We start from the raw sequence: 60,948 nt of genomic DNA on the forward strand, positions 1-60,948 counted from the left end.
CACAGCTGAGGTGATCAGCATGCTTTGTACATCCTTCCTCATTAGTCCTCTATTAAGATAGCAGACAGGAAAATGTGACAAACACACAGGTTTGACTCAGGTGATAGCACAAAACAGGCGACAGTGAATAGACACTGACGGATTTTGTTTTGTTGATAAAGAAAAAGATCAGGCATATTGCAAACGCTATTGACTATATTAAGCTACTGCCAAAGTTAAGTTTAAAACCCAATTTTGTATTTGTTCATATGTAAAGTCAACAGTGCTTGTTGAGGCAGGGGCTGCTGGAAATATATAGCAGGTCATCAGCATCTGTGAACTCTTCATTAAAACTGTATTACAAATGGACAGGATTTTAAAATGATCAGAAAAAGAGATAGAGAAAAAAATAATATACACACTGGTGGATTTTAGCTTGTTTCACCTTATGTCTAGATGAATTGCTGTTGGCAGAGACAAGATAGGCTGAATGGCCTCCATCTATGCTGTAACCATTCCAAGGTTCTACCATTCTATCATAGTGTGTTAACGGTTTCAATATGGGGTCAGTAACTTTGCTGCCTCATTAACACCAACAATGAGATCAGCTCCATTTGAAAGAACACACATTTCAGGTTGCCTTTTGAACGTAAAAATAGTGAGTACTACAACCCTAAATGCCATTGTGGTTTGGAAATGATCACAATGTGCACCATGCAGAGCCAACTAAGTTTAATATTATTTTTGTGGGACTTGGGACTTGATTTTTGTGCTCAAGCCCTGGGATGGGATTTGAGGCTAGAACCTTGTGATTCAGAAGTGAGTGTGCTACTAATTGTGTGATAGCTGACATTTTATAGCTTAATTTGCACAGCCCTTCCTCAATACAAGTTCTCTATGAAGACAAAAATAACCTGGACCACCCTCAACCCAGAGCCACTCCCCATTTTGAACACAAACTTTCACTCCAAACAACCCTGCAGGCCACCCAAGACAGCCCCACAGTCACAAGACTTAATCCAGTGAGGTGCATTGCGATGTTGTGTTGACATGATGCAGCTGACCAACCCAATGCAAATGGGGCTGGATCCTCAAAATGATGGTTACCTCTTTACCACCTCCAAACCCCCATCCAGAGAGCATGCAATTCAGAGGCAAGTGTGCTAGCAATTGAGCCACAGCTGAGGTGATCAGCATGCTTTGTACAGCTTTCCTCATTAGTCCTCTATTAAGATAGCAGACAGGAAAATGTGACAAACACATTGAGGTTTGACTCAGGTGATAGCATGAAACAGGTGACAGTGAATAGACACTGGCGGATTTTGTTTTGTTGATAAAGAAAAAGATCAGGCACACTGAAAACGCTATTGACTATATTAAGCTACTACCAAAGTTAAGTTTAAAACCCAATTTTGTATTTGTTCATAAGTAAAGTCAACAGTGCTTGTTGAGGCAATGGGCAGGCAGGCTTTACCATTTTTCAACCAATTGTCACTCCATCTCACCCGACAAACACAAGAGAGGATCACTTGTCAAGTGTTAAAATATAAAACAGGAGATATATAAAATGGCAGAAATGATATAAATATGAGACAAAGGCTAACAAAATGAAAGAAATTAAAGATATAAAGGACAGCTTCATAGTCACTTTTACTAATGCCAGCTTGTTATTTCTAGATTTTTTCAAATTGAATTCAAATCCTCAAACTGCTATGGTGGGATCTGAACACACTTCCACTGGATAATCATATTTACAATTCCTCAGATGGTAAAACAGTCCATGCCCACATGCTTCAACACCCAATCTAATAAGTAGCAAAATGCTACACAAGTGCCAGACAAGGATCATCTCCAACAAGAGGGAGCCTAATCAACTCCCTTCGACATTCAATGGTGCTGCGGTTACTGTATCCCCCACATCCTGGGGATAATGTTTAGCCAGAAGCTCAACTGGAACAGCCACATGAATACCGCATTTAACTAGAGCAGGGCAGATGCTGGCTATTCGGCAGTGAATGGCTCATCTCCCGATTCTCCAAACCCCCTTCAGCAGTTAGGGAGCATAAGTCAGAAATGTGATGGAAGGCTCTTCACTTGCCTGGGTGGATGCAGCTCCAGCAATACTCAAGAAGCTTGAAACCACTCAAAGCTTGGCACCCCATCCCCTGGCTTAAGCATACACTCCCTCCACAATCCATATAATTTTAGCTATAGTGTACACCATCGACAAAAGGACTTATCAAACATTTTTGCTTTTGAGGCCCTTTCCTGTGTTATAAAACTTGCGCAGACCCCCTGTAACACAAGTATTGTTTACTGCTTAAAAATTAGTCATGAAATAAAACATATTTATTATTATTTTCACTTCATATGAAATTGTTGCTGGTGCTGAGTGCAGCATAAATAGATTAATGTCAAAAATATGAATATATAGTCTACATCATCAGAGAGGTAAGAGCATGGGGAGAAATAGCTCCCTGTAGATCCTTGCTTTGAGTCTATGGGCAGAATCATCTTAGATTTGCACTAAGTGCAGTAGCGGACGGGAAAAAGGACGTTTTATCTGCTGGCTGCAATGGCGGCTCCCAATCCCATCTCATTAATCATACATTCCCAGAAAACGTACTGGGTCACTGGTGGGGTGTCCTCTCATTCGCCTGCCCCACCATCACATCAGGCCTTCAGTAAACCGGGCACTACATTTAAAGGCCACCCCTGCAAAGAGCCAGCATTCTTCGAGGGTAAGGAAGCTGCTGCGAACTGTTGGCTGCCAAGGGGAGAAAACACACTGCCCCCAGATTTAGCAATGCCTCCCTCAAGCACCTACTGGACCCAGTGGAGGCCTGCCATGATGTCCTGTACCCCTGCTCTGGATGAAAGTCAACAAGAAAAGCCACCAATCCAACATGGTAGGCGGTGGCAGCAGTGGTCAATGCTAACGCCTGCAAAAGAGGACAGCCACCCAGTGCTGAATGATGAAGAATAGTCTAGGCTATGTCACTCTTCTCAGTGCTCTCAACTCACAAATCCATCACACATTTATAGGATTGCACACCTCAAGGGACAACACCACTATACCTTCCTCCCCTCATATTCCCTACACACCCTCCCAACCTCACCCCTCCCTGACACCATCATTCCTGCCCTCATAACCTCACTCCTCGCCCTCAAACAATATTGTTTTCTCCCCCCACCAACATCACCCTCCCCTGATACATCTTCCTCTCCCAGTCAAACCTGGACCTTCCTTTCCCACCCCCATCCCAGGTAAATCTTCCTCTTCCACTCACAACTGGACCTTCCTCTCCACCCCCTCAGCGATCATCTGTGGCAGACTACGGCCAAGGCACTGATGTCCTGAAACAGACTCCAGACATCATGTTGACCTTTCACCTTCCGAGAGCTGCTTTGTAGCAGAGCCATGTCCATGAGAATCTACCCAGCATGCAATGCATGTGTTTCTCTGGAGTCTGATTGCTGTAGAGGGCTCCAACATCTTTTGCTCCTCCGATGATCTTGATGTGAGCAAGGCTCCAACAGTAAGTTCCGACTTCTGCACATCACGCTTGTCAAGAAATGTTCTGCACCGGTGTGTTTTCCCGTTGATGTGGATGGTAAGTTTGACGTTGGGGGATGATTCCGGCAAGCAGGGCTTATAACGATATGCCGACGTATTAAAATGAAGTTTCCAATGTGCGGCGGAGGGAAATGTGATCTGCCATTGACAGGCAGAGCAGACAATCGCAAACAACAGTTTCACAACGGCGTGAAACTGATTGTTGGCCTGACCGGCACACAGTTTGTTCATGCCTGCTAGGATGCCCAATACCAATGGACATGGAAAATTCAGCCCTATATTGTACATAGTTAGTAGTATGTTAAATAAAAGGTCAAGTTTACCAACAGCCTTGCCTCCAGCATTATCTGTAAATGCCGACCATGAACATCCCCATCTGAGACCCACAATGATGATAACAGAGTTCCAGTATTGAAACCAAATGGCCCAATATGAATCTCTGTTGACCTCACACAGTTAAACAAAGCAGTGGAAAGGGAGATCTACCCATTGGCATCCATGGATGGGAGTTTGGCAAATATAACAAAAAGTACCATTATTACAAAGTTGGAAGCAAACAATGGCTTCTGGCAGCTATCATTGGACGAGGAATCTATACTACAGACTTCATTTATCACACCCTTCGGGAGATACTGCTTCAATTTTTGGTATCACATCAGCTCCAGAGACTTTGGAGAGCAATGACAGGCATTTTGGAGGGATTAGCAGGAGGCATCTGCCATATGGATGACATCCTGATCTAGGGGTCCATCTCAGTCGTGCATGATACAATGGTGAGAGCAACTCTCAATGATGTGTGAGTTATCACAACCAATAATTAACTTCCTGGGACACATCATTCACACATCAGGCATCAGGACTGATCCCAAAGAACCAAGGTAATGAAGGATTTTCCACAGCCCCACAATGTTATGGAGCTTCAACAATTCATGGCTGTGGTCAATCAAATTAATCTACCCAATCTGGTCCATGTGAACAAACCACTACCACAATTGCTCAAGAACATCAGAAACTCTTGTTCCAAAAAAATCAAACAGTTGCTCATTTTGCCGGGCATATTGGCGCACCATGGTTTCCATGTTATGAGGGTTTGGGAAGTTTGCACTCGCCTGGAAGGAAAGTTGGCTAGAAGCCAACTCACTCCACGTAAGCCAGCCCTGTAGTCATAATAAAATGCAGGCAGGCTAAATTGGCTGACAGTGGGACTTCTGCCCCTTACTGGGGAGGAGGACATTCTGCCCTTGGGAGCTGCCAGCCAATCAGATCGGCCAGCAGCTCCACCAGTCCTGGCAAAGCCAAGAGCTCAGTTGTGGGGACTGCTGGGATCAAAAAGAAGGCCCAATAGATCCCAGAGAGAGGTAAGTCTGGGGTATTGGGTGGGGAAGGTTTGGCCATCTTAGGGAGTGGGGTGGGGATTTGGGGAATGGACCTTTTCGAGCTCAAGGAGAAGACATTCCTTTTAGTTGTTGACTATTACTCCAGGTGGACTGGGGTTAATTGTCTTTGTGGTACAACCCTAGACGCAATCATTAATTCACTAAAAGAAAATTTTGCCATACATGGCATTCCAAATCTTGTCATGTTAGATAATGGTCACAGTTTCTGAATGAAGGGTTCAAGAAATTTCTATAAGACTATGGATTTGTCCATACAACTAGTTCACCCAGGACCCACAAGCAAATGGTGAGGCCAAAAGAGGGGTAAGGACAGTCAAAGCTTTGCTGAAAAAGAATGACGATATCAACTCTGAGCTATCGCACCACATCATTTCAGGGTTGGCTTCCCTTCTGATGGGAAGAAGACTACAGTCACAAATTCCTGCCTTTCCACATACACTCATACCATGTCTAATATCAACTGATGTTGAGAGAGTAAGGGAGAAGGAGGAAGAATATCGTGAAAATCAGGCCAGAAGGTACAATCAATGACCCAGAGTGCATGATTCACCAGAACTCCAACCAGGTGAATCAGTCTGGATTAGAGACCAGAACTGAGAAGGATAAGTACTGAAAAAAACTGAGATCTTATCCTGTTGAAACTATGAATGGGATATTGAGATGAAGTAGAAGTGCATTTATATTAACAAGAAGAAGACCATCAATGGAATGGACCACCTACCCTCATGGTCTGGAAGACAACCTGAACAGAGAATCAATAGTCTCTGAGGTTTGAAGAGAGAATATGAAAATTTGAATCCTATGCAACCTCCAAGAGAGCTGAGAACAAGGTCAGGGAGACTGGTGAAACCACAGCAATGGCTTATCTCTCTGAACCAGAGATGAAGGCAGAGAGTTTATGAGGAGATGTAGGATAATGAGAGTTATTTATGGGAGTAAGAGAGTTGGGGGAGATGTAGTTATAAAGGATTAATGTTAAATATGTAAATATATAGTCCACATGTAAGATCACATGACAAAGTATGCTGAGAGATAGATCTATATAGAGCCTTGAGTTGAGTCTATATTTTATATAGTTAGTATTATGTTCAATAAAGGGTAGTGTTTACCAACAGCAGTATTTTTAAATGCAGACAATGAACAACCCCATCTAAAACCCACAACAATGATAACAGCCTTAGCAATAATTATGTCAAAATGTGGAGGTATCTTTGGCAAGCACACACGCATGTGGTGGTCAATGTTCATCCTTGTTTTCATTGATGTGATTACTGAAAATGCAGAATCGTATATGTAGGTTGTATCAAATGGGATCAACATTTTCAGTGCCCCAGAAGCAGTGCTGTATTCAGATCATTCATATCAAAATGTCTCTGGTGGCATCTTACTGAACTCAGTTCTGAGGGAGCCGTCTGGTGAACTGTCAGTAGACTCTTCTAACGGCTTTCATGGGACAGAGGATGGCGTTATAGATTCAACATTCTAACTAAAGGAGCTTGCAGTTCCCAGGTGTAACAGGTTGTTCCATCATCAGTTCTAGAAATGAGTATTTCTGGGAAGATTTGGGGCAAGACAAGCAAGATTAATGGTATATGATGTCTGACTTGACAATGTCTACTGGTTCATTTCTTTAGTCGTAGCAAATTAGGAGCAGGAGTAGGCCATTCAGCCCATCAAGTTTACTCCACCATTCAATAACGTCATGGCTGATCATCCACTTCAATGCCTTTTTCCCACAATATCCTCACATCCCTTTATATCATTGGTATTTGGACAAATGTCAATCTCTGCTTTAAACATACTCAATCACTGAGTTTCCACAGCCCTATGGGGTAGAGAATTCCAAACACTGACAACCTTCTGAGTGAATACATTTCTCCTCATCTTGGTCTGAAGTTGCTTCCCCCTTGTTTTGAAATTGTGTTGCCTGGTCCTAGCCTCCCCAACCAAGGGATACATCTTACTTGCATCTATCCTGTCTATCCCTTTAAGTATTTTATAGGTTTCATTGAAATTATCTTTCATTCTTCAAAACTCTGGAGAATACAGTCCTAATTACCCTCTCTGTAACGCATAAAAAATTCATCAAAACGTTTGCATTTTTTAAATTAAAATAAAAGTAGGGAAAATGCAAAGTTACTCTGGGTATAAGTTAACAAACAAGGCTGGCTACGTTAATTTATGTTCACATCTTGGCAAATTTAATATGCAAAATGAAGATACCAAACCCCCCAGCACCTAGGCTGTATTGTTACCCTATCTTCCAGGAGAGTGGCATATGGTAAATCAGGTCCTTTTGTTGCAAATCTAGGCCAGCAATAGCAATATAAATGAACTGCCAGTCCCTTTGTCATTTCAGTTAACATTCCTGTTCATTTTATTCAACCAACCAGAGATCTTAACTGAGTTTGGACTAAGTCTGCAAATGCAACACCGCCCCCACCAAAAAAAAACACTCTGATTGATTTCAGTTCATGGGACTGATGAGAATTCCTGTTTGAAAAGAGGTTTCAAAGGAGTTCTATATGCATTAGCTTGACTGAACATCGGTACTTTGCCCTGAATGGTTCTCCGCCTTTTCTCTCTGCTCTGCGACTTGGCCCTGGATGACTCAGGAATTCATGCACTGCAACTCCACCTGGAAAATGCCGCCGGCTCAGCCATCCCAAAAAGCTATTATGTCTCAACCTTTTTGCTGATCCTATCCTTTCAATATTCAACCTAAACTTTGCTCATGTGAATTATTCCCTTTTCCAACTGGACTCCGCTTTTTTCTCCAAACACTTGTAAAACCATAAGACCTTTTTTTTGTTTCTTTTCCGACTTCCAACTCCATTACCCTAGTTCCTACTCTAATTATAAATTGCTCATTGGGAAAAATATTGCTCAGGGCTTGTTTTTGCTGGACACCTTAAAATTTTCTCTGGAACCACTGTCTCGCTGATGAGAATCCTTGATCTACGGGATGCATTGGAGCAATGCACCAGGGCTTTTGACAACACCTCCCAAACCAGCAATCTCCATCACTTAGTAGGGCAAGTGCAGTAGGTCATGGGGTGGGTAGGCTTTACTTTGGTTTGACACTGTAGAACTTTGCAGCATAGAACACCATTCAGCCACTGTAACTGGCTCTTTGCCAGAATGATCCAAAACTTATCCTACTGCCCCATTTTCACCATATAGCCCTCTATCTCCCTCAGCTTCAAACATTTATCCAATTTTCCCTCATGAGATGCTTGGGGCAAAGCAATCCATATTCCAACACTGCATGAAAATGTGAAATTAATGACTCCTCATCGCTGATTCCACAATCAAAAGAAATAGTCTTTCCTTATCACTCTGCCAAAATCCTTCATAGCTTTATAAACACGTCTATTAAATCTCCTCTTAGCTTCTGTGGAAACAGTCCCACTTTCTCAAGTCTCTCCTCATAACTATAGTTTGCCATTTCTGACATCTGTCTTATGAACCTCCTGTATATGTTCTTTATTGCCGGTTACATGATGGGATGTCCAAAGTGCACACAAATGTTAACAGTGGCTGAATCAGTTGATTATTATTTTTTAGTCAATGCCCTAGTTCAAATCATCTGAATGAAATCAAGATTTCATCAAGAACGTAGGTCTATTCAGCGCTGACCATTGGGGTCACTGCCTCCAACTTTTCTCTAATCTGAGCAATACCCATTTACTCAAACTCTATTTCATGTTCAACATCCAACATTCTATCTATGTTGCTTCATTCTCTTTTGTACCATGTGCCTGATTTTTTTCTCACAAGCTTTTCATGAGATGAATAATAAGACATCTAAAAATCCAGACAGATCAACTCCATTCCTGTCACGACTTCAAAAAGTTCTTATTAACTTTGTCATGTATGATTTTCCTTTAGCAAGTACATGGTAACTGTCCTTGATTAACTGTGCATTTCCTGAAATTTTATCTCAAATGATGGATTCTAGAAATTTCTGTCCATGGCTAAAACCTTAACTTTCCTTTTCTACACAGGCCTCGTGGTCTCAATGTTGATGCTACAAGTACATGGACAGCACGTGCGTCGCAAACGAGATATCTGGCAGCTAGCTAAAGTGCTGTCCTGCACTACAGGGAAGAATTTCCTTCAGATAACTTGGAGATACCTTAACTATGGCTGCTGGTGTGGTGTGCGTGGAGCTGGGAAACCGGTAGATGGGACTGATTGGTAGTGCATTTTACATTATCTTTACTGTTTCCTTCTTTAAGCATCCTTTCCAACTCTGATATCTTTCTTTAAATGGCATTGATTGAACAGTGGGCGGGGACTACTGTTTTACATCACCAGCCTCTCTTGGTGACTCATCTGAGTAGCCATCCTGCTGTGGCATGTCCTGCCAATTCAATCCTGCCTTGCCCAACATCCACACACACAAGGGACAGGAGGCAAGGAGTTAGATGTCCATCTCTCCCATCACTTGGCTGGGGCACTGAGAAGAAAATTATGTGGGGAGGATTGCATGTTAGTAACAGAAGCCACCAGTATGGAAAAGGTACTAATTGGAATCTACCTTCCTTGTTACATCTATTATGATGTATAACCCTCAAACTTAATAATATTGTCCAGTGGAATTGGGGCAGTTTGTTCTGTTGCCCTTTTTACACCCCACCTAATTTTACATTCCATTGACTCTGATGTGTAATATCGGGTGGGTCAGCTGACCTGTTCCGGTGAAGCAGGTTTAAGATACGAAGTAGGACAGGAAAGATAAACCCAGTATTTTAAAGGTACTCTGAGGAAGCTAAATGAGTATGGGAATCCATGCTATGAAGGACAAGTTTGGAGAGATGCCATTTATTCACACAGTGGATGTACAGCAGGTTATTAGAAATGAGCATTAAGGAAGGGACACTCCATGCATTTAAAAGGGAGTGAGTTGTTGTAATGAGGAGACAGTGGAGTTAGTATTGTAAAGGATCTGCAATTATTTAGCGCTTTCCACGTCCTCAGGACATCATAAAGAGTTTAAAGTCAATACAGATCGTTTGGGGCAGGATTTTCGCTGAGCGGTTGGTTCACGCCTGATCTGCTCGAGCGTAAAATGATACGTGATGACGTCGGGCTAGTGTCCTGATGTCAATGTGCATTCGTGCGATATTTCGATGTGCGGGAATCGGCAGCGCACCCGCTGACAATTAAAAGGCCCATTAAGGCCATCAACAATGGAATTGATTTAAATTTTTCACTGCCCGTCCAACCTTACAGTTAGTGGGCAGGCCAAAAGGCCAAGCAGCCTTTGTCTTTTTTGCAAAAACCTCACTCACTGGCGGGATGAGATTTTGATCCATCATTAAAAAGCTTCATCCTAATTCCTAACATGGCCCTGCTCATGTGGCAGAGTCACATGAGGGGACATGTCTTTTAACATTTTAACATTTCAAAAATCTTTATTTTTAATTGTCAAAACACTTCATCTCTCTGAGGCAGCTCCATTCCTCAGGGAGCTTTTCCAACGGGCACCCACGCACCCACATGAAATCGCATTCTTGCCCTTCTCCCCACTTCCACACAGGCAGCGCTGAGCGCTGAAGGCTGAAGCACACATTTCACACTGGGTGGGTGTCACTTGGCCCACCAGCATGAAATCGCGGTCCAGCCTCGATCGCCAGTGGCTGTCGGCTTCCCGTCCGTCCCCGCCGAGCCTGCCTGACGACAGAAACATCCTGGCCTTGAAGTATCAAACGTGCCAACCAATTTGTGCACAGTAATCTCCCAGAAACTGCAATGAAATTTTTCTTTTTATTCATTTATGGGATGTGGGCGTTGTTGGTTAGGCCAGTATTTATTGCCCATCCCCAACTGTCCTGCTTGATTGACAGATTTTTTTCTTAGATTTATTTTGTCAGTGACTCAGTGTTTATTTACACAGGATAAAGAGGGGTTAAGTGCTTATGGTTTCTGCTTTTGATACTTTGAAAGTCTGGTTGATTAACACTTTTATCCGATTGACACTTTTATATTGTGTAGCAGCAGCTGTTTTTAAAGAGAGTTATGAATGGATTTATTTTTAAGCTTTTCTACCATTGTAACTATAGAGTTCATTGGTTTGGTACAAAGTACATATTGGGTGAATGGGCATGGAAGTGTTATGAGTTGGCATAGAGGGTATGAGGGGCCAATGGGGTGGGTGGAAGTGCATGGGTTGGCATGGAGCATATGAGGAGCCAATCATGAGTTTGCATGGATGGGGCCTGGGGAGTGGATGGGGGTTGAGGGGATGTGTGTGAGGGGGCTAGGGGGCCTAATATTGTTCAAAACAGAGAACCAAGGGAGGCCTTCTAAGCAGCCAGCCTTGGCACTTGGCATTTTCTGGGCCCCCAGGGGCAGAGGGCCTGACTCCAGCACACACGTGCTCCACTGCCCAACCCCACCTCCCCCAGCTCGCTTAGAAAGAAAATCACACCTTTCGAGACACTTTCTCCCAAGGCAGGTGCGCCAAGCAGGGAAATTTCCTGACTCACGCTATCCACCTCTAACATAAAAATCCAGCCTGTAGAGAGAGAGGGCAACCTATATAGAGAGATACCAGGTACATACAAACACAGATAAGACAGGGAGAGAGACGTAGATGTGGAGAGAGAGAGGGGGGGTGCAGAGAAAGCAATAGAGGGAAAGACAGTGAGATGGAGACAGAGACACTTACGTTCAGAAAGAGAGAAATGTACATCGTCAGAGATAGACAAGGATTCAGAGCTGGAGAGGTAAAGACAGAAACACGTGAATAAAAGGCAAAGAGAGAAATACACAGAGACAAAGATAGCACAAAGACAGAAACCAGATACCAGGAAGGAAATATACCATTCCTACCTGGTCTGCCCTACACGTGATTCCAGACCCACAGCAGTGTCATTGACTCTTAGCAGTTCTCAAGGGCAACAAATGCTTGCCTTGCCAGTGGTGCCCATGTCCCATGAATGAATTAAAAAAAGAGAGATAGAGAGAAAAACACATAAGGATAGAGAGCTGGAAAAGGGTTCCACACATACATAGAGGGTGGAATTTTCCATGCCCTTTGGCGTCGGGTGTGTTTGGCAGTGCGAGTGGACAATATGGTGAAAAGGCCAAAAATCAGTTTCATCACGTTGGGAAATCAGTTTGCAATTGTTTGCTCTGCCCATCTATGGTTGGCCACATTTCCCTCCATCTGACGTGAAGAGCCTCATTGTAATAAATCTGCATATCATTATAAGGCCAGCCCACCGGAATTATCCCCCCACAACTGGATCGTCCACCCACGTTCGCAGCAAAACACATTGGTGCAGAACATATCTTGACATGAATGACGGGCAGAATTCGGGGCTCATTGCCAGGGCCTTGTGCACATCACGGACATCCAAGAAGCAGAAGATGCTGCAGCCCAACAGCAACTGCACCCTGGAGGAATGTCCATGGCATGCTGGGTGGATTCTCATGGACATGGATCTGCTGCGAAGCAGCTCACAGAAGGTGAAAATTCATCATTGAGAGTCTGCTCACAATCGATGATGGTCGAGGGGGTGGAGAGGAAGGCCTAGGATCAACTGGGAGAGGAAGAGGTGCTGGGGGGTTGGTTTGGTGCGGGGAGTGAGGTTGGGAGGGAGGAGCGGCTACAGGGGAGGAGGGAGTAATGGAGGATGGCAACTGGGGAGGTAGGTATAAGGAGGGGTGGAAGATGTAAGGGAGGGAGTTCAGGGGGAGAAAGGAGGTAGAAATAAGGCTGGAAGAAGTAGTAAGGGTGTCTGAAGGAGTCAGAAAGGGGTAAGGACTAAGGGGGGAAGGATTCTGGGGGCAGAGGGATGTCCAGATGAATGTGCAGGGGAGGCTCTGATGAGTCCATTACTGCCCCCTGGGCATCGAACCGAGGGTAGGCATGGTATGAGGGCATAGTATGAGGGTGTGGTATGAGGGTATGAGGGAATGGTGTGAGAGCATGGTATGAGGGCATGGTATGAGGGTATGAAGGCATAGTATGAGGGCATTGTATGAGGCCATGGTATGAGAGTATGAGGGAATGGTATGAGGCCATGGTATGAGGACATAATATGAGGGCATGGTGAGAGTAACTGAGGGCAGAATGAGGCAGTAGGGTGGGAGGGTGAGGGAGTGATGGTAGTGGTAGAGGGGAAGGCGAGGGTGGTTTGTGGAGACTCAGAGGCAGACACAGACCCTGGAAGAAGGAGTTCACAGAGCTTTAATGTGGATGGGGGTGGTATTTTCAGGAAAGTGGGGAACGTGCACATTCACCTGGACATCCCAAAAGGAAAAGGATTGTGGCTGGTAGGTCACGGAGAGGAAGTGGAAGGTGATGCCAGGGGGAACGACAGTGATGGGGGAAAGGAAATGGGTGACTGGGGAGGGGGGAAAGGATGGGGGTTGTCAAGTCGTGTTCTGCACCAATTACCGTGCTGGTTAAATCAAAAGTGAAATGAGAATCGTGGTGGGCAAGATCAAGTGCTGTATGGGAATGTGATCAGTGAGTCCATGGAGATCCAGGTCAGGTTAGATGGTCAACTGAAAGAGAACTCCAGCAGGAAGCATTGAAAATGCTCGGGACAGTGAGATGAGTGTGATACAGGAAGGATCCGTATGTGTGGGAATGTGATTCCACGAGGCTCCAAAAGGCCCTGCCACACACACACTTCACCCTCCAGAATCACTCGTGGGCCGGTTGTGTGCAGCTGAACTGCTAGTGGGGGAGATGCAGGGGGCCGACACACGAAGCCAGTCAATGAAGCTGAAAGACACCATTACATATTATTCAGTGAAAGTGAATATATTTTCAGATTATAAAGTGACAAAATGGGTTCACCCATGCAATCAACTGTGATAAGAAATTTTTAACTTTTGAATGCTTTAGCCTGACATCCACAGCAGGGGCGGAAACAGATTTTGCAATGGTTGACCCTCTTGCCCCTGATGCATTCAACATTGATCCCCTGGAGAGCCGAGGCCTTGGGGGCTCCTGTGGGCCAGCTGCTCCCTCTGTGGTGACAGAGGACGAGTTTGATGGGGTCACATGCAAAGTGGACTCAGAGGGAGAGGACAGCCTCTGAGATTCCTGAGTGGATGACCCAGGGGTGTCCAGCTGCCGCTCCTCCTCCCTTCGGGTGCCCGAGGGCCCAGGCTTGACTCCTTGAGGGGAAGGAGCACCTGGGGTGAATGTTGAGGTGCCCTGTTTCCCTCTTGTGTTGCTACTGCAGTAACTCACCCATGGCTACCATGATGGAGTGCAGGTCTGTGTGCATCTCCGCATTCTGCTGGACCAGTGTCTCTGTGGCGTCCGCTATCCTTCCCTTGGAGACCTCCTTACACGCACATGTGGGCAGCACTTCATCGGAGAGGAAGAGGATATACACCTCCCACTCTTATGCCACTCTGTTGAGGGTTTCCAACAGCTCTGCATGATGTCCCCCGCCTTCTGCTGACTCTCCACGATGAGTTGGAAGGCCAAATCCAGAGGCTTTGTCATCTACTCAGATCTCACAGATGCCTCTTGCCCTACACTTCTCCGACTGCCAGGGGACTCAGCTGAACCTGCCTCTTCCGGCTGTGGACACACATCCATGCGGTGACACCCAGATTGTGAACTCGAGCCTGTTCTAGATCTAGGTCCCACCGAGGTGTGTGTCTCTGCGCTGGTGGAGGGTGTGAGTAAGTGCTGTGACGGGTCTTCCACGCTACTTATTTCCAGCTCTTCAATGGAGGAGGTGTCCTCTTGGCTGGAGGTTAGGATGTGGATGGAGCTGAAGGACTGACTGGCTGAGGGTGCTAGTCGCTTGGCACAGCTCCCTTTGAACCAAAATAGAGATAATTATTACATTGTAGCAGAGTCAAAAGCAGGAGAGAGAGCACTCACAGTTGTGTTGAGGGAGGGATGATGTGGTGCAGGATCCTCAAGTGGGTGTTCGCTGCCAACCTCACCATTACCGCAGGCACGGTCCACGACCCCACCAGTCAGCATGATGGCACACTCCTCAAATAAGTGAGGGATCTAATGTGGGCCACTCCACCCCTAGTCTGGGACCTCTCCCTGCTGTTGTTAGCCAGCTTCTCCTGCATGGAAACAGTTGGAGAGAGTGTGAGCAGGACACATGGCACTGCGTGAAATGTTAATGTGGTGAGCAGAGCCATGGACAGGATGACGACTCGGGCTCCAGAGGATATGAGCCTGATGTAGATGTGAGGGTTTGTGTGAGAGTTAGTGGTGTTGTCCCTTGAGGTGTGAGATCCCTGTGGATGTGTGATGGGTTTGAGAGTGTGTGAGTTGAGAGTGAAGAGAAGAGTGACTTACCCTGGCAGAATGTTGAGACCATTCATCCTGTTGTGGCACTGGGTGGCCGTCCTCTTTTGCGGGCATTGACACTGATCACCACTGCCACTGCCTCCTGTGCTGGATTAGTGATGTTGTTGCCCCTCCTGTGGTCAGAGGTGGAGGTAGAGGGCATCACTGCGTCCAAAAGGTGCTCGAGGAACTAGTCATTAAATCATGGGGCTGCAGTCTCCTTGCCTTTTGGGGCCATGTCTTCCATGCAGCAGTCCTGGGCTGGAAGCACTGAGAGATGTGTGTGTGGCTGCACTTTAAATATGGTGCCCGGCATGAGGAAGCGGTGAGGTGATGGTGTGGCGGGTGAATGAGAGCCCACATGCCATCAAAATTACATGTTTCCCAGGAATGCATAATTATTGCAGCGGGATTGGGATGATACGGTGTGAGAAGCCACCATTGCGGTTGACGGGTTAAACGTCATTTTTTCCCACCCCCTACCGTACTTAGTACAAATCTGGGACAATTCCACCCATAGTGGCAGTCAGACAAAGGGAGGGAGCAGCTAGAAGACATGAGCTGGCCTGGTTGACAATGAATAATGCCTTTAATTGGAACCATACTCCATTAAGGAAGATGAACCTTCAAGAGAATGAAAGATGGGAGTCCTTGAAAACCCAGAATTCGAAATCGCAACACATGGGCTATGTATAAAACAAAAACAGAATTAACTGGAAAAACTCAGCAGGTCTGGCAGCATCGGCGGAGAAGAAAAGAGTTGACGTTTCGAGTCCTCACGACCCTTCAACAGAACTGAGTGAATATTAGGAAAGGAGGTGAAATATAAGCTGGTTTAAGGTGAGGGGTGGAGGGGTCGGGGGGAGAGAGGTTGGGGGGCATGTAGGGAAAAATAAGCAGTGATAGGAGCGGATAAACAAAAGATGTCACAGACAGGAGAACAAAGAGGTGCTGAAGGTGGTGATATTATCTAAACGAATGTGCTAATTAAGAATGGATGGCTGGACACTCAAGGTACAGCTCTAGCGGGGATGGAGTGGAAAGACTAACAGGTCATAAAAGATATAGATTTAAAAATAATGGAAATAGGTAGGAAAAGAAAATTCTATATAAATTATTGGAAAAAACAAAAGGAAGGGGGAAGAAACAGAAAGGGGGTGGGGATGGAGGAGGGAGTTCATGATCTAAAGTTGTTGAATTCAATATTCAGTCCGAAAGGCTGTAAAGTGCCTAGTGGGAAGATGAGGTGCTGTTCCTCCAGTTTGCGTTGGGCTTCACTGGAACAATGCAGCAAGCCAAGGACAGACATGTGGGCAAGAGAGCAGGGTGGAGTGTTAAAACGGCAAGTGACAGGGAGGTTTGGGTCATTCTTGCGGACAGACCGCAGGTGTTCTGTAAAGCAGTCGCCCAGTTTACGTTTGGTCTCTCCAATGTAGAGGACACAGCATTGGGAGCAACGAATGCAGAAGACTAAGGTAGGGGAAATGCAACTGAAATGCTGCTTCACTTGAAAGGAGTGTTTGGGCCCTTGGATGGTGAGGAGAGAGGAAGTGAAGGGACAGGTGTTGCATATTTTGCGTGGGCATGGGGAGGTGCCATAGGTGGGGGTTGAAGAGTAGGGGGTGATGGAGGAATGGACCAGGGTGTCCCGGAGAGCACGATCCCTATGGAATGCCATCGGGGAGGTGAAGGGAAGATGCGTTTGGTGGTGGCATCATGCTGGAGTTGGCGGAAATGGCAGAGGATGATCCTTTGAATGCGGAGGCTGGTGGGGTGATAAGTGAGGACAAGGGGGACCCTACCGTGTTTCTGGGAGGGAGGAGAAGGCGTGAGGGCGGATGCGCAGGAGATGGGCCAGACACGGGTTGAGGGCCTTGTCAACCACCGTGGGTGGAAAACCTCGGTTAAGGAAGAAGGAGGATATGTCAGAGGAACTGTTTTTAAAGGTAGCATCATCGGAACAGATGCGACAGAGGCGAAGGAACTGAGAGAATGGGACGGAGTCCTTACAGGTCGCGAAGTGTGAGGAGCGGACACCTTACGTCACATCAACAATTTCCAGTTCCCTGGCCCCAACCGCCTCCTCTTCACCATAGACATCCAATACCTCTACACCTCCATCCCCCACCAGGATGGTCTGAGGGCCCTTAGCTCCTTCCTCGAACAGAGGCCCGAACAATCCCCATCCACCACTACTCTCCTCCGTCTGGCTGAATTTGTTCTCACATTGAACAATTTCTCCTTTAACTTCTCTCACTTCCTCCAAATAAAAGGTGTGGATATGGGTACCCACATGGGCCCCAGCTATGTCTGTCTCTTTATGGGGTATGTGGAACATTCCTTGTTCCAATCCTACTCCAGCCCCCTCCCACAACTCTTTCTCCAGTACATCGATGATTACTTCGGTGCTGCTTCATGCTCTCGTTGGGACCTGGAAAAATTTATAAATTTTGCTTCCAATCTCCACCCCTCCATCATTTTCACATGGTCCATCTCTGACACTTCCCTTCCCTTCCTTGACCTCTCTGTCTCAATTTCTGGTGATAGACTGTTCACCAATATCCATCACAAGCCTACTGACTCCCACAGCTACCTCGACTACAGCTCCTCACACCCCGCTTCCTGTAAGGACTCCATCCCATTCTCTCAGTTCCTTCGCCTCCGTCACATCTGTTCTGATGATGCTACCTTCAAAAACAGTTCCTCTGACATGTTCACCTTCTTCCTTAACCGAGGTTTTCCACCCACGGTCGTTGACAGGGCCCTCACCGTGTCCGGCCCATCTCCCACACATCCGCCCTCACACATTCCTCTCTCTCCCAGAACCATGATAGGGTCTCCCTTGTCCTCACTTATCACCCCACCAGCCTCCGCATTCAAAGGATCATCCTTCTCCATTTCCGCTAACTCCAGCATGATGCCACCACCAAACACATCTTCCCTTCACCCCCCGGTGGCATTCCGTAGGGATCGTTCCCTCCGGGACACCCTGGTCCACTCCTCCCTCACCCCCTACTCTTCAACCCCCACCTATGGCACCTCTCCATGCCCACGCAAAAGATGCAACATCTGCCCCTTCACTTCCTCTCTCCTCACCGTCCAAGGGCCCAAACACTCCTTTCAAGTGAAGCAGCATTTCACTTGCATTTCCCCTAAATTAGTCTACTGCATTCATTGCTCCCAATGTGGTCTCCTCTACATTGGAGAGACCAAATGTAAACTGGTGACCGCTTTGCAGAACACCTGCGGTCCGTCTGCAGGAACAACCCAAACCTCCCTGTCGCTTGCCATTTTAACACTCCACCCTGCTCTCTTGCCCACATGTCTGTCCTTGGCTTGTTGCATTGTTCCAGTGAAGCCCAACGCAAACTGGAGGAACAGCACCTCATCTTCCCACTAGGCACTTTACAGCCTTCCGGACTGAATATTGAATTCAACAACTTTAGATCTTGAACTCCCTCCTCCGTCCCCACCCCCTTTCTGTTTCTTCCCCCTTCCTCTTGTTTTTTCCAATAATTTATATAAAATTTACTTTTCCCATTTATTTCCATTATTTTTAAATCTATATCTTTTATGCCCTGTTAGCCTTTCCACCCCAACCCCACTAGAGCTGAACCTTGAGTGTCCAGCCATCCATTCTTAATTAGCACATTCGTTTAGATAATATTACCACCTTCAGCACCTCTTTGTTCTTCTGTCTGTGACATCTTTTGATTATCTGCTCCTATCACTGCTTGCTTGTCCCTACAACCACACCACCCCCCCCCCCACTTCTCTACACACCCCCCCCTCCCCACCTTAAACCAGTTTATATTTCACCCCTCTCCTAATATTCACTCAGTTCTGTTGAAGGGTCATGAGGACTAGAAACATCAACTCTTTTCTTCTCCGCCGATGCTGCCAGACCTGCTGAGTTTTTCCAGGTAATTCTGATTTTGTTTTGGATTTCCAGCATCCACAGTTTTTTGTTTTTATCTCTGAGCTATTTATACTTTTATTGAAACAGTAGGAGCAACTTCATTTAAAACAACTCAGCATGGACATGATCAAACCTGGACCTTGCTAGTCTTTGCAGCCCAGTACTAAGCTATAAAATGAACTTATCATCAGTCACTTCAAGGGATGAAGTTGCTGCCAGGAGTGGGATGGTTGACAGGCAATCCCCCCCAAGCCCTGTGATTTCACAGCACTTTTCAACAAAGCTTCCAGCTCTAGACTGATACCTCCCTCTGGTGGACAGTTGAAGCCAGTCCAACTCTCAGAGCAAACTGAGAATGGGAGGGATTTAAATTTATATAGCCATTTCATGCCATCGGAACATCTGAAACCACTTTAAAGCCAATGAGGCATTTTTGAAATGTAGTCACTGTTGAAACATGGTGAAACGGGGCTGTCAATTTACAAACAGCAAGATCCCACAAACTGCAATGAAAGAAATAACTAAATAATCTATTTAAGGTATCGATGGGGGATAAATGTTGGCAAGGCCACGGGAACAATTCCCTTGCTCTTCTTCTAATAGTGCCTTGGGATCTTTTACATCCAGACGAGAGGGGACTTGGTTTATTTGTCACCCAAAAGACGGCACCTCTAATAGTGCAACATTCCCTCATTGCTGTGCCGAACTGTCAACCTAGATTTTTGTGCTCAAGCCTTTGGAGTGGAACTTGACTTTCTAGCTCAGGCAAGAGTGCAACCACTGAGCCATGGCACCGAGAGTAAGGTATAACGTGTATTTGGGATGTGGGAGTTTCAGCGGCTGAGAGTATATATAGGATCAGAAACTAGTGTGGGCACTACATATGGGTCAGAAAGTAACAGAAGGGCCACATTTCTCTGCATTATAACAGTGACTATCAAATGTACTTGACTTGCTGTAAAGCACTTTGGGACATCCTGAGGTCATGAAAGGCACAATATCAATGCGAAAATCAGATTCCTAACATATTCTTCCACCAAAAGCTCCTTGTGTAAAATCCACCCAGTGGATTGTTCTCACTGTAAATTCACAAAGTCACAAGACATTCTGTGGGGAGAACGGATTAGAAGTATTCGACAGTACCTTCCAAACCCACAACCACTACCATCTAGAAGGACAAGGGCAGGAGATAGATGGGAACACCACCACCTGGAAGTTCGCCTCCAAGTCACTCACCAGCCTGACTTGGAAATATACCACCGTTCCTTCACTGTCATTGGGTCAAAATCCTGGAACTTTCTTCCTAACAACACTTTGGGTGTATCTACACCACATGGTCTGGAGCAGTTCAAGGCAGCAGCTCGCCACCACCTTCTCAAAGGCGACTAGGGATGGGCAATAAATGCAGGCCCAGCTAGTGAAGCCCACATCCTGTGAATGAATCAAAAACAATTTAGATCCATTGCTTATGTTATATATAGAGCCTTTAAGGGATGCAAAGGGTAAAATTCCAGGCAATAACAAACCAGCAGGCATAGTAAATAATTACTTTACTTCAATATTTACCCGGGAAACACAATATTGAAATATGAGATTAGCAATGATATAACTGCATTTAAAATAAGAGGAGAAATTGTAAGCCACTCAGGAGGATAAAGCCTCTACTCCAGATGGATTGGATCCTGGGATTTTAAAAGAATCTAGAGAAGGTAGCAGAGGCACTATTATACACGTTTGATAATAAATAATGCGTAGTGCCAGATGAATGGTGATGTTACCTCTCTTAGATTCAGAGACCAAGAATTACAACTGACACAATCTCAAAATAAATCCAGCACCTTTATTGAAAATTTTAAACAAAACAGTTTCAGTTAAATGATACAGTTACCCCTCAGGTGGTCAATCTAAGATGATGACAGGTCGCTTAGAAGTGATCTCTGGCCAAAATCTTCTTGCTTGGTTCACCAGACCTCTTCCCATTGATAAATGTCTTCTTTCTTAGCACTCCCTGTTGATACGTATCTTCTGTCTTCCTTCTTGAGCTCTCCTGTAAAGGACTTTTTCAGGGGGTGACTTACAGAAGAGTTTTTGAAAGAGCTCATGCACAATTCTCTTATGGATGTGATTGGTTAGTTGGGGGCATGATTGGCTGTTGTTTGGTTACCATATCCCTGAGTTGTCTTCCATTCGCTTAGACAAATAAGGTCTTCTTCCTATCCCGGTGTGATTAGCTGTCTGGTTTCAATCAACCTCCACTGATTTCAACCAGTTCCTGTGATTAGCAGTTCTATTCAATTCAAGTTGTTCTATTCAATTCAGCAGTGTCACTGCAATTAACAAGTATTGATGTAATTAGCAAGTATTGCACCTATCCAGTTTCCACATAACATAAACTGCTCTGAACTTGTAACTAATCCATTACCTTTTTCTTCCGTTATGGCTAACGCTATACCTATAGTTTAGAAATGAGATAAAACATATCCAGGGAACTGTGGACCAATCAACTTAACATTGATGATTATAAAAAGAATGGAATCACTTTTAAAGGAGGAAATAGAAAAAAAAATCCAGAAACCGAAAATATGATAATGAATAGTCCTCATGGATTTCAAAAGGGAAAGTTTTGCTTGATTAACCTCACTGAATTCTTTGATGAAGTAACAGAAAGCATAGGCAAAGGGAATGTAATAAAAGTAATTTACCCCAAATTCCAAAAGGCCTTAGGTAAGATGCTACATAATACATCAATGAATAAGATCAGAGTCTACAGAGCCAGGGGAGAAGTAGCAGAATTGGGAACAGAGAGCCGTAATTATGGTATAGCATAGAGTGGCATAGTTATGGTACTAAATGGTAGTTATTGAGAATGCCAGAAGGTGGGAACACAGACCTGTGTTGGGACCACAATGTGCACATTTTATATTAGACTTTGGAATCAAAAATAAAATTGCTAAGTTTGCAGATGGCAATAATTTTTTTTGTTTGGGGGGGGGCAGAAGGGAGGTAAAGAGGGGAAGTCAATCCAGCAAGGAATGCAACAAATTTTAAGACATCAATAAACTTGTTGAGTGGGCACAGCATTTATTTGGGAAATGAATTTCAACATAGATAAATATGAGGTATTACATTTTGGCAAGAAAAATAAGTAGGTTGTATATGAGGTGCGGTGAGAGTGACTGCCCCTGACATCAAGGCTGCATTTGACCAAGTGTGGCATCAAGGAGCCCTAGCAAAACTGGAGTCAATGGGAATCGGGGGAAAACTCTCCGCTGGTTGGAGTAATACCTAGCACAAAGGAAGGTGGTTGCAGTTGTTGGAGTCAGTCATCTCAGCTCCAGGACAACACTGCAGGAGTTCCTCAGGATAGTATCCTTGGCCCAACCATCTTCAATGGCTTCATCAATGACCTTCCTTCCATCATAAGGTCAGAAGTGGGGATGCTTGCTGATGATTGCACAATGTTCAGCACCATTCATGACTCCTCATGTGCTGAAGCAGCCCATGTCCAAATGCAGCAAGACCTAGACAAAATCCAGGCCTGGTCTGACAAGTGGCAAGTAACAATCGCGCCATACAAGTGTCAGGCAATGACCATCCCCAACAAGAGAGAATCCAACCATTGCCCCTTTATGTTCAATGGCATTACCATCACTCCTTTACCTAGAGAGTGGGGGGAATGTGGAACTCGCTACCACTGGGAATGGTTGAGGTGAATACGATAGATACGTATGAGGGGAGGTGAGATAAACACATGAGGGAGTGGATAATAGAGGCTTATGTTGTTAGATTTAGAAGAGAAAGGATGGAAGGAGGTTCAAGTGAAACTGGGATGTACTGGTTGACCCTAACGCTAATCCTAAGACTGCGTTAGTGTATTTGTGCTGTGTATTCTATGAATTCTATGTTTTCTCAGAATCCCTGCTCATCTTCAGACAGAGCCAGCTGAACCTGTTGGGGAGGCATGGACCTCAGTTTAAAGTCTCACCCATAGAGTTGACCTTCTGCTTAGGACGTGAGCATTGTTGGCAAGGCTGGCATCTGTTACCCATCCTTGGTTGCCCTGAGGAAGTGATGGTAGCTTGTCAGGCCATTTCATAAGGCAGGTAAGAATCAATAGCTTTTGCCTGGGACTTCTTTTTTCTTCTATCACAGGATGCGGGCATTACTGGCTACCTCAGCATTTACTGCCCATCCCTAGTTGCCCTAGAGAAGGTGGCAGTCTTCTTGAACCACTGCAGTGCATCTGGTGCAGGTACACCCACTGTTAGGAAGGGGGTTCCAAGATTTTGATCCAGTGACAATGAAGGAACAGTGATTATAATTCCAAGTCAGGATGGTGAGTGACTTGAAGGGGAACTTGCAGATGATGTTCCCATGAGTCTGTTGCCCATGTCCTTCTAAGGGGTAGCAGTCGTGGGTTTGGAAGATACTGTCGAAGGAGCCTTGGTGAGTTGCTGCAGCGCAACTTACACACACTACAAATTGCCACCACTGTGCGTCGGTGGTTGAGGGACTGAATATTTAAATTGGTGGATGGGGTGCTCATCAAATTGCCTGCTTTGTCCTGGATGTCATTGAGCTTCTTGAGTGTGATTGAAGCCACACTCATCCAGGCAGGTGGGGGGTATCCCCACACTCCTGACTTGTAGTTAGAGGACAGACTTTGTGGTGTCAGGAGGTGAGTTACCCTCTGCAGAATTCCCAGACTCTGACCTGCTCTTGTAGCAACAATATGACCAGTTTCTGGTCAATAGTAACCTCCAGAATGTTGATATTGGAGTTTTAGTGATATAATGCCATTGAATGTCAAAGGGAGATGGTTCGATTTTCATGTTATTTGCCACTTATCAGCCCAAGCCTGAATGTTCTCTATATTGGCATGGACTGCTTCAATATCTGAGGAGTTACAAATGGTGCTGAACATTGTGCAATCATCAGCGGAAATCCCCACTTCTGACCTAATGATGGAAGGAAGGTTATTGATGAAGCAGCTGAAGATGGAAGCTGGAGAAACGTAGAGGCCACACAGTGAGGACGGCAGAATTTCTTCTCTAAATGTCAACCATGAATTAATTGGTTTTTATGACAATCCCATAGCTTCATGGTCACTTTTACTGATACCAGTTTTTTATTTCTAGATCCTCAGTGCAGTAAGAATTATGCTGACAACAAATTTAAGATTGTCAGTCAGACTCGCAGTGTGGCACATTTGCGTGTACATATATTAATACACAAAGGCCTGTTCTTTGCAGACAGAAAGAACATGTACACATGTTTGATGATCTGCTTCTATCACTGCTTGTTTGTCCCTACAACCACACCCCCACTCCACCTCCCACTCTCTCTCTCTCTCCGCCCCCCACACACACACGTTAAACCAGCTTATATTTCAACTCTTTCTTGGACTCGAACTCAAGTTCTGTCGAAGGGTCATGAGGACTCGAAACGTCAACTCTTTTCTTCTCCGCCGATGCTGCCAGACCTGCTGAGTTTTTCCAGGTAATTCTGTTTTTGTTTTTGTTTTGGATTTCCAGCATCCGCAGTTTTTTTGTTTTTATGTACACATGTTGTGCCTGTTTCAGCTAAACAAAATAAGTGACAGCCATTCGCTGGTTCATTCCCCAGGGTAAAGCCTTGACCGATCAGAGGCAAGCTGCCTAGTTTAAATTTCAAACAATGCTTGGCAGTTAATTGTCAGTAACTGTCACCTGGTGTATTATCCATGACAATGCCCCTACCAATCAGAGTCCACTTGCCAACCAATCAGCACTCTCTTCTCATACAGTTTAAATTTGTTGTTTCCCCTGATGTTGGCAGTCTCTTGCAAATTGCCCTGATGAATGCAAGGCAAAAAGCTTTGACAAAAAAAGTCTCTATTTTCCAGCAATACTCAAGTTCTGTACTAGCGAACAACTATTTCCATACTAGCAAACGACAGAATTGAATTTAAATTCTCAAACTGTATTGAAGGGATTTGAACTCATAATTGTCAGGATTGTTAGTGCAGGTCTCTGATTTATTTACTGTAAAGGGCTGCTGATTCTGTCTGTTTATTCTGCAGGTGCTGCATGAAACATGACAAATGCTATGAGAGGCTGAACTCACAGTGTCGTTTCTTCCACCCGTACCTCACGAGATATTCCTTTCAGTGTACTCCAAGGCAGCAGGTACAATGTGGTACGTTCATTCACCTTCTTGCTTGCTTCCTCTCTTGGTGATAATTACTGTAAGGGTTTAGCCTCTGAGCCATTCTAGTGGTAACATGCTCCAGACATAACTGCAGGATAGTCTCCCCATTCTGCACTGATGACAGTTTCAGCTGGTGCCAAATCCAAAACAGGATTGAGGAGGTAAATGTTTTTCAAATTTACACAGGTTTGCCATTAGTCTAGATGCAGAGGCTGAAATTATAAAAAAATTCTCAAATACCAGAAAATATGCCAAATAGGGTTGGCATCTTAGGTTGGATAAATTCTGAGAGATATCGTTATATGACCTCCCACATCAAATTGGCCGCAGCATCATCCCAAACTCCTGCCATGTTCACACAACATGGCTGCCTTCACATCAGACCACCTTCCCACATTGATTGGGCATCCAACAGGCTCTGGTTGATTCTTGGCTGTCAGTCAATTACCTTTTTCTGTTCCCCTCTGATAGTTTTATAAACCCGGGTGATTATTCTTCTGGGTTACTCATGACAATTCATTTTTAATTCCTTAAGTATCCATGGTGATCTCGGAACCCTAAACCAGGATCAAAGGGCACACGGCTGGGTAAACTCTGCCACGCTATCTGTGGGTATCAAACTCACTGAAACAAGATTCAGACATTTGAATTACCCTTTGATAACAGAACTAAAGAAGAAGGAGTTCAAGTTAATAAAATGTAAATGAATTGAGAGGTGAGCTGAAAATTCTTGTCTAAGGAGCAGTGAAGATGGATTAGACTCCCGGCAACAGCAGCTGAAATTGAAACAGTTTGCTCCACTAAAAAGGGGCTGGATAAATGGGATTGGGAATAAGATTGGATATCCAAGGAGCTGGGTAAAAGGGATTGGGAATGAAATTGGATATCAAAGGGGCAGGCACCAACTGAGGCCATGTCACTGGTTCCCATTCAATCTCACCTTTCTGGAAAACCAACTCCATCAACTTCCCATTTCATCATCCAGCTGTTTCTTAAAGGGCCCCCATACTTTGGTCCTCAGGAACCCATCCTGGCATGTAATCCCAAATGCTGATCTTCCTCTGGGTAAAGAATGGCAAGGACTTCACTAAATCAGTCCCTGGGATGAGGTAGTTATCCTATGATGAGAGACTGTGTAAATTGGGCCTATATTATCTGGTGTTTAGAAAGCTGAAAGGCGATCTCATTGTAACATACAAGATACTGAAGGGTCTTGAAAGGGTAGGCACTGAGAGATTGTTTCCACTGGGCACGGAATCTAAAACACGGGGACATAGCCAATCATCTGAGATGGGAAATTACTTCACTCAAAGGGTTGTGGATGTTCCGTTGCTTAATACATTTAAGGCTGGGATAGACAGATATTTGGTCTGTCAGGGAATCAGGGGATATGGGAAGCAGGCTGGAAAGTGGAGTTGAAGTCCAAGATCAGCCATGATCGTACTGAATGTTGGAGCAGGCTTGACAGGCTATGTGGTCTACTCCCGCTCCATAATTTCTTGTGCTCTTGTCTTCTACAAGTAACAGGATGCTTTCCATGCTGCTGGGAACTATTGCCTGCAGTTGCTTGACAGATCAGGGTGAATAGGATGGATGAAACAATATTCTGCAGTTTTGCTGTATTCTATGAAAACTCAGGAATTTATTATCCAGAATATTTCTGAAGGAGAGTAAACGGAGTGGGGTGGGGGTTGTAGTCAATGGGCTTGATTTTCAGTTTGAAGTGGGGAACCCGATGCCCGGATAAACTTTGTGTCCCGACTTCGTGCAACATTTGTGTTGCTCACATGATGTGATCCTGCTCTGATTGGGGTGCTGGTGAGCTTGATGCCCAATTAGTGGCACCAAACGTAACCAGGAGCGGGAGCTGCCTGCAAAGCGCAAGTGGCAAAGGCAGATAACAGGCCCATGATGAAGCCTCAGAGGGCCAGCAGCCTCACCACGCACAGAAGTGGTCAAGTGGCCAAATGTGAAGTAATGTACACAATCCGAAGCAAGGTCACTAGGGCCAGGATTTTATGGCCCCACTGAGTCATGTCTCATCTTGGCGGATGTGGCAAGTCATTTAAATCTCCGTTCAGTTCGATGGGACCATAATATCCCGCCAGGCAGGATGGGCCTTAAAATCCTGGCCCAAGTCCTGAGATTTTTCACCATATGAAAACAATTTTTAACTTCAGCCCGCACTAAGCTCGACAGCTGTGCACTAACCTGCACCAGTGTGTCCAGGTTTTCCAGTTTATAGATTGAAAATTCCGATCTCTCCCTCCCCAGCCCCATGAACATGATCCTCAAGCAGCTTAACTGGCCATCATTTGGAGGCAAATGGTGCCTGAGGCACCTCCTGCTCACCCTCACTTTGAAAATTCAGGTGGGTCCCAGATGCAGTGAAATTCAGAGATGTCTTCCAGGAACTCTGTTTTCTCTGGGGAGCAGCTGATTCAACAAGTTTAATGGATGTCTGGGCTTTCAGCCAACCCTCATTAAGTATGCTTGGCTGAGAGCCTAGATATCCGTTAGAGTACTAAAACACCTGCCTCCACAGAAAACATTATTTAATTGACAGCTCAGGCTCTCTGGTGCAAATTTCACAATGTTTGTTTGCACAAGTTAAGTGGTGTCAAGGATCTGTGGTTTTTGTTATTGATACTTTAAAGGGCTTGGATGAATGACACTTCTCTTAGCTTGCAGCAAAATTACTTTTTTCAACATAGGAGAGAGTTATGAATGAATTATTTTATTTCAAAGCTTTTTATTTACCCATCCAACTATATATTCTAGGGTCCGTTAGTTCCAGATAGTGTAAAGTGTGTCAATGGCATTGGGGGCATGAGGAAGACTTTTTGAACTTACCTGTTAAGGGGTCCCCTTATGCAGATTAGGGTTTGTGACTCCTCTGAGGGGCTGTGAACCAGGACTCTTTAAAAACCTAGCCAAACAGGAAGTTGCGAATGAGTAGGACTTGCTTATCCCTGCAAAGGTGTGGCCAGGTCAGGAGTCCTGGATATGTGCTTTTTACAGGAATCAGTTGCATCCTTTAACGGCACTCCCGAAAATCAGACAGCTTGAGAATGGGGTCAGAAATCCCAGAATCGGGACCCACTTGCCATTTTTAAAGGGCTCCTGAGTCATCTCAACTCGGTGAATATCTAGACCATGATCTTCAATCCACACCCATGCTCGCACTGCCCCCACCACACCTCCCCTGGCAAAGCATTTTGAAAATCCAGCCCCATGATAGGGAGAGAGTACAGGGTCCTTGGGAGGAGATTAAATGGGTGAATAGAATCCCTGGGGGGTGGTGTTAATGGAGATTGGGATGAGTGCTCCAAGGCCCTGGCAGATGCAAAGCTGTCTATCCCTTTGCAACAAATCTCGCTTGCATACTCGCCATCAGTCTCCGTCAAATGGTCGGAAAGTGAGGGCAAGTGGATCCAAGATTTCCTTGTTGGGCCCAAATCAAATAAAGTTACTTTTCTAGGCATCCACTGGCCCCAGCCCCTCTTTGTAACAGGTCTGCCCTGGCATTATTGGAGCACCATCTGCATAGTTAAAGAGCCCCAATGTTTTTAGGATGGTGTCCCTCTCAGAAGGGTTGACAGTGGGGCCCACAAGAAAGCAGTGGGATGGGGTGGGGTTACAACAGGCCAAGTCATATGGGGCATTTTAATTGCCCATTTTCCTAGCTTCCATGACGAGGTGATTAATATCTCCCTCAACCCTTCTACCTCATGACAGGAGAGAGTGTGCACAGTGTGCAGGAGGAGACTAAATTGGTAGCTAGGGGCTGTAAAAGAGTATGGTGTACAGGGTATGTGGAATAAGATTAAATGGGTTGAGAGGAACTATAAGAAGGGAGATTCCATGTGGATTATAGAAGGAGTGAACCTGAGAGGCTGGACGGTCTTCTCCCATGTCCAGACTGGCTAGTATTCCAGACTGAAACTCTTTCACTAATGTGGCTGGACAATAATCGACTCGTTATGTGATGTGTTCTACCTATACTAACTGGCTAAACAGTCTTCATTCACTAACCTCACCTTTGTTTCCTCAGCCATAGGAGTCCTGGGCAATAAGTGCAAGTACCTGTTGTGTGAGTGCGACCGGCAGTTTGCGAACTGCATCAGCTACCAGACTGACTACAGCTCCAGCTACGTGCGATACACACAACAGAATAGGTGCAGCTAAATACTGGCTCAGAAAACACAATGAGGACACGAGAAACAGTGTAAAACTGAGAATGGGGGTCTATCTTCTGCTGTCAGAGCTTGCAAAGGACAACCAAACACACAAGATGATCAAGGAGGACGCATAGCAAGTGAGAATAGCAAAGAGAAACAGGAATAATAGCATATGCACTGAAAATCAGAATAGCGCTTGACATGCAAACTGGCCTTCAGTGAACTGCTACTTTTTGATTTAACACATCTTCTCTGTTACTCTTTCCAGCCTTCTCATGTCCCATACTGCCAGTCTGGAACCTTTCATTTGGTTTCCTTCAATAAAAAAATGAAAAGAATAGACACAAAGAACAGAGATAATTGATTTAACAATAATTTAGGTATTTTCTCTAGCTTGCAACACAACAACGAACATTAAAGCTTCTGAAAATGGACAATCTGTACTATGGCCACAGTTTGTTCATTGTATGCTTGTGTGTCCTATTACTGTGGATGTGATTTTATCTCAGTGCTTGATATTTTTTCTCAGATATGAAGATAATCAAAAGTATGTAACCCTTTCCTACTTTGAGTGCCGACTGCAGCTTCAAGCAATCCGAGGTGTTATAGCACAATGAGCTGTGGACTCAGATATACTACACTGCTCCATTAAATACTTCCTGATATTATAGCAAGGTTAGACATAGGCTGGGATTTTTTGTGCCTGCTGGCATCGATCATGGTCGGTGGCATGAAACGACAATATGGCGCACTCGGTTTCACAACGGCGTGAAACCAGTTTGCGATTGTCCACTCAGCCTGCCAAAGGTGGACCAAGTTTCCCACCATTGGGTGTTGGGTGCCTCATTGTAATACCTCAGCATATAATTTTAAGGCCAGCCTGTTGGTCTAATCACACCATCACACCACACCCACCACCGCACCCCCCCCCCCCCCACCACCCCCCCCCACCCCAACCACCACCCCCCCATCCCGCTGGATCATCCACCCACGTCGGCAGGAAAACAGCACATAAGCAATGTGCACCTCGTAGGATGCACTTCGCTCGGGATTTCAAGGTTTGTTTGCCTACCTTTCTTTGGTCAGCACTCATAGTTGTCAGCACTCATAGTCATCAGCACCAGGCTTCACACACAGCACCACATCACTTTTAGAGGGGCAGCATTTAGGCATCTACCTAACATATCAGCCATATGTGAGTGACTTTTCAACGGCTGCAGGGCAAGGTCTTGCTTGGGGAAGTGGGAGAAGTGGCCTAAGGCAATGGAAGAGGGGCAGAATGAGAGCTGTATAGGGGAAGGAGGATATCCCAGGGTGTGTGTGGGGGTGCATGTTGACCTGTGCAAGTGGCCTCAAGATGGTGAGGGCTGAGGAGGCTGTCTCCAGAGGAGATGAGGCCAGATGGACATATGAGGGTATATGTGTGAGAATATCCCTTGAGTTGGCAGTGAGTGAGATGTCAGTGAATGTGTAGTGGACTTGAGTGTGTGAATTTAGAGTGATGAGATGGTTGCCATACCTTGGCTGCACGGATGAGAATTAAATACAAAAATACAAAAGTAGGGAGGTTATGCTTCAATTGTACAGAGCACTAGTGATACCTCATTTGGAGTACTGTGTACAGTATTGGTCACCTTATTTAAGGAAGGATGTAAATGCGTTGGAAGCTGTCACAGAAGGTTTACCAGACTAATACCTGGAATGGGTGAGTTGTTTTACGAGGAAAGGTTGGACTGGCTGGGCTTGTATCTGTTGGAGTTTAGAAGGATAAGAGATGATTTGATTGAAATATATAGGATCCTGAGGGGCCTTGACAGGGTGGATGTGGAGAGGATGTTTCCTCTTGTGGGAGAATCTAGAACTAAGGGGTCACTGTTTAAAAATAGGGGTCGCTTATTTAAATGTGAGTCTTTGGAACTCTCTTCCTGAGAAGGTGGTGGGAGCTGAGTCTTTGATAATTTTAAGGCAGAGGTGGATAGAATCTTGGTAAGCAAGGTTATTGGGGGTAGGTGGGATGCAGGTTTCAGGTTACTATCAAATCAGCCATGATTTTATTAAATGGCAGGGCAGGTTCGAGGGGCTGAATGGCATTGTCTACCTAGTGTGGTAACGTAGCTTCCCTTCCTGCAGCCAAAGTGGGGTAGAGGATATCACAGCGGGCTTCCACAGCATCCAAAAAGCGCTAAGGGCTGTAGCCTTCCTGCCTTTCGGGTCCATGTCTTCTTTGCTGCAGTCCTGGGCTGGAAGCTGTTGTACTTTAAATGTGGTGCCTGGCGTAATGAAGCAACAAGGTGATGATGTGGCGGGCGAATGAAAGCCCACCTGCCATGGAAACAGCATGTTTCCCGGGAATGCACAATGCGGTGGGTTTGGGACAATAAGGCATGAAAACCCGCCATTGCGGCCAGCAGGTAAAACATCGTTTAAGCGTCATCGATGGTAGTGCCATTGAATGTCAAGGGGAGATGGTTAGATTGTTGGAGATGGTCATTGTCTGTGAGACTTGTGTGGCACAAATGTCACTTGCCTGAATATTAACCAGGTCTTGCTGCACATGGACACAGACTGCTTCAGTATCTGAAGAGTCATGAATGGTGCTGGACATTCTGCAATCATCAGTGAACATCCCCACTTCTGATCTTATGATGGAGAGAAGGTCACTGCACTGTTCCATCAAACTACTAGAACAAGCACAGCACAGGTTAGATCCAGAGCAAAGCTCCCTCTACACTATTGCATCAAACACTCTTAAGGCAGCTCTGAACAAGTAGATATAATGCAAGGATTCCTTTATCCTGGATCTGAACAATTGGAAAATTTATCCTATATAATTCGACCTACCTATTATACAGTAACAGAATCCTTTTCAGTAAGTATTGAGCATGATCTTAGTTACTTAGAAGCGACTGTAATCCACTTACAGCAGCATAAGTCTCAAGTGCCAACCGCAGATGAACAGTCCACATCATTATCTAGGCTCAAAGCTGAAGACGGAGATGTGGAGGTGAGGTAGCAGGTGACTGCTAGCACCTGTGAAAATACATTATCCACATTTCATGAAAGGGAAAGATAGGGGAATAAAAATGGAAAACGGGAAGGAATTATCAGTCAAAAATACCTTGGCATGTGGGTGGAAATGTTTAACTAATGGACATTTTAGGATTCAGTACGTGGGTAATTTGAGATTTGGGTGTGGTATGTGTAACATGCTTGGGAGAAACAATTGACTGAACCCATGGTTCCTAAAACTCTCCACCATTGGAGTTTTTTCTTCACATATGGTCTGGGTCTGTTGCAATCTACTTAATGGAGGATTTCTATTACTTGCCAACAACTCCATTAGCACTATTCCACGAGAAGGATGGTAGAAGGTAATCTAGACAGATCCTGTTTTTTTTTTTCATCTTCTGACATTCCTATTTGCAGAAGAGATTCACTACAAGGGTGCCAGGGCTGAAGGCCTTCTGTTACATGGAGCAGAGAACGTCAAGAGAAAATTTAATACAGTTGTTCAACATGGTGAATGGTTTTGATAGTGTAATTAAAAAGAACGTGTTTCCAATGGCAGGTCAGTAACCAGGGAACACAGATTTAAGATGATTGGTAAAAGAACCGGGCACAACATGAGGAAACGTTTTTCACACAGTGCTCCAGAATGCAGTGCCACACAGGGCAGTAGAAGCAAAAGGATAAATGCTTAAGAGGAACATAACAGGGCTATGGGGAAAGAGCAGGGGAGTGGGAGCTCAACCAAACAGTTGGCACAGGTAGGATGGGCCGAATAGTCTCCTTTTGTGCCACGTCATTCTATGATTTGGGATTGGCTGGGACTGGGGGAGGGAGCGTGAAGGTTAAAGGGCAGGGAAAACAAAATTGACCAACATTTTTAAAAATGGGGTTCATACCCCTTTAAAGCGCTTACTCTTCCCACTCTCCTCAATACTTTGTGATTCAGAGTATGAAACAAACATCTCAGAGGGTAAATATGGAATGGATTGTGGGAGGCTCTGGAGAGAGTTGTTGACGCAAAAGCCCTCCACAATCGATTTCACTTTCGTTTTCCCCGCCCGGAGACTTAGCCCAGAAGCGAAAAGGCTGGCGATGTGAACGATCTTTACGATGAAACGCCGCGAATCCACCCCCTTTGCCCCGAAGAGGTAAGGGCCATAGACCGGGGGCTACAGGAACTCCCCCTGTCCCTCTGCGCTCTCACTGCCGGATATTTCTTACAAGGAAAAGCGAAATCCTGCAGACGCTGTATGACCTCTTGAGTATTTCTGACATTTTCTGTTTTTACTTGTCATAAGGAAACTGATTTGTAAAGCAGAACCAGTTTCTGGTAAAAGTTGTCAGGCTTTTTGACTTAGTGGCAAGGAAAATGTACTTTTATGGTGTTTGGTGTCCTCTGATTGAAGGGGGTGCCTCTGCCCAGGGTTTTGCCAGAATTCCAGGGTTTCGATTGGAGTGAATTGAAGGTGCTGTGGCCGTTTAAAAGAGTTTCGAGTGGCATGAGGTGCCACTCTCGGAATTGGCCCATGAAAAGACGAGGGAGAATAGTGGTTAAAGAATCAGGGAGAGGGAAGGGAAGCAGAATTTTTTTCAACAGGACAAATTATGATCTGGAATGCACTGTCTGAAAGGCTGAAAGAAACTGATTAAATAATAATTTTCAAAAAATTTATCGTGCGGATGAAAAAAATTACAGGACTATGGGGAAGGAGAAGGGGAGTGTGACTAATTGAAGATATACTATATAATATATAGTTATTATGGCGCAGGAGGCCATTCAGCCCATTGAGTTTGTGCAGCCTCTCCATAGAGTGATACAGTCTCATTCTCCCTTGTCCCTGTTGTCCTGCAAGTTTGTTTCCTTTAAGTGTCTGTCCATTTCCTTCTTGAAATCATTGCTCACCTCTGCTTCCGCCACCCTCATAGACAGTGAGTTTCAGATCATTAACACTTGCTGTATAAACATGCTTTTCCTCACATCCCCCACTGTATCCCTTGCACAAAACCTTAAATCTGAGTCCCTTTCACTAGTCAAAATCCTTCATCCCCGGAACCATTCTGGTAAATCCCTTCTGCTTCTTTAAGGGCCTTTGCATCTTTCCTAAGTTTGGTGACCCAGAACAAGATGCATTACCTCAGTTGTGACCTAAACTAGATATAATGGTTAAACATAATTTCCTTGTTTTGTACTTAATTCTATTCATGAAGCTCAAGGTCCTAGATGTATTGCTAACTACTCTCTCATTATGTCCTATCACCTTCAAAGATATATGCACCACTAATGCACAGTAGCAGCAGCTACTTCAAGATGCACTGCAGTAATTCACCAAGGCTCCTTCGACAGCAGCTTCCAAATCCATGACCGCTACCGTCTAGAAGGAGAAGGGCAGCAGATAGATGGGGACACCACCACCTGGAAGTTCCCCTCCAAGTCACTCACCATCCTGACTTGGAAATATATTGCCGTTCCTTCACTGTCACTGGGTCAAAATCCCAGGAACTCCCTTCCCGGCAGCACTGTGGGTACCTACACCATATGGACTGCAGTGATTCAAGAAGGCAGCTCACCACCACCTTCTCAAGGGCAACTAGGGATGGGCAATAAATGCTGACCCAGCCAGCAAAGCCCACAACCCATGAATGAATTTAAAAAAACCTGAAGCCCCCATGTCCTCCTGTCCCTGCACTCACTTTAGAGCTCGGCCATTAAGTTTATATTGCTTCTGCTAATCATTCTGCCAAAATGCATCACCTCATATTTCTTAATATTAACTTCCATCTGCTGATAGTCTGCCTATTCTACTAGCCTACCCATATATTTTTGCAGTCATTTGTTATCACTGTTTGCCACACCTCCAAGTTTGGAGGTATCATTAACACATTTTGAAGGTCGACTCTGTAATTCAATATCAAAATAATTACTATATAAAAAACAGTGGTCCTAGTACTGGCCCTTGTGGGAAACACCACGTCTACCATCCTCCAGTCTGAAAAACAATAATTTATCACCACTCGCTGTTTTCTGTCCGTAAGCCAGTTTTTGTTTTATCCAAGCTGACATTGACCCTCTTATTCCATGAACATCAATGTTGTTAACCAGACTTTTATGTGGTACTTTGTCAAAAGCTTTCTTAAAATCCATATAGCCAACATCCATTTGATGCATCAATATTCTCTGTTACTTCATCAAAAAGTTCAATTGAATTAGTCAAGCATGATCTGCCTTTTACAAGTCCTTGCTAGCCCTCCTTAATTAACTCAAACCTCTCCCAAGTTCATGTTGATTTTATTCCCTGATTATTGTTTCTAATACCTTACCCTACCACTGTTGTTAAACTGACCTGTCTGTTGTTACTAGGACTGTCCTTACACCCTTTCTTGAATAATTTGCCACTTGCCAACCTTTGGGATCTCCCACTGTATATGGGGAAAATTGGAAGATTATGGTAAGGCTTTCTGCTACCTCCATCCCCACTTCCTTTAGCAACCTGCTAGCAAGCTATCAGGACCAGATGACTTATCCACTCTAAGCATAGCTATCCTTCTCAGTACACCTTGCCTATTGTTTTTCAGCCCATCCATTATCTCTACCATCTCTGCTTCTACCAACATTTTGTCAGCATCCTTTTCTTTCATAAATACCAAATTGAAGTACTTGCAGATGTTTCAAAGCACCAGTACAGACACAATAGGCCGAATGGCCTCCTTCAGTGCTGACTCCCAAAATCCGGGGGAGGTTCCATTAGATTGGAAAATAGTGAATGTAACTCCTTTATTCAAAAAGGGAGGGAGACAGAAAGCAGGAAACTGCAGGACAGTTAGCTTAACATTTGTCATAGGGAAGATGTTAAAAGCTATTATTAAAGATGATATAGCAGGTCACTTAGAAAAAATCAAGGTAATCAGACAGAGTCAACATGATTTTGTGAAAGAGAAATCATGTTTAGTCAATTTATTGGAGTTCTTTGAAGAAATAACATGCTGTGGATAAAGGGGAACTGGTGAAGGTGCCACATCAAAGGTTGCTGCAAAAAAATAGAAGTTCATGCTGTAAGGGGTAACATATTGGTATGAATAGAAGATTGGCCAGCTAACAGGAAACAGAGAGTGGACATAAATAGGTCATTTTCTGGTTGGCAAGATACAATGAGTGGTGTGCCACAGGGGTCAGTGCTAAGGCCTCAACTTTTTACAATTTATATCAATGACTTGGATGAAGGGACCAATAGTATAGTTGCTAAATTTGCTGATGATATAAAGATAGGTAGGATAATAAGGTGTGAAGAGGACACAAGGAAGCTACAAGGGATATAAATAGTCAAGTGAGTGATCAAAGACCTGGCAAATGGAGTATAATGTGGGAAAGAGTGAACTTGTCCATTTAGGCAGGAAAAATAAAAAGAAAGCATATCATCTAAATGGCGAGAGATTGCAGAGCTCTTGAGATGCAGAGGGATCAAGGTGTCATGGTGCATGAATTGCAAAAGGCTAGTATGCATGTACAGCAAGCAATTAGGAAAGCTAATAGAATGTTATCTTTTATTCCAAGGGGAATTGAATACAAAAGTAGGGAAGTTATGTTTCAGTTATACAGGGCGCTGGTGAGATCACATCTGGAGTACAGTGTACATTATTAGTCTCCATATTTAAGGAAGGATGTAGGAGAGGATGCTTCCTCTTTTGGGAGAATCTAGTACTAGGGGGATCACTGTTAAAAATAAGGGGTCGTCCATTTAGGACAGAGTTAAGAAATTTTTTTCTCTTGGAGAATTGAGTGTTTGGAACTCCCTTCCTCAAAAGGCAGTGCGGAAGAAGTGTCTTTGAATATTTTTAATGCAGGGGTAGCTAGATTCTCGAAAAGCAAGGGAATGAAAGGGGGGGAGTGTGGGGTAGGTGGGGATGTGGGGTTGAGGTTATAATCAGATCGCCATGATCTTATTGAATGATGGAGCAGGCTCAAAGGGCCGAGTGGCATGCTCCTACTCTTAATTCGTATGTTCAATGTACGTACGTATGTTTGTATGAAAGATTTTATGGCCTTGAATTTCTCATAATATGAAATAACCCTATGCAAGTGGCCTGGGTCAGGTATCCCAACTCCAGATATTGACTCCTGGGCTGCGTTTCCATTCCTAGATACCAACTCCCATCGGAACCAAAGAAAGGATCCACTAAACAATGGTAATAGCTGATCCCTGACTGTTTTCTTAGTTTTTAAAAAATTACCTATTGCAAATACACCTTTCACAATCGGGCCTGAATGTTGAAGACACCAGATTAAGTAGATTAAATAGCATTGCATGGTAAAATATTGGGCCCTCACCGGTAAATGCTGTTTCTGGCCTGTTGAATTAAGTCATTTGTATTGATGGTGTAGCTGATAGCGGAGGACTGTGTTTCTGTCGTCAGCTGCAGTTCAGCAGTTTTTTTGTTTGTCCATTTCCGGATGGTTTAAAGATGCCCACTGGCTTTCGAAAGGAGGAATTTCCTAATTGTGATGAACAGATTAAGAAGTCTGCTCCTTTGTCATATACAAACACGTTCTTTCTGCTGTTTGGAGGATAAAAGTTAATAAACTTGAATAAAGGTTTAGGAATTTGTCCCCTCCAAATCATTTTGAAAGGTAAGCATCCAGATTTTAGTAGTTATTGAGAGAGACACAGTTTATCAGTTGGCTATATCTTAAATTATACTCGTGCATCTTGGGAAATTGTGAACGCTGCACATGCTCAGACTGCAGGCCTGTCTTCAGCTTCAGCAAATTGTCAAATCCAAGCCTTTTGAAAGGGGCTCAGGCCATCAAGTAAGAAATTTAGTGAAGGTTTTAAGGCAAGTTGAATACATTTTGGACTTAAATTTTAGTTATTGATGAAAAAAAGTTTGAATAAAATATTTTCAGAAAACATTTTGAGCAATTTGTGAGGAAAAGAATGGTGCAGTGACACCTAGTGGCCAGAGCTTTTAGTTACAAAGTGACAGGAGCAATTTGCCTAGGGTTTTTTGTTACAAAAGCTGAATACTGTGGATGCTAGAAATCATAAATAAAAACAGAAAATGCTGTAAATGTTCAGCAGGTTAGGTAGCACTGGTGGAGAAAGAAACAGAGTTAACGTTTTGAGTTGATGACCTTTCATCTCTATCAGACTTTATATTTCGATAGTGGATATGTTGACAAGAGAGTGATGAGAAATAATGTTTTTGAAGAACAGTACATGCAATTCCAAGATTAGTAATGATATTTTCTGCATGTAAGTGTAAGTATATGTGCAGATACGTTCTCCAGAAATAGATCAAATTTTCAAACTTACATGGTGGGATTTGAATTCCAATTCTCTGGATTTCTAGTTTATAGGATCATCATCTTTCCATGTTCTCCTTCAAGTCGCATACCATTCTGACTTGAACTTATATTGCTATTCCTTTGTTGTTATTGAGTCAAAATCCTCGAACTTTATACTCAGCAGCACTGTGAGAATGCTTTCAACACATTGCTGTGGTTCAATCACATTCTTGGGGCAACCAGGAATGTGCAATACTTGTGAGCAACACTTGCTTTTTGAGAATGAAAAGAAATTTGCAAGTTAATTTAAAAAGTCAGTGAAGTAGAGGGAGAATTTCTACAGGTTAATCAAAAAGCTTCCTCTGTTACACCAAAGGGAGCAGTAAGTGGCTTTTACTATTGTTGGTTCATTGATTCTGTACTGTTGGGATGGTCTCCACCTGAACTGATCTGGGACCAATGTTCTAGTGAAAAGGGTAAATAGGGTGGTCAACAGGACTTTAAACTAGAAAGTGGTGTGGGGGGGGGTGGGGGGGGGGGGCGGTGGAAGGAAGGGTAAAACTCTAAGAAGTATGACAAATGGGAAACAAAGCAGCAGATTAGCATGTAGGGGTGGATTCAACTTCATGGAAAACTATGAAAAAACTGAAAAGAAAGGAGAGCCCTGGAGAGGCTATTAACGTCTCCAGAACACAAAATAGGACAGAGTGTTTGGAAAGGGCTAGGAATCTAACTTCAAGCAAATCAGATAAAGGGATGACAATGAGAAAGGGGTTGGGAAATACAGGACTGAAGGTGTTGTATCTGAATGCATGCAGTATAAGAAATAAGGTAAATGAGCTTGTGGCGCAGATTGAAATTGGCAGGTATGATATGGTGGGCATTACAGAGACATGGCTGCAAGGGGACCAGGACTGGGAGCTAAATATCCAAGGATATACATCCTATCGAAAAGCTAGGCAGGTTGGCAGAGGGGGTGGGGTTGCTTTGTTAGTAAGAAACGAAATTAAATCGATAGCAAGGAATGATGTAAGGTCAGATGATGTAGAATCTGTGTGGTTAGAGTTGAGGAACCGCAAAGGTGAAAAAACCATAATGGGAGTTATGTACAGGCCTCCGAACAGTAGTCAGGATGTGGGGCACAAGATACACCAGCAGATAGAAAAGGTGTGTAAGAAAGGCAAGGTTACAGTGATCATGGGGGATTTCAATATGCAGGTAGACTGGGAAAATCAGGTTGGTAGTGGATCCCAAGAAAAGGAATTTGTGGAATGTCTACGAGATGGCTTTTTGGAGCAGCTTGTGGTGGAGCCCACTAGGGAACAGGCAATTCTAGATTTAGTGATGTGTAATGAGGCAGATTTGATAAGGGAGCTTAAGGTGAAGGAACCCTTAGGAGGAAGTGACCATAATATGATAGAATTTACCCTACAATTTGAGAGGAAAAGGCTGGAATCAGATGTACCGGTATTACAGTTGAATAAAGGCAACTACAGAGGCATGAGGGAGGAGCTGGCCAGAATTGACTGGGAGATGAGCCTAGCAGGAAAGACAGTGGAACAGCAATGGCAGGAGTTTCTGGGAGTAATTTGGGAGACACAGCAAAAATCCATCCCTAGGAAGAAGAAGCATACTAAAGGGAGGACGAGGCAACCATGGCTGACAAGGGAAGTCAGGGACAGCATAAAAGCTAAAGAGAAAGCATACAATGTGGAGAAGAGCAGTGGAAAACCAGGGGATTGGGAAGCCCACAAAGACCAACAGAGGACAACTAATAAAGAAATAAGGAGGGAGAAGATTAAATATGAGGGTAAACTAGCCAGTAATATAAAAGAAGATTGCAAGAGGTTTTTTTAGATATATAAAGGGTAAGAGAGAGGCAAAAGTGGACATTGAGCCACTGGAAAATGACGCTGGAGACGTAGTGGTGGGGAACAAAGAAATGGCGGAGGAACTGAATAGGTACTTTGTGTCAGTCTTCACAGTGGAAGACACGAGTGACATCCCCAAAGTTCAAGAGAGTCAGGGGGTAAAGGTGAGTATGGTGGCCATTACCAAGGAGAAGGTGCTAGGAAAACTGAAAGGTCTGAAGGTGGATAAATCACCTGGACCAGATGGATTACACCCCAGAGTTCTGAAGGAGATAGCTGAAGAGATAGTGGAGGTGTTAGTGGTGATCTTTCAGGAATCACTGGAGTCAGGGAGGGTCCCAGAGGACTGGAAAATCGCTAATGTAACTCCCCTGTTTAAGAAGGGAGTGAGGCAAAAGACGGGAAATTACAGGCCGATTAGCCTGACCTCGGTGGTTGGTAAGATTTTAGAGTCCATTATTAAGGATGAGATTTCAGAATACTTGGAAGTGCATGGTAAAATCGGGCAAAGTCAGCATGGTTTCATCAAGGGGAGGTCATGCCTGACAAATCTGTTAGAATTCTTTGAGGAGGTAACAAGTAGGTTAGACAAAGGAGAGCCAATGGATGTTATCTACTTAGACTTCCAGAAGGCCTTTGACAAGGTGCCGCACAGGAGGCTGCTCAGTAAGATAAGAGCCCATGGTGTTAGAGGCAAGGTGCTAGCATGGATAGAAGATTGGCTGTCTGGCAGGAGACAGAGAGTGGGGATAAGGGGGTCCTTCTCAGGATGGCAGCCGGTGACTAGTGGAGTTCCACAGGGGTCAGTGTCGGGACCACAACTTTTCACTTTATACATTAATGGTCTAGATGAAGGAACTGAGGGCATCCTGGCTAAGTTTGCAGATGATACAGTGATAGGTGGAGGGACAGGTTGTATTGAGGAGGCGGGGAGGCTGCAGAAGGATTTGGACAGGTTAGGAGAATGGGCAAAGAAGTGGCAGATGGAATACAACATGGAGAAGTGTGAGGCCATGCACTTTGGTAGGAAGAATAGAGGCACAGACTATTTTCTAAATGGGGAGAGAATTCAGAAATCTGGAGTGCAAAGGGACTTGGGAGTCCTAGTCCAGGATTCTCTTAAGGTTACCTTGCAGGTTGAGTCGGTAGTTAGGATGGCAAATTCAATGTTGGCATTTATTTTGAGAGGACTAGAATATAAAAGCAGGGATGTACTGCTGAGGCTTTATAAGGCTCTGGTCAGACCACAGTTAGAATATTGTGAGCAATTTTGGGCCCCGTATCTCAGGAAGGATGTGCTGGCCCTGGAGAGGGTCCAGAGGAGGTTTCCAAGAATGATCCCAGGAATGAACGGCTTAACATATGAGGAATGTTTGAGGACTCTGGGTCTATACTTGATGGATTTAGAAGGATGAGGGGGGATTTGATTGAAACTTACAGAATACTGAAAGGCCTGGATAGAGTGGACGTGGGGACGATGTTTCCATTAGTAGGAGAGACTAGGACCCGAGGGCACAACCTCAGAGTAAAGGGAAGACCTTTTAGAAAAGAGATGAGGAGAAACTTCTTTAGCCAGAGAGTGGTGAATGTATGGAATTCATTGGCACAGAAGGCTGTGGAGGCCAGGTCATTGAGTGTATTTAAGACTGAGATAGATAGGTTCTTGATTGGTAAGGGGATCAAAGGTTACGGGGAGAAGACGGGAGAATGGGGCTGAGAAACTTATCAGCCATGATTGAATGGCGGAGCAGACTCGAATGGCCTAATTTCTACTCCTATGTCTTATGGTCTTACGGTGTTGTGTCTTTCTCCAAGCGGTGCAGAGGTCTGCAACCACCTGCTACCAGAGCCATAGCCTTTGCAGGCACTGCTGCTCTAAAAGGTACAAGACACTGACTCTTGAACTAGAGATCCTATGCTGACAGTATAACCTTTTGTTAATGTGGTGCCCTGCAGCCATGCTCTGTTCTATCCACCTGCATGTGACTGTGTAGAATGCTGTATTTGCTGCTCCTGCTACTGTGGATACTTATCTGGAAGAGGCTGCAACTTTTCGTCAGTGGTCCACCCTACTTCAGAATATTCTATGACCCTGTGTAAACTCACAGTCGAAAAGATTAATTGCCTCTTAGAAGTCTTGGTCATTTCTTCAGAGCTTCCAAAGAAGAGTCATATTGGACTCAATGTTAACTCTGTTTTTCTCTCTCCACAGATGCTGCCAGACCTGCTAAGTTTTTCCAGCACTTTGTTTTTATATCACTGAGACCGACTTATCTCAGTGCTCATTGTGAGCTCATTGTGTGCAAATTTGCTGCTACATTTCCTACATGACAATAGTTACCACATTTCAAAAGTTCATCTTTGGGATGTTCTGAGATTGTGACAGGGCTAAATGCAAGTTCTCTCTTTATTGGCAGTCTCTCATTCTGTAATAAGCAACAAAATGAGAAGAGGTTTTTTAGCCCAACAAGCCCACTTCTTCCACAGACCATGTACAATTTTGTCAGATCTACCCTAACCGTTCCAATCTTCTAAAGGAAACGTCCAAGAAAGTTTATTTTGTCCCCAGTCCCACAATGTCCATCCGGCCTTGCCTTTGACTTAATTCATCCTGCACCATTTCCTTCCCCAGCTGCTCAGGAACCACAATGTTCCACAAGCATTTCACTGTATCTATCTCTGCTTATTGTTGTAACTTTCAATTCATCTACACAGCTATCCAGCTCTGGGTTCTTAGAGGTCCTATTCGTACGGCAGTGCTTAGAATCATATAGCACAGAGGTAGGCCATTTAGCCAATCTTGTCTGTGCTGGCTCTTTGCAAGCAATGGCCAATTCGCCTCACTCTCTGCTCTTTCCCTAGAGCCTTGCAAATATTTTCTATTTAAGTGTATATCATATTTTCTTTTGAAAGTTAATATTGAATTATGCTCCCACCACCCCTTCAGGCATTGCACTCCAGATCATATCAACCTGTTCTGTTTAAAAATATTCTGCATCTTCCCTTACCTGCTCAATCTTAAGTTCAAAGCAAAATACTGCGGATGCTGGAAATATGAAATAAAAACAGAAAATGGGCTGGAAAAACTCAGCAAGTCTGACAGCATCTATGGAGAGAGAAACGGAGTTGATGTTTTGAGTCTGCGCACTCTGAAGAAGAGTCACACAGACTCAAAACGTTAACTCTGTTTCTTTCTCCACAGATGCTGTCAGACCTGCTGAGTTTTTCCAGCATTTTCTGTTTTTATGCTCTATCTAAGCGTTGTTTGGACAGATGTACACAAAGTCAAAATAAAATCTAATTCAACTAAAAATTTGTGCTCCACAGATTCCAGGAACCAGGAATGATGTCACAAAATCCAAAGAAAATTCAGGTTCTGAATGTTCCCAAAACCATCCCTGTGCCACGGATGTTGGATAAACTGACCATTTATTTCCAGAAGCCAAGAAATGGAGGGGGTGAAGTGCTGGACGTGGAATATCCAACCAGTGTTAAAGACTGTGCTTACGTCATCTTTGAGAAGGAGGAAGGTATTTGAGCTGACATTAGGAAGGGGCACTCATGTCTGGAGGGTATGTGGCTGGGAAGGTGGGTTGTGGTTGGTGGCAAGCAGAAAGGGCACAAGCTGTGATCGAGAAGCGGAGGCTGGGATTGGTGGCATAAGACCATAAGACACAGGAGCAGAAATTAGGCTATTCGGCCCATCGAATCTGCTCTGCCATTCAATCATGGCTGATAAGTTTCTCAACCCCATTCTCCCGCCTTCTCCCCGTAACCTTTGACCCCCTTACCAATCAAGAACCTATCTATCTCAGTCTTAAATGCACTCAATGACCTGGCCTCCACAACCTTCTGTGGCAATGAATTCCATAGATTCACCACTCTCTGGCTAAAGAAGTTTCTCCTCATCTCTGTATGGGGGTGATGCCCAGGATATGGGAGATGCAGAGGCTTGGATTAGGGAAAGTAGAGATCCAGATCTGCGGAAGAGTAGTGGTGGCAATTGCTGCTGTATGGATTCCAATCAGAGGGTTACAGTAACCTCAAAAGTATTCGGAGGGACCTGGGAGTCCTTGTACACAAACACAAAATGTTAACATGCAGGTACAGCAAATAATTAGGAAGGCAAATAGACTATTAGCCTTTATCACAAACAACTTGGCATATAAGAGTAAAGAAGTCTTACTGCAATAGTATAAGGCCTTAGTAAGACCTCATCTGAATTACTGTGTACATGTTTGGACTTCTTATCTAAGGAAGGATATATCTACTGTTGTGGCATCTTTGACCAATGGATCACAGGAGGCTCAGGTACAGGTCACAATCATTTATTCGAGCAATTGCAAGGAGAGACCCATCTCAAGGCAGCTTGAGATAGCACTCAGCTAAATTACAAGCATACAGTTTAGTTTTTACACTTCTGATCATGTACAAGATCAATGTTCAAATTCCAATCTTGTCAGCATATAGGTTACATCATTCGTGCTCTTTCACGCAGGCAGAGACCTCTCCCCCTGTCTAGGCTGTCCTTTCCTTATTTGTTGAAGAGCACACTTAATCTATATTGTTGTCATCCTCTGACTCCAGTCCGGCTCCCAAGGCCTTTCTGTTGTTTGCAAGCCCTAAGGCTTTGCAAGGTTCATCTGGTAACCTTTAACTGTTAATGTGCTTGGTAGCACTGGCGTGCCTGGAGATTTTAAGTAATTCATTCCCTTTCAATAAATTCTTACTGTATTTCCTCTAACACTACCTTAGGGGAAGAACAACAAAGGTGTCAAAACTGATTCCCGGGATTAGGGATTATTCTACGAGATAAATTGAGTAGACCAAGGCCTGTGTTCCCTGGAATTTAAAAGAATGATAGGTGTTCTTATTGAAACATATAAAATTCTTAAGGGGTTTGACAGGGTAGATACTGGGAGGATGTTTCCTCTGGCTGAGGCGTCACAAACTAAGGGTCATAGTATCAGAATAAGGGGTTGGCCATTTAGGACTGGGAGGAAGAGAAATTTCTTCACTCAGAGTTGTGAAGATTTGAAAGTTTCCACCTCTCAAAGTTGTAGGTGCTCAGTTGTTGAGTATATTCAAGAGAGGGATTAATAGATTTTTTGGGATTAAGGAAATTAAGGGGCATGGGGATAGTGTGGGAAGGTGGAGTTGAGGTAGAAGATCAGACATGATCTTATTGAATGGCACAGCCAGCTTGAGGGTCTGAATAGACCACAAGAAATAGGAAGCCAACCATACAGTCCCTGAACCTGCTTCACCATTCAATATGATCATGGATGATCTTCTGCCTCAACTCCACTTTACTGCCCACTCCTTTATTCCAAGAGACCAAAAATCTATCTACCTCAGTTTTAAACATGCTCAACAATGGAGCACGCACAACTTTCTGAGGTAGAGAGTTCCAAAGATTCACAACCCTTTGAGTGTCAAAATTTCTTCTCACCTCAGTCCTAAATGATTGACCCCTTATCCTGACACTGTATCCCCTTGTTTTAGATTCCCCAGCCATAGGAAACAAACTCTGTGTCTACCCTGTCAAGCCCCTTAAGAATCGTGTACATTTCAATGAGATCACCTACCATTTTTCTAAACTCCAGAGAGTATAGGCCCAATTTACTCAGCCCCTCAACATAAGACAACCAATTCCTCTCAGGGATCAATCTATTGAATGTTTGCTGTACTGCCTCCAATGCAAGTATATCCTTCTTTAAATATGGAGACAAAAACTGTGCACAGCGCTTCCAAATATGGTCTCTCCAAAGCTTTTAACAATTGTAGAAAGACTTCCGTATTCTTTTACTTCAAGCACCTTGCAATAAAGGCCAACATGCCATTTACCTTCCTAGTTGCTTGCTGCTAACTTTCTGTGTGTTATGCAAATACACTCAAGCCCCTCTGACCATCAACATTTAGAAGTTTCACCCGTTTCTAAAAAATAACCCTGCTTTTCTATTCTTACTATCAAAGTGAGTAACCTCACAGTTTCCCACAATATATTCCATCTGCCAGTTTGTTGCCCACTTGCTTAACCTGTCTGTATCTCTTTGCAGCCGTACTGCCTCCTCCTCAGAGTTTACATTCCCATCATCTTTGCATTGTCAGCAAACTTGGATACATTACTCTCGGTCTGTTCATCTAAATCATTAATACTGATTGTAAATAGCTGAGGCCCAGCTAATTCTTGCAGCGTTCCACTAGTTACAACCTGGCAATTTGAAAATGCCCCATTTATCCCCATTCTCTGCTTCCTATACTTTAACCTCTCTTCCATTCATTCTAATGTATCACCCCAACTCTGTGAGCCCTTATCTTGCATGTCAGCCTTTTATGTGGTATTTTATCGAATGTCTTTTAAAAATCCAGGTATACCACATCTACTGGCTTCCCTTTGTCTACCCTATTAATTACATCTTCAAAAAGCTCTTAATAAATCTGTCAAACATGATTTTGTTTTCATAAAACCATGTTGATTCTGTCTGATCACACTAATATTTTCTGAGTTTATTGTTGAGACTTTGTTAATAATAAATTCTAGCATTTTCCTCATGACTAATATCAACCTAACTAGGCTGTAGTTCCCTGTTTTCTCTCTCCCTCCTTTCTTGAACTGTATATCCCTCCTCCTATTTCTCACATTTCTTTCTTATGTTAAGTGTGGAATTGGAAGAAGAACTTCTATGCTCCCTGTCTATGTAATTAGGGTAAGCATAGTTAAATTCTAACCTTATTGTAAGTGGCCTTCAGAGGTGCCACAGGCAGCATTCTCAGTTACCTAGTTAGGTCTTACCTATCTATGAGGTCATGGGATCTACTGTAGGTGTTCCTTAAAATTATTTCTTCCTTACAGATGCAAACAATGTCCTTAAACGCGAACAGGTACTGGTGTTGGATGGGACAAAGTACAAATTGGAAGTACGTGAGGTTGAAAAAGGACACAACAATGCTGATGATGAACAGGTATATACTTTGGGGGAGAAGTAATTCCGTTCTAGCCAAAATCAGGTACCAACTTAATTCTGGTCTTAACTTTACACTAAATTTGATATTGATATTTATTTGAGTGGAAGTAATTTCAGGGCACCAGGCAGACAGTCCAATGCTGCTCGCCAGTTGGGGACTGACACATTCCATGGAGCATCTTTCAACAGAACTGGGAGAACAATTTACAGAGCAAGTGAAAAGGGGGAGGGGGTGGGAAAGAACAACGAGAGGTCTGTGATAGTGTGGAGGGCAGAAGTGATTACATGACTAAAGTAATGATGATGCAAGGCAAGTGGTAATACGACAAATAATGAAAGAAGAGTCCAGTCTAGATGCAAATCTTTACAGCAGAACCATTACCAGCACCTATAGCCTGAGAAAATGGACTGTGATCTAAATTGTTAAATTCAGTATTGGGACCGTCAAGGCTGTCAAGTGCATAAGCAAAAGATGAGATGCTGTTCCTTGAGCTCATATGGAGTATCATTGGAACTGATAAGCTGAGGACAGTGAAGGAAGAGTAGGGGCAGCAGTTAAAGTGAGAAACCTGGAAACTTGGGGTCATGCTTACAGACTGAATGGAGGTATTCACTTAGTAATGACCCAGTCTGTGTTTGGTCTTCCCAGTGTAGAGACGAGACCATGAGCACGAATTTAATAAGCTAAATTGGAAGGATTATGTGCAAATTGGCATTTCACCTGGAAGAACTGTTTATGGCCTAAGATGGTGGGAAGGCAGGCAATGAAGGGTATGTTGTGTTAATTAGATGTTCCTTTTTGACCTTGCAGGTGATGCTGTTTGTGAGTACAAAACTGGACACAAGCCACTTTCCCAAAGGGAAGGCTCGTCAATTAATCTTCAGACATGATTTTCAAGTTGTAAATTCCAAAGGCTGCATTGTGGAGATCAAAGGTTCTTTCTCTTCTTTAAAGAACCTTCGGAGTGATCTTATGAACTTGATTCTCCATCGATCACCACAAGAAGTCACCGATCTAAGACATTCAGCCAATAAAAGGAGACTCGATAAAGATGAGAAATACTTACAATCTGGAGCATTTAGAAATTACAGGCAAACAAATGTCTCTGGTAGTAGCTCAGATTCATCAACAGCCAGCGAGGGGGATGATTATGATGCTGGCAAGTATGCCTTGAATATCCAATCAAGATCTTGTGTATCAAGAGTCTATTCTGATAAAAACAATAGTTCCCCATTGCCTTTGGTTTCTTCTCCATCTTCTCTGCCAGTTACCAGCTCCAGTGACATTGAAGATATATCTCCATACACTCATAGGAGCGCACTTGGACTTCAGGAGACAGTGGGACATAGCAGCACTGAAAAGTATGATAGTAGCCTCAATGCATATTCATCTCATTCTTCAACTAGCTATTCTTCTACTCCTCACTTAAGTTTCATTGTTGATAAATTGGTTTTCAATTACCTGCAGGCATTTGGCACGAAAGAGTTTCATCGTCTTCTTGAAGCATATTCCAATAACATTGAAATGGTTTCTGATGGTGAGCTGTATAAGATACATTTATACCCAACAGGAGCATCCAATTGCCTTGAAAGGCTATCCCAAATCAAGTCAGCGATTTGTGAACATATCCATAAAATCCAACTGGAACTGAGGGTACATCAAGTTGATCTAACTGTGATAAAACCCTCTGAGAAGAATGAGATATTCCTCAGGTGCAGCTTGGTCAATCAAAAACTGACAAGAGTTCTGCTGATAAACAATCATAAAACCATAAGTTTGGTGGGGCCATCAGCTGAGAGTTATAACGTATGGCAACATATTTTGGGGGAAAGTCCTACACCCTCACCAACTGAAAACAGTGGGCCATGTCAGCGAGGGAGGAGATTGAATCACTCAGGAAAACACGCCAAGCGCAACTCTTCATGCCCTCCAACTAGTAAGGAAAAACCTTTGGATGATTCCAATGCCAACCTCCCAGAAAACAAAAAAACCCAGGTCCAAACCACTGACCAAAGGAAGATCCTTTCAAGAAAACCAAGTTCTGACTGTGCCTATCAAAAACGGCGGTCCTTATCAGAGAGCAGGAAGACACCAAACAAGCAGAAGCCTCCAAATGACTTTGACATTCAAGATTCACAAACCAAAGCAGGCAGAAGTTTTGAGGTTCAAACAATGCAGGACAACAAACAGTCAAAGTTCCCAGGAGCCCGTCAAAGCTTGATCCCAAATCCCAAAATAACTTTGCATAAAAGTAAGAAGGGAGGAAAACCAGGAATAGCTATCTAACATCCCACAGGTTTGTTCTTGGGACATTGCTGTTTCATTTTCCCCTTCAGCTAAGGAGCATCAAATTGTGATACAAGAGGAGAAATTGAAAATTTTGTAATGTGTTATTTTTTCTTGGGGGAAGGGGTGAGTTTTTCTTTAGTTCTTGCATTACAACAGTGGCTACACTTCAAAAGTTCTTTCTTGGCTGTAAAGCACTTTGGGGCCTCTTAAGGTTGCAAAAGGTGAGATATAAACACAAAATCTTACGTTCTTTTCTTCTTTACAAATGACGTCCACTCTCGCTGATCCTGCAAAGTGCACCAGATTCAGTGCTGTAGGGTGTAACTGTCAGAATAATAGCTTATGGGTACTGTAGTCTTTGTTTCTCTCACCCTGATCATTACAATATTTAATTGTTTAAAATCTCCAGCGTTGTTTGCCTCTAACCTTCTATCCAGCTCCCAGTTCAGGTGCTAATTACTCTGGCTGAAGAACTACTCTCAAGTGCCTGTCCTGCATTTGCCTTTAGCCAGTTTGTTCCGTATGTCCCCCTATCCTACAGACATGGCTCAAAAGAGGCTCCTTCTTTGAGAGAACTGGAAGAAAACAGTTATAATCATGAGATAATTTTGCTTTAGCAGTATGTAGACCCAAAATTGACATATAATGCATGCCAACATTGGTGTATTATATGCAGCATGATATTAACGTTAACTAACTAATGATACAAAGATTATGAGTTCAAATCCCACTATGGCAATTTGAAAATTTAAAGTCAGACTTTTTAAAATTTGGAAATAAAAGACAGGTTTCAATAAAAGTGACAATGAAGCAGCCAGATTGTTATAAAAACCCAACTGGTTCACTAATGACCAGATGTGAAGGAAACCTGCCAACTTACTCGGTCTGGCATACTAAAGGTGCTATGTAAAAGTGATTTGTTACATGTGACTCTGGTCCCACATCAGTGTGGTTCACTCTTAATTATTGTCTGAATCCATTCATAAGACCAGAAGACATAGGAGCAGAAGTAGGCCATTCTGCCCATTGAGTCTGCTCCACCATTCAGCAAGATCATGGCTGATCTGATAATCCTCAGCTCCACTTTCCTGCCTTTTCCCCATAGCCCTTGATTCCCTTACTGATTAAAAATCTGTCCATCTCAGCCTTGAATATACTTAACGACCCAGCCTCTACGGCCCTCTGCGGTAAAAAAAATCCACAGATTGACTACCCTCTGAGAGAAGAAATTCCTCCTCATCTCTGTTTTAAAGGGGCACCCCTTACTCTGAGCTTATGCCCTCTGGTCCTAGATTCTCCCACAAGGGGAAACAACCTCTCAGCAGCTACCCTGTCAAGCCCCCTAAGAATCTTATATGTTTCAATAAGGTCACTTCTCATTCTTCTAAACTCCAATGAGTACAGGCCCAACCTACCCAACCTCTCCTCATAAGAAAATCCCTCCATCCCGGGATCAACCTAGTTTACCTTCTCTGGACTGCCTCCAATGTCAATATATCTCTCCTTAGATAAGGGGACTAAAACTGTTCACAGTATTCTAGGTGTGGTCTGAATAGTGCCTTGTTTAGTTTTAGCAAGACTTCCCTATTTTATACTCCATTCCCTTAGAAATAAAAGCCAACATTCCTGTTGCCTTCCCTATTGCCTGTTGAACTTGTATGTTAGCTTTTTGGGATTCATGGACGAGGACCCCCAAATTCCTCTGTGCTGCAGCTTTCTTCAGTCTTCCTCTATTTAAATAATATTCAGCTCCTCCATTCTTACTGCAAAGTGCATAACCTCACACTTTTCCACATTATATTCCATTTGCCACGTTTTGACCCACTCACTTAACCTATCTCTATCCATCTGTAGACTCTTTGTGTCATCCTCACCACTTGCCTTCCCACCTATTTTTGTGTCATTTGCAAACTTGGTGATAGTACTTTCATTTCCCTCATCCAAGTCATTAATATATATTGTGAATAATTGTGGTCCCAGCACTGATCCCTGTGGCACTCCACTAGTTATAGGTTGCCATCCTGATGCCCCCTGTATCCCAACTCTCTATCACCTATTCATTAGCAAGTCCTCTGTCCATGCTAATATACTACCCCCAACACCATGAGCTTTTATCTTATTAAGTAGCCTTATGTGTGATACCTTATCGAATGCCTTTTAGAAATCCAAATATATTACATCTACTGGTACCCCTTTATCTATCCTGCTTGTTACGTCCTCAAAGAATTCTAATAAATTTGTCAGGCATGATTTCCCCTTCATGAAGCCATGCTGACTCTGCTAGGTTAGAGTATGTATTTCTAAATGATGTTCTATTACATCCTTTATAATAGACTCTAACATTTTCCCAATGACAGATATTAAGCTAAGTGGCCTGTTTTTTGTCTCCCTTTTTAAATAGGGATGTTACATTTGCAATTTTCCAATCCTCTGGGACTTTTCCAGAATCTAAGGACTCTTGGAAGATTATTACCAGTGCATCCACTATCTCCATAGCTACTTCCTTTAATATCCTAGGATGCAGCCCATCAGGTCCAGGTGACTTATCAGCCTTTAGGCCCATTAGTTTCCCTTGTACTTTTTCTCCAGTGATAGATATTGTATTTATTTCCTCCAATTGAATCAAATCTCTAAATGCTGTATTCAAGAAGAAGACCCACCACCACCTTCTCAGGGCAAATACAGATGGCCTATATTGCCAACCTTGCCAGTGATGCCCACATGCTAAGAATGTATAGAATCTTGAAATTTCATTTTGTATAATTCTTTATTTATGAAGTCACCTCTGATTCACCATCTCTCAAAATTGAAGAGTTTGCACCTTTCTTGTAACTCAAGTAATCTGACGTGAGGGAAAACGTCATGGTCCCTTTGCTGTACTGCTTGCAGTGACAGCTTAGGTACATGCTGGAAGACATGTGCTTGTGGAACTGGATCCCAGTATGAGTGAGCCCCTTCAGGCGTGGGCCCAGGAAACTGGAGGAAAACAGTTATGATTGTGAGATAATTTTGCTTTAGCAATATGTAGGCTCCAAATCAATTTATAAAGCATGGCGACATTGGTGTTGTTATATCATTACCTAAATACCTTAATAAAGGCATGAAAATTTATAACTTTTGAATAGCCAATCTTGTTTGAAGAAAAAGTAGTGCACCTCTCAGAGCATCACTGACAACAGGTGATCCATGTTGTCTGAGTTGATTGGAAAACACCTGCAATCTTTAACTTGTCATTCTAAAGACAGGATGAGGTCAAACCTCAATGAATTTCCTCTTGATAAGCAGACACATGTGTATGCTGCAGCTTGTGACCAGCCAAGACTGGACGCATTTGACCACTGGCGCCTCAGGCAAATAATAGTGTTATTTCAGTTATCAGAAAATTGGTTCTTTTCCTGCTTTCTACTTTTTAAAAATTATTCATTCATAGGATGTGGGCATTACTGGCACAGCTTGAATGTATTCCCCATCCATAACTGGCCTTGAGAAAGTGCTGCTGCCTTCTTGAACTGATGCAGTCCATCTAATCTTGGTACTCCCACAGTACTGTTAGGATGGGAGTTCCAGGGCTTTGACACAGCAGCAATGAAGGAATTGCCAATATTTAGAAGTTAGAATGGTATGTAAGTTGGAAGGAAAGTTGGTGATGTGGTGTTCCTATGCACCTGCTATCCTTTACTTCTAGGTAGTAGACATTTGGGAGATGATGTCAAAGAACCTTTGGTGAGCTGCTGCACTGCAGCTTGTGTATGATACACACTGCAGCCATTGTGCACTAGTAATGAAGGGAGTGAATGTTTAAGGCGGTTGATGGGGTGCCAGTCAAGCAGGCTGCTTTGTCCTTGGTGGTCTTGAGTTTTTTGAGTGTTGTTGCAGTTATACTCATGGAGAGTATTTCATCACTCTCTTGTGCCTTTTAGATGGTGGAAAGGCTTTAGAGAGTCAAGAGATGACTCATTGATGATTTCACTGCAGAATACCAGCCGCTGACCTTCTCATGTTGCTGCAAAATTTATGTAATTCCAGAAAAGTTTCTGGTCAATGGTGACCCTAGAATATTGATGAGTGAAATTTCAATGATGGTAATGCCATTGAATGTCAAGGGGAGGTGTTTAGGTTCTCTCTTGTTGGAGATGGTCATTGCCTGGCACCTCTGTGGCATAAATGTTACTTGCCACTTATCAATTCAAGCCTGAATGCTTTCCACGTGGGCATGTGGACACAGACTGCTTCGATATTTCAGGAATGCAAATGATATTGAACATTATGCTGTCATCAGCAAAATGCCCATTCCTGACTTCATCTTGGAGGGAAGGATATTGATGCAGCAGCTGAAGGTGGGCCTAGGTCATTGTTCCGTGAAAGTTCTACATCAACGTGCTGGGGTTGAGATTCTTGGCATACAACAACCCCAACCCATCATCCTCCATGCTAGGTATCACTCCAGCTAGTGGAGGATCTTCCAGCTGATTCCTATTGACTTCAATTTTACTAGGGCTCCTTGATGCTCCAGATTGTCTTGATGTTAAGAACAGTCACTCTTGCCTCACCCCTCGAACTAAGTTCTTTAATCCATGTTTGGAGCAGGGCTGTAATTCTATCTGGGGCCCAAGTGGTCCTGCTGGTGGATTGGTAATTGGCCAGAATGAATTTGTCCTTTTTTTTTTGTTGGCCCAACATACTCAGGCAATTTTCACAGTCAGGTAGATGTCAATATTGTAGCTGTATTGGAACAGCTTGGTTAGAGGCGTGGCTAGTTCTGGAGCTCGAGTCTGCAGCACTATAGGCAGAATATTTCAGGAACCATAGATTTAAGTATCTCCAGTGTGCTCAGCCACTTCTTGAAGCTAATTGGCTGAAGATTCGCATCTATGATGGTGGGGACCTTAGGAGAAGTCGCGATGGATCATCCACTTTGCACTTCTGGGAATAGATGGTTGTAAACACTTTTGCCTTATCTTTTTCATTTGTGTTGGGATCCACTATCTTTGAAGATGAGAATGTTCATGGAGCCTCCTGTCCCTATTAGTTGTTTAATTGTCCAATGTTCACAACTGGATGTAGCAGTACTGCAAAGCTTTGATATGATCCATTGGTTGTGGGATTGCTCAGCTCTATCGCATGCTGCTTCTGCTGATTGGCATAAAGGAAGTTCTGTGTTGTAGCTCCACCAGGTTGGCATCTCATTTTTTGGTAAGCCTGGTGCTGCAACTGTCATGCTATTCTATACCGCTCATTGAATCAGGGTTGACTCTCAGGCTTGATAGTAATCGTAGAGTGAGGGAAATTCTGGGCCATGAAGTTACAAATTGTGGTGGAATACAACTCTGCTGCTGATGGCCTTAGCATTTTATGGATGCCCAGTTGTGAGCCACTATCACAGAATCACAATTATTATGGTGCAGAAGAAGGCTTTAAGCCCATTGTGTCTGCACCAGCTCTCCAAATGAGCATCATGGCTTAATGCCATTCTCCTGCTTTAACCCCATACTCTTGCACATTGTTTCTATTCAAATAATCATCTTTTGCCCTCTTGAATGCCTCAATTGAACCTGCCTCCATCAAACTTCCAGGCAATGCATTCCAGACCCGAACCACTCGCTGTGTGCAAAAGATTTTTCTCACATCACATTTCATTCTTTCGCAAATCACTTTAAATTTGTGCCACTCGTTTTTGATCCCTTGACGAGGGGGAACAGTTTCTCCCTATCTACTCAATCCAGCCCCCTTATAATTTTGAACACCTCTATCTAATCTCTTAGCCTTCTCTCCAAGGAGAACAGTCCCAACCTCTTCTATCTATCTTCATAATTCAAGTTTCTCATCCCTGGAATCATTCTTGTAAACCTTTTCTGCACTTTTTCCAATGTGATCACATCCTTCCAATAGTTGGTGCCCAGAACTGTACACACTACTCCAGCTGAGGTCTAACCAGTGTCTCATATAAGTTCATCATAACCTCCCTGCTCTTGCACTCTATGCCCCTATTAATGAAGCCTGGAATATTGTATGTTTTAGAAACAGCTCTCTCTACCTATCCTGCCACCTTTGATGGCTTATGTACACATACACCCAGGTCTCTCTGCTCCCGCACACCCTTTAGAATAGTATCCCTTATTTTATACTGTCTCTCCATGTTCTTTGTACCTCACACTTCTTCACATTGAACTTAATCTGCCAACTATCCGCCCACTCCACTAGCTCTGTTCTGAATCCAACCCATTTGGCAAGGTGAAAATGCCACCCAAGAAAACGATGGGTGTCCTTAGTATCAAGATGGGACTTCTCCTCCACAAGGTTTGTGTGGTGGCTATTCCTACCAATACTCTCATGGACAGGTGCATTTGCAACTGGTAGATTGGTGCAGGTGAGGTCAAGTAGCTAAGGAAAGATATGCGTGCTTTAGAGGGGTGCAATAAGGGTTCACTAAATTGATTCCTAGACTTAGAGGGCTATCTAATAAGGATAGATAGAATAGAATGGTAGAGCAGGGGCTGAATGACCTAATTCTGCTCCTGTGTCCTATGTAGAACATGCATATACTTTCTGAAATTTAGAAGAAAGAGAGGTGATCTCATTGAAATATTTCAGACTCTGAGAGGGCTTGATATGGTAGATGCTGAAAGGCTGTTTCCACTGAATATAGTATCAAGGTAAAGGGATGGCCATTTATGACTGAGATGAGGCAAAATTTCTTCATTCAAAAGATCTTTGGAATTCTCCATCCCAGAGGGCTGTAGATCTCAGTCATTGAGTATATTCAAGGCTGAGATCAATAGATTTTCAGACACTATAAGGGAATCAATGGGTTTGGTAATCGAGGAGGAAAGTGGAGTTAAATTCCAGTATCAGCCATGATCTAATTATATGGCGGAGTAGGCTGGAGGGGCTGTATGAGCTGCTCTTGCTCCTATTTCTTATTTCTTACATAATTAGATAATTATATTCCATCAACTATAGTCAATCAATAAATACAATGTATAAAAAAAGTCCTTTCTGAATTTTCTGATTTACCAGTTTACTTTTGACCCCTGTCTACAAGAAACATAACCAACTAGATTCTACAGTAGAATAGGATATGACCGCCTTGACAAAATTATGAGGGGCAGAGCTAGGGTAGATGGGAAGACATTTTTCATCTTAGTGGAGGGGTCAATAACCGGGGGCATAGATTTAAGGTAAGGGATGGGAGGTTTAGAGGGGATTTGAGGAAAACATTTTTCACCCAGAGGGTGGGGGCGTATCTGGAACTCACTGCCTGAAAGGGTGGTAGAGGCAGGAACCCTCACAACATTTAGGAAGTATTTGGATGAACGCTTGAAACGCCATAGCTTTCAAGGTTATGGGCCAAGTGCTGGAAAATAGCATTAGAGTAGATAGGGGCTTGATGACTGGAGCAGACATGACGGGTCGAAGGGCTTCTTTCTGTGCTGTAAAACGTTATGACTCTATGACAGGTTTAGTCAGGCAGTAAACTTTCACACCTCCCACGCAGTGACACCAGCCTCTTGCTTAAAAAATTGAGACACAGTTGCCATCATGTTATCTTTGGTACTGAGCTTATCGTCTCACAAGTATGGGTTTTGGCTCCCAATAACCAAGTGGAATTTCACATGATCTCCACATAATCAGAGATGGAATACAGGAAAACTGTAATAGAGGGCAGAATTTTCTGCTTGATGTGCTAGGGGTGGACCCCGCACGTCAGCGGGTAAAATGATGTGCGATGACGTTGGGCAAGCGTCCTGACATCACCTTGCACTATCGCAATATTTCGCTGGGCAGGTGTGCGATGAAGTTCGATGCACATCCGCCATGAATTAACAGGCTAGTTAAGGCCCTTAATTCGGCAACCAACGCCAATTTTCAGGCGCCCGTGCGATCTTTGGGTTGCATATGGGCGCAACGGGCAGGCAGGTAAGAGACTTTTTAATAAAACTCATCCACGGGTGGGATTTGAGGGCTCAGTGGGGTTGTCAATCTGGCCTGTGAGTATTTATTGCAGAAAGTTTTTTAAACTTGCTTGTGTGATCTGTAGCAGTTCAGAACTAATTCCAATAGCTTTCTGTTTTCTTTTAACCTTCAGGTCAGTGCTCTGCAGTCAGTAACCTTTATCGGGCCTGCAGCTATCCGGAGGCCTCCCTCCAGCCTGGGTATGGGTTCTGACATGTCCACTGCAGGCAGCTCCTCTGAGGAGGAAAGGAGGGCTAGAATAAGGAGGAGGCCAGGAGTTGAACATTAACCTCCAGGGGAGCCACCTTTGGGAGGACAGGCACAGGCACAAGGGGCGCAGGGCCAAGAGGTAGTCCAAGGTGGAAGGGGCCGCAGAAGACACCACTATCCTGCTGCCAGGGTATACAGGCGGCGAAGCAGCTACCTCCAGTATGACTGAGGTGCAGTGCCGAAGGAGGGTCCGACTGTCAAGGGAGACAGTCAACTACATCTGTCAGATGATTGGCTCTGAGATCTCCCCCAACTGTGTGGGTGGACACCCCATGCAAGTGACTCTGAAGCTCACAGCTGCCCTCCACTTCTATGCCTCTGGCTCCTTCCAGGACTCGTTGGGTGATCTTTGCAGTGTCTTCCAATGAGCTGTCCACGCTTGTGTCAAGCAGGTTACAGACATTCTGTTCAGATGGGCATTGACCTTCATCCACTTCTGCTGCGACCAAGCAACTCAGGCACAGCGAGCCAGAGGCTTCACGGCCATTGCTGGCTTCCCCTGCATCCAGTGTGCTATAGACTGCACACATGTGGTCATCAAGGCGCCAGCAGATGAGCCCGGTGCCTTTGTCAACAGGAAGGGCTTCCACTCCATGAACATGCAGATAGTGTGTGATCACAGGATGCAGATTCTACAAGCCTGTGCAAGGTACCCAGGCAGCTCCAATAACACCTACATCCTCAGACGCTCCCAGGTGCCGGGTCTCTTCAGTGCTCCGACTCGGCTGGATGGATGGCTGCTGGGTGACAAGGGCTATCCCCTCCGAAGGTGGCTCATGATGCCCCTCCGCTATCCAAAAACAGAAGCTAAGCTGCACTATAATAGGAGCCATGCCTCCACAAGGGCTGTGATGGAGAGAGCCATCGGTCTTCTCAAGATGAGCTTCCGATGCCTGGACCGCTCAGGGGGCGCACTCCAGCACCCCGCAGATCGTGTTTCGGTGATAGTGGTAGAATGCTGCGCTCTCCACAATCTTGCGCTGGAAAGGGAGGATGCAGTGGACGATGAAGACGTTGACACAGTGGATCTGGCTGCACATGATGAGTCCAGCACTGATTCTGAGGATGAGGAAGCACAGGGGAATGATTAGGGGCTGAACACTGACCCGGGACTAAACCAAGGAGGCAGGGAAACCTGGGACACTTTAATCCGATGAACCTTCAGCTAGCTCCACACAAATGGATCAGGAGGACCAGCCTTGCTTGGCGCTTCCATACTTGACACTTTAGTGCTACATCTGCCAGGTCATCAGCTGCAACTAAGGGCTTTGGACATAAACCTCAATGTCCACTCAAACACTCATGACATGTATGTAAAACATACAGATACAGAACAAAGGAGCAACCCTCAGCCATGGTAACACATCTGGTTTAATTTTCACCATCATAAGGTCACACAAAATCAAACCAAAACGTTTTTCAAACATAAACAAATAAAAATTCCCTGATCTAGGGCCAACGCAAAAGCACCAGTGAAAAACGCATGGTGTGCTTAAGGAGCCCTATGCTTGCGTTTCCGGGTGCTACACCTTGGTGTCGCCCCCTCGCTCGAAGCGGCACCTGAGACAGCCTGCTGAAGCTGCTGTCCTGGTGGCCTCTGACCTTGGCCGCTCTCCTCTGGCCTGTGGAGCCTGTGCTGGCCCCGTCTGGGAGGGATCTGTCAGGTCCACAGCTGGCATCTCCCCAGTCATTGCAGCCTCACCCAATGAAGCAGAGCAGCTGTTGCCCTTATCCGGAGCGCCCTGAGAGGAGCCCGTAGATACGACAGGCAGCTGCTCCGCCGACATGAAGTCATTCCGGACTTCCCTGCTGGATGGGCAACAAACTGGGAAGCTTGAAGCCCACACCATCTCCCACATTGGCACCAACCAGCTGTGGCCAATGCCGCTGTGAGGGCTTGCAGGTCCGAGCGTAACACCAGGAGAAGCTGCTTGTTCTCCTGGAGGCCCTTCTCCACGGGAGTCGCCACTCTGTCCATGGAGGAAGCATGACGCTCTGCCATGAGGCTCATTGCATCACTGATGCTCCGTGTGGACTCCTCCACCATGGACACCAAGTGAAGCATAGTCTCACACAACACTCCCAGATGCTCCCGGACTGCAACAGCATGTCAGCATATGCCTGGTCCCCTGCAGTCCTCCGACTGCTGGTGCCATTGGCACTCTCTGTCTCTGCCAGCTCCTCCAGCGATTGTGAAGTGCCCTCTCCAATGTGCCCCGGGAGACTAGCCGATCTTGCAATGCCCACCGATGCGCTAGCATCTGCGCTCGTGCCTGCATCGCTGAAATGGTGTGACGCAGGTGACAGTTGAGAGCCCTCAGGTGTGAGAGGAGGCATCTGCAATTGTTCCTGGTCGACAGGCTCTGATGATGCTGAAAATAACAACAAGGACAGTGGATCAGTTAGCATCCACACAGTGACACACTTCATCCCTTTCCCCCAGGCTCATTATGCGCTCAACCTTCCTGAGCCTATGGAGATGAATATTGGTGGAGTGGCAAATAGTCAGGAGGAGTCCCAATCATTACAGGCGGATACAGATGGGCTGGTCAGATGGCCTAAGGAATGCCAAATGGAACGTTATGTGGATAAGTGTGAGGTGATGCACTTGGGCAGGAGAAACAAAGTACGGGAATACATGAGGAATGGTAGGACCGTGGAAAGTAAGGAGGAACAGAGGAACGTTGCTGGGCATGTCGACAGGCCCACTAAGGTAGTGGGACGGGTACATAAGGCGTTTAAGAAGGTAAAAGCTATACTTGCCTTTATTA

The 60,948-nt window shown here is 44.3% G+C and overlaps 1 protein-coding gene across 3 annotated transcripts; it reads left to right on the plus strand.

Annotated features, from left to right (window-relative positions):
* Positions 1-33,440: 33,440 nt before the first annotated feature.
* On the plus strand, positions 33,441-50,360 carry si:dkey-154b15.1. Of its 3 annotated transcripts, none has more exons than XM_041189025.1 (4): positions 33,441-33,693; positions 44,024-44,226; positions 47,553-47,662; positions 48,476-50,360. In XM_041189025.1, the coding sequence occupies exons 1-4, from the start codon at positions 33,656-33,658 to the stop codon at positions 49,949-49,951; spliced, it is 1,827 nt and encodes a 608-aa protein (XP_041044959.1). In that variant the 5' UTR covers positions 33,441-33,655; the 3' UTR covers positions 49,952-50,360. The 3 variants fall into 3 exon arrangements, with proteins under 3 accessions (XP_041044959.1, XP_041044960.1, XP_041044961.1); XM_041189026.1 differs by having other exon boundaries at positions 33,675-33,793; XM_041189027.1 differs by lacking the exon at positions 33,441-33,693 and adding an exon at positions 43,443-43,477.
* Positions 50,361-60,948: the final 10,588 nt, after the last annotated feature.

The sequence above is a fragment of the Carcharodon carcharias genome, chromosome 6, assembly GCF_017639515.1.
Source record: "Carcharodon carcharias isolate sCarCar2 chromosome 6, sCarCar2.pri, whole genome shotgun sequence".
NCBI lineage: Eukaryota > Metazoa > Chordata > Chondrichthyes > Lamniformes > Lamnidae > Carcharodon > Carcharodon carcharias.

Coding starts and splice junctions, on each gene's coding strand:
- si:dkey-154b15.1 (XM_041189025.1), top strand. CDS start 33,656: ATGAAACGCCGCGAATCCACCCCCTTTGCCCCGAAGAG. Junction 44,227..47,552: donor CATCTTTGAGAAGGAGGAAG/GTATTTGAGCTG, acceptor TCTTCCTTACAG/ATGCAAACAATGTCCTTAAA. Junction 47,663..48,475: donor ACAATGCTGATGATGAACAG/GTATATACTTTG, acceptor TTGACCTTGCAG/GTGATGCTGTTTGTGAGTAC.